Raw genomic sequence first — 65586 nt, 5'->3', positions numbered from 1 at the left:
ATAATTTTTTTTCTAATAATAATAATAATAATATATAACATTTCTTCTCTTAGGCCCCTTTCACACATAACAGAATTTGTGTGTAATTTGCGTTTTCAAACATTTCGATGCACATCTAGGCATTTGTTTCTCCACGTGACTTCGGATGGGGCAGCACAGCCTATTGCAATCAAATGGCTGCATCTGAATTTGCACGCAGGGGAAAAAAAACAATGGTAGGCAGCATAAAAATTGCTTCACACATGCGAATCCCTATAGCTGAGCATGGCACGGTAAGGGGAATTCACACGCGATCATCTATCAGAGCAGGTGCTGGCGTCGACGTCACCATAGATGGTACTACTGTAAACAGGCCCTAATGCATGTCAATGGCCTCACATCCGACTCGCGGCCCTGTGTCAATTTTCTACAGAAAAAGAAACGGTCTAAGGGCCCATTTCCACTAGGGAATAGGATGCAAGCGATCGCCGCACATCCCTTCGCAGGTACTTCCGGTTGTCTTCCGTACAGCCGGATGCGGCGTCATGCGGCATCCCATTGGCGTGCTGTGGAAAACTGCAGCATGCTATCCATATTTCCCCCGCGTCACATTGCGACGGATCTCGTAGGTAAATTTGCGTCAATGGAAACTACTCCAGTGATGTGAATTGGTTGCAGTTTCTTTGCGTTGCAATGGGGGGCGGTTTCACATAGCAACGCGTCTAGTGGAAACGGGCCCTATATGTGTGCTTTTTTTCTGTATCCGACATGCGATTCACAGTCAATGGGAATTGCGAAAGTTAATTACGTACAGTTTAATGTAAATTAAGGTCATTGGTATGCACAGAAAAATGAAAGTGAAAATTTGCATAAAAACATGAACAAAAAAAAATAAAATTTGGAACCTAAAAAGATGCGGAATCACAAATGTGAAACAAACGCAGCCAGAAATCACAGGGGTAAGTTACACTAACCACATATGGGGATGTCCCCCCCATGTGATCAGTGTAATGATTGGCTGTTCCCATGTCACCAGCCTGTGTCCCTCTACAAGGCCAATGTAATGATTGGCTGTTCCCATGTCACCTCCCTCTACAAGGCCAGTGTAATGATTGGCTGTTCCCATGTCACCTCCCTCTGTCCCTCTACAAGGCCAGCGTAATGATTGGTTATTCCTGTGTCCTGGGAGCAACAACACCATGAAGTCCAAAGAACACACCAGACAGGTCAGAGATCAAGTTATTGAGAAATTTAAAGCAGGCTTAGTCTACAAAAAGATTTCCAAAGCCTTGAACATCCCACGGAGCACTGTTCAAGCGATCATTCAGAAATGGAAGGAGTATGGCACAACTGTAATCCTACCAAGACAAGGCCGTCCACCTAAACTCACAGGCCGAACAAGGAGAGCGCTGATCAGAAATGCAGTCAAGAGGCCCATGGTGACTCTGGACGAGCTGCAGAGATCTACAGTTCAGGTGGGGGAATCTGTCCATAGGACAACTATTAGTCATGCACTGTACAAAGTTGGCCTTTATGGAAGAGTGGCAAGAAGAAAGGCATTGTTAACAGAAAGCATAAGAAGTCCCGTTTGCAGTTTGCCACAAGCCATGTGGGGGACACAGCAAACATGTGGAAGAAGGTGCTCTGGTCAGATGAGACCAAAATGGAATTTTTTGGCCAAAATGCAAAACGCTATGTGTGGCGGAAAACTAACACTGCACATCACTCTGAACACACCATCCCCACTGTCAAATATGGTGGTGGCAGCATCATGCTCGGGGTGCATCTCTTCAGCAGGGACAGGGAAGCTGGTCAGAGTTGATGGGAAGATGGATGGAGCCAAATACAGGGCAAACTTGGAAGAAAACCTCTTGGAGACTGCAAAAGACTTGAGACTGGGGCAGGGGTTCACCTTCCAGCAGGACAATGACCCTAAACATAAAGCCAGGGCAACAATGGAATGGTTTAAAACAAAACATATCCATGTGTTAGAATGGCCCAGTCAAAGTCCAGATCTAAATCCAATCGAGAATCTGTGGCAAGATCTGAAAACTGCTGTTCACAAACGCTGTCCATCTAATCTGACTGAGCTGGAGCTGTTTTGCAAAGAAGAATGGGCAAGGATTTCAGTCTCTAGATGTGCAAAGCTGGTAGAGACATACCCTAAAAGACTGGCAGCTGTAATTGCAGCAAAAGGTGGTTCTACAAAGTATTGACTCAGGGGGCTGAATAATTACGCACACCCCACTTTGCAGTTATTGATTTGTAAAAAATGTTTGGAATCATGTATGATTTTTGTTCCACTTCTCACGTGTACACCACTTTGTGTTGGTCTTTCACGTGGAATTCCAATAAAATTGATTCATGTTTGTGGCAGTAATGTGACAAAATGTGGAAAACTTCAAGGGGGCCGAATAATTTTGCAACCCACTGTATACCTGTCCAGATAGCGGAAAATTGTTACTTACCTATCCGTAATTTTCCTTTCCCGATGCCTTATGTCATCACACGAATGGGTAGATGTCCCGCCCACTCTACCCCATAGGACGTAGAATACATAAATTAAATCATGAGGCCCGCCCCCCCCCCCCCAGTCTCGTCAACCTCGGAATCACCGAAGGCAACAAGAAGGGGAGGGCATTGTGTGATGACATAAGGCATCGGGAATGGAAAATTACGGATAGGTAAGTAACAATTTTCCGCTTTCCCAATGCCTATGTCATCACACGAATGGGATATAACTAGGAAATGAAGGGAGGGAAGTATATGCTGTCACACAATTCTTTAATTAATTATTTATACAGAGGTTACATTCAACACTGCTTTTCCAAACTCTGCTGAGGACTGAGCAGTTACATCTAACCTATAATGTTTCATAAAGGTATTGATCTTTGACCAATTGGCAGCTTGGCAGATTTTTTCAGCTGGAACCCTATTCATCGCTGCCCAAGATGTCGAGACACTCCGAGTGGAGTGTGCCACTATCTGTTCTGGTGGGTTTAGTCCCGTTACTTTATAAGCTGCCTGAATTGCCTTCACTAGCCAAGCTGCCACTGTTCTGGTGGAGGCAGGCTGCCCTTTCCTATATCTTGTTGGGATCACCCAAAGTCTTTCCGTACTCCTAAAGTCTCTGGTAACCTGCAAGTAAGCCTTTAAGGTCTCAGCAATGTCCAAAGGATGTGTGGTCTCTGAGCCCTCCTGTAGGAGTACCGGTAAGGTCCAGTCCTGATTTAAGTGGTATGTCGTTGCAACCTTTGGGAGAAAGCCTTGAATAGGGCGAAGTACTACACGATCAGGAAAGAACGTTAAATATGGTTCTTCACATCCTAACGCTTGTATTTCCGACACTCTACGAGCCGAGGCAACTGCTACTAAGAACACAGATCTTAATGTTAGGTTCCACAAGGAACAATCTTGAATGGGAAAGAACGGTTTCTTTGATAATGCCTGTAATACTAGTGGAAGGTCCCACTTTGGAAATAGGTTCTTTTTTGGCGGTCTTAATTTTAATACACCTTTAATAAATTGCTTCAGTAGGGGATGGTTGCCCCATGGCGTACCCGTCAAGGCAGAGATGGCTGAGATGTGACCCTTGATGGTATGATAGGCTAATCCCTTTTCAAGACCCCTCTGCAGAAAAGCCAGTACCTGATGAGGCTGGGGCCCCAGTGGGTCAAAGTGTTCAGTCTCGGCAAATTCCAGAAATGTATTCCAAATACGTGAATAGGTTGCATTGGTTGACGGCCTCCTGGATTGTAACAGTGTCTGAATAACTGCCGGTGAACAGCCTAGTGCTTCAAACCTCTTCCCCTCAATATCCAAGCCATAAGATTTAGTCTCTGAGGTTCTGGATGATATATCGCTCCCTGCTGTAGCAAGTCCAGCCTGTTGGGGAGAGGAAGAGGAGACTGTAACTTCAAGTCCCATAGTAGGGAGAACCAAGGCCTGTTCGGCCAGAATGGCAGTATCGCGATTAGTGTTACCTTCTCTCTCAGTTATAGCATTAACAAGTGAGGAATCATTGCAATTGGGGGAAAGACATAACCAATTCTGAATCTCCACGGGGCCGTTATTGCATCCGTCGCCACTGCTTGACTGCAGGGGTACCTGGATATAAATTTGATGCATTTCGTGTTGTTCCTTGTCGCCATTAGATCGATCTGTGGGAATTCGAACTGGTTGCAGATCCACAGATATACCTCCCGACAGAGACTCCATTCGGAGTTGTCCATCTGATATCTGCTCAGGTAATCCGCCTTTATGTTCTGAGGACCAGGGATATAAACTGCTGTTATATTCCATAAGTTGTTTTCCGCAAATTGGAATATCTTTTCCGTCTCCAGTAATAGATTCAGGCTCCTGGTACCCCCCTGTCTCCTTATATACGAAACAGCCGTGCGGTTGTCCATCCTCATCATTTTCGATTTCCCTATAATGAGATCCTTGAATTTGTATAGCGCCTGAAGAGCTGCTTCCAGTTCGAACAGGTTTGCCGGAATTTGATGTTGTGGGGTACTCCATGTTCCCTGCGCTAAATATGTTAGGTAGTGAGCACCCCAACCTTTCTGGCTCGCGTCCGATGTAATTATGGTCACTGGACCAGGTTGTATTGAATGACCCCTTCTGAGATTGGACTGTGTCTTCCACCATTCCAGACTGTGTTTCATCGGGGCAGTTATCTGAATCATCTGATCCATTCGACGTTTGTCCCACTGTTTGAGGAACCCCCATTGGAATGGACGAATATGCCACGGGGCCCATCTGATCATTGGTATAGTTGATGTGAGGTATCCTATTAGGCTGAGACACTGTCTTGCTGTTAGGGTTTCCCTGGAAAGTATCCCTTGTACTCTTGTTAATACTGTTAGTATCTTCTCCTCTGGCAGCAATAACCTGTTCTCTCGGGTCTTGAACAGTGCTCCTAAAAATATCATCTCCTGTGTGGGCTGGAGCTGGCTTTTGGTAAAGTTTATCTTCCATCCAAAATTCTGAAGTGTCTGTAGTAAAGTCTGTCTGTGTTGCAGTAGTACTTCCTGATCCTGCGCCAGAAGTAAGAGGTCGTCCAGATACTGGAATAGACGAAGTCCCTTGACTCTCAAGAATGCAACCACTGCCAACAGGACCTTCGAAAAAGTTCGTGGTGCCGTATTTATCCCGAATGGGAGACATGTAAATTGGTAATGTTGTGGACCCACAGCGAACCTTAGATATTTCTGGAAGTCTTGGTGGATGGGGACGTGTAAATAGGCGTCCTCCAAGTCGACAGATATCATCCAATCCGACACAATGATTGATCTTGTGATAGTTTGAAGAGTTTCCATCTTGAATCTCCCAAGATGTATGCGCTTGTTCAGTTGTCTCAGGTCCAGAACCGGGCGCCAGTCCCTTGACTTCTTGCGAACAAAGAATAGTGGGGAGTAAAAACCTCTTCTTACTGACGCCTCTGGTACTGGAACTATCGCTTTCTTTAATAGCAACGTCTCGATGTATTGATTGAGGATAAGTCTCTTCTCCTCCGACATTGGAATACTTGTTGGGACAAAGTGGGAGGATGGTGGTTTTCCCATGAATTTCCACCGGTGACCTTGCATTACTGTCTTCAGCACCCAGGGGTTGCTGATGTTGTCCGCCCAAACCTGTCCGAACTCCCTCAGTCTTCCTCCAACCGGGCAAGCCTGGGCGGAGACACCATCAAAAGGACTTCTGTTGACCCTGAAAAGACGGTGTAGACTTCTGCTTGTTGACTCTGTGTAGAGTCGATTGGGAGCTCTGCCAATTCCTGCGATACTCACGTCCCGGTCTGTAAGAGCGAGCGTTGCGATATTTTGGCTGCTGAAATCTCGACTGCTGGAAAGCCGGCTTTTTATTCTTCTTATCCTGCGGGATTAATCCCGATCTTCCCCCTGTAACACGCTGAATGGCTGTGTCCATTTCACTACCGAATAAGTTCTTCCCATCGTATGGGATCTTGCACCAATTGATTCGCGAGGATGGATCAGCCGACCATGCTCTCAACCAAAGCGCTCTCTTCGCGACCACCGATTGTACCATGGATCTTGATGTACATCTGATTATATCCACCGCCGCTTCTCCCATGAAGTCGGCAGTGAGTTTCAGGTCATCTAACGCGGCAATAATCGTGTCTCTTTCTACGCCGTTTCGAAGTGCTTCTTCGATGTCTGCAGTCCAGGATTTTAAAGCCTTAGCTATTGACCCCACCAGCGCTTGTGTAGATCTTCTTTAGTTCAGAATCTATTTTTCTATCCAACGCGTCTTTAAAGGATGCTGCATTCTCTCTGGGCAATGTTGAGGGCTTTGCGAGTCTCGTAACTGATGCGTCTACTATTGGGGGGTTATCTAATGGCTTCGCCTTTTCCTCCTTGATCGGGTATAGTTTATTTAGCCGATTACTCAACGGGGGCCTCTTATCAATCTTATCCCACTCTTCATTGATCACTTCCGCTATTTCGTCCATAAACGGAAAAGGGGTGCATTTCTTTCTCAAATGTGAATAGTACTCTCTATTTTTCTTCGGCTTTCCCGACCCGTCTTCATCCTCTGTATCCTGCCACTGTATGGCCTCTCTGACTGAACATACGTAGGGTTCAACCAGAGAGAAATCAAATCCTACTGCCTGCAAATCATCCTCCGTCGGTATTGGCTGTTGTTGCGTCGTTGACGTTGATGGCTGAGGTGGTAGGGAAGCTAGATATTCTCTCATTGAATCTTGGACTGCAGCTTTAATTAGTTCGGACACGTCCGCCGGTGTTTGTTGTGTTTCTGATGACATTTCCGAAAAGCATCTCTGACATACGGTCTTTCCTGGCAATGCGTCTCTCTCACAAGCCCAACATTTTCTGTCTTTTCGAGTTGCGGAGCCTGATCTGTGTTCATGAGGTGAACGACTCCTTTCTCGGTAGTGGTAGTCTTCCGGATTGCCTTTCCGCGACTTTGATCTGCTCCGAGACTTCTTGCTCTTGTGATGATGCTTCCTAGGGCTGACCAAAAAAAAAATTGGTATTAGTTTGCGCTCAGTGTTGCGGGCAAGAACCTACCTGAATACCCCCTACCTTTCCGCCCGGGGCTGGTTTGAGGTCGAGGCTGTGGAATCCATAGGATCAGCTGAATTAGCTGTAAGAAAGAGATGAACAATGTATAGTATAGACAGAGTAAGGGAAATAGAAATATAGAAGGCTACAGCCTTGAAGCTGTGCTGCTCTCTCGGATATTGATACCTGGTACTTCCTGTCGAATGGTTCGCACATCCTGCTCCCCAAGGGGCTGTTGTTCCGCAGCGCTCATGTTGAGCTCAGTAGAGGTCCGACTTGTTAGGAGTTAGCCTAATAAAGGAGCCGCACGGGGGACAGGGAACCCAGCGCACAGGGAGTCGCACGCCTTCCCTAATGCCAGCCGACAGCGCGAAACCGCCGAGCGGCAGGTTTAAATTCTCTTCCGGCTTCCTCCATGCTTCCGGCCAATGAAAGCAGCCGGCGTGACGTCACATCCAGCGGAACTCCGAGTACTGGAGATGTGGAACGCAGGCGCCGCTCAATGGAGCGCACGCCCTCCGAGAAGAGCAGAAAGAGGAAGGATCCCACAGCGCAAGAGGCACTGCTTTTAGCACAGATCAGGTATTTTGTTTAGGCACCGACCCCAGCCATTTAGACTGTCTGGGTACACGCCCAGCCCGCAGTACTCCAGCAAACTGTCAGGCTCTACAGCAGCTAATTTTTAGCATTATAGGGGGGGGGGATTGGCCGAGGGCACCAATCCACATACGCTGTAAAAAAGAACAGCGGATAGGGGGTAAAAATACAAAAAAAAAAAAAAAGATAAACCTAAGGCTAATAAGGCCAAAGAAACTACGTCCCTGAGGTGAGCTCCGAGGACAAAAGACTGGGGGAGGCGGGTCTCATGATTTAATTTATGTATTGTACGTCCTATGGGGTAGAGTGGGCGGGACATCTACTGTCACAGGAGCCCTCAGTGGCTGACCGCACTTAGCCTTCTAAACGGTGCCAGCGCACAGATCGTGCGAACTCTGGTCGCAGTCAATGCGCAGGAACCGTTAAGAATTAGCCGCGGACAACTCAGAAGGGAGCCTGTGAGACACGGGTGATTACCACTTCACCCACTGGTTCAGAGTAAACTGCCACCACCGCGGTTATCATGGGACCGTGGGGCCCACTAACTGACTGACTAATCCTGCGAATAAAACGGTTAAACACACGATATTCTGTCTAGCCAACAACAAACAAACAGTAGCGTATCTTCAGAGACCCGGGATCATTTCTGTGTGTGCTGATAAGCAGGGTAGCGGAAAGTGAATGACTTGGAGAAAGTCGTTTATTCACGCAATATAAATAATTAATATATACAGACAATTATGAAAATCAACAATTATGAAAACAGTAATAGCCAGTATGAAAAATAAAAGAAGGGAGAAAAATACTTAGTTCCTGGAAAGATGTCCTTATTGTGGGAAGAATCATAAAGTCCTTGGTTTCAAAGTCCAGAGTTCAGAGTTCAGACCAGGTGGATGCCAGCATATCCTCAAGCTGGCATCTGATGAGTGCAAGATGGTTCAGAGTGGAGGACCCTGAGTTTGGGTCCTCAGCCATTCTTATGCCCCTGCTTCAGTAGGAGGGAGTGAGGGCGGGGAGCTATACACCTCCTTCAAAGATGAGATGAGCCCTCCTCTTGTACTGGGGCTAGAAATCATATCTACCCATATATGGGCTCTATCTCACAGAACCGTACAGGTCAGGGCAGATTTACTAATATTTTCAGATCTGCCTCGATGTACCCAGCAGTCTGATACCAAACATGAGGGGTGGGACCCCTGTGGTACCATTAGGGCACTGTTGGACTGCCTAACGGGCAGTCTTTACCTCAGAAGGTTCTGAAATGTTCTCAGAACCAACGCCAGGCAGGGCCCTACCTGCTCTGTTAGTTTGGAGGGTCTGCCAGCCTGGCAACACAGAAAATATGATACATATAGCAATTTATGGAATATGAGAGACCCCTGGGATTTATACCAGGTCATTCCCAGGCAAAGGTTCTTTGAAGTTGGCAGCAGCAAGCCACATGTCGGCTCCCTGCTGGGAAAAGGAGTCGGAGTGTCTGAGTTTCCTCACTCTAAATTGGTTCTGTCATGGTGTTTGTCACCTTATACCTGATGGATGGGCCATCAGCACAGCTTGAAGCCAGGGACTCTCTGGGCCCAGGCTCATTAGCATATCAAAAGAGCCATCCTGCAGTTAAGGTGATGCTATTCCTCTGCTAAGAAAGGACTGCAGACCTCCTACACAATAAATCCAGATTCTATCGATTTGAAGCGCAATCGACGCAGAGAATCGAGTGCGATCGCTTTTCTTCACGGCCGGTTACAGGACGCGCCTGCGGCCCCGCAACCATCCGTGACAGCCCTCCCTGGGGAGAAGGCAGATAGACATTCATCAGCAAGATGTGTGTCGTTGCCGCTAACCTGCGAGATCTGATCTAGTTCCCCGTTGGCGCTCTGGGGTCGGCTGCCCGCTGCGGGTCGGCCAACCTGGCTGACGGGTCTCGGGTTGCCGGTGCGGCGGGAAAACCTATTGGAGCCTGTGGCTCGGTTCCCCTGGACCGGTCGCAGTCTGCTACCCTCAGGGTTGACCCGACATGGACCGTTCTGGACAGGGCGTTTGCGCCACTGCAGTCGGACGTGGTGTCTGCCGGGACTGCTGACAACGGGCAGTGGGTTGGTTAGGTCAACAGCCAGCCCACGCAGGGTTCCCCTGCCAAGTGGCTGTGGACCCAAGGGAACCCCGCGGGAATCCCTGGACCTTCCCAGCTCCTGACAGACGGCACATGCCCTGCAGTAGTTCGCTACATCCCTGTTCATCCGGGGCCAATAATACTGTTTCCGAATACCGGCAAGTGTCTTGCGGACACCCGAGCGCCCTGTCAGAGGATTACCATGTGCGGATTTCAGCACATGTCCCCTGAACGCACTCGTGGACCACAAGCCATTTGGTATTCGCGTGTGATCTACCGGTAGGGGGCTGTACAGACTCACTGTACAGTCTCCCACCTTCCCAGTACACCTTGAAAGCGGCCCCGTCTGCGAGGGGCTCAGCGGCTTGCTGCCGGAGCACCTCCAGGTTTGGGTCACTTTGTAGTGCGGCTGAGAATACGGCGCTGTCAGTTTCAGCCAACTGGCTCATGTCACACGAGGCCAGCGGCTGAAAGGTCTCATCCCTGCGGTCAGAGGAGGGGGAGGAGGCCGGAACCCCCTCCACCTGTTCTGAGCTCGGGTTCCGAGCAGTGCAGCTGCGCGGTATGGCTAGCACAGGTACACTGTCAGAATGGCACATATTGGCATTACCTACATCATTGTCACAAGCATTTATAACAGTAACAGGAACATTTTCATCACAGACAGTTTGTACAGTAAACTCAGGTACAGTTACAGCATCATCACAACAGACAGTCTGTACATCAAACTCAGGTGCCTTTGAAGCAGGCACTATTGAACCGGGTACCCTTGAACTGGGCACATTTAACCCAACTCCCCCTGGTGCTCCCCCAAGTGTATAAAGTACCTGGTGGTGGGTGGAGAGTCCGTCTCCTTCCGTGAGCGACAAGGCGGTCGTGGCAGGTTCATAGTAGGACACAAGCTTGCCCAAATCAGTCCCTAGCAACACAGGGACTGGGAGATCCTTCATAACCCCAACAACCCTTTCGTGGACCCCTCCCACTCCCCAATCCAGCTTCACTCTGGCGTGGGCTATGTGGAAAAGGGTGCCCTCTACTCCAGTAAGGGCAAGGGATCGGCTGGAGCTGATGCTCTCCTTTGGCACAAGATGTGAGTGAACTAACGTGATGTCAGCTCCGGTGTCTCGAAATCAGGTGACAACTTTGCCGTTCACTCTAACAAGTTGCTGCTGGTCGGTTCGGTCGCGGATTTCCTTTCCGCGGGCAAACAGGACAAAATCGGATGATCCAGGCTGTGGTTCGCTGGCGGGCTGCCTCTGCTGTGGGTGAGGTGCAGGTGATGCAGATGATCCAGGTGCTGGTGGTGTCTGTCTCCGCTCCGGACAGTCGAATTTCATGTGTCCGGGCTGGCGGCAGTAGTGACAGGTGACCTCTCCAGGCGCTGCAGGCCTGGATGCAGCAGCTGCGCTGGGTGGCCTCTGTGGCGGACGGCTCACAGGGGCAGGAGGGTCTGCCGAGGTATTGGGCTGACCTCCTCTCCAGCTGGATGGGACAGTTCTGCGGGGATCAGCCACCCGGGTAGTTGCAAAAGTCTCAGCAAGGTCTGCAGCGACAGTGGCTGAAGCCGGCCTGCGTTCTAACACAAACTGTCGTACATCAGCAGGGCAAATGTTCAGAAATTGTTCGAGGACTATCAAGTCCTCCAGGACGCCATAAGACCCTTTGGTGAGGCCTAGCGTCCACTGGCGGAGTGTGGTGAGCAAGCTGCTGACCACATCTCGGTACGAATCAGAAGACTTTTTCTGCCAGGCCCTGAACTTTTTCCGATAGGCTTCTGGCGTCAGCTGGTACTTAGTAATGATAGCGTCTTTTATAGCAGCATAATCATTATCCTTTTCCGCAGGCAATTCTGCGAAAGCATCAAGCGCTTTGTAGCGCAGCAAAGGTGTCAGATGTCTGGCCCACTGGTCTTGGGACAGACGATACTGACGGCATGCTTTTTCGAAAGATCGCAAAAACAAGTCAATGTCTGTGTCTTTCTCGATATTAGCAAATTTAAATTTTGCACTTACGGGGGCTGCAGCTCCTTCAGCAGGGAGGCTGGGCGGTGAACTCCGGCTGGCCTGTTGAACCTTTGCCATGTTGAGCTCATGCTGTCGTCTCTCCCGCGCCTCGGCAGATTGGCGCTCCCGTTCCTCTCGTGCTTCCATGTACTGCATGTACTTGTCCAGGTCAGTCTCCATCAGCTTTTGTAATGCCTGCTGCATTACCGGGTCAGCACCCATGGACAGTCCAGTACTGGCCAGTTCCGGGCGAGTAATGTCAGAAACTCTGGGATTGGGGTCCATACTGACAGTCTCTGGCGTAACTGTTGCAACAGGGCCCGCAGGATGCTCAACCTCTGTACGCCTAAGATCTTCAGCCTCTGGTTCCCCTTGATTGTCAGATGGGCTGGTATCCACCTCAGCGGACACTCCCGGCTCCCGCAGTTGCTGGGCATCCCATCTGGACAAGTCTGCTATCAGGTCCCGTTTTGTCTTGCGGAGGATGCCAATGCCCCTCTCTTCGCAAAGATTTTCCAGGTCTGCTAGGCACATGTTCTGGTAGTTCCCGGACATTTCCATGCCAAATAAAATAAAACTTTGGGGAGGGGTACTGGCTACACAGTCTCTCTGTATATATAAAAAATATATTGCCTTCCAGCTACACCAACGAATTAGTTCGTTTCTCGATAGCGCTAGCGCTATCGCAGATACTTTCAGCACAACACAGGTCCCAACCGCTGCCTAACACTGTCACAGGAGCCCTCAGTGGCTGACCGCACTTAGCCTTCTAAACGGTGCCAGCGCACAGATCGTGCGAACTCTGGTCGCAGTCAATGCGCAGGAACCGTTAAGAATTAGCCGCGGACAACTCAGAAGGGAGCCTGTGAGACACGGGTGATTACCACTTCACCCACTGGTTCAGAGTAAACTGCCACCACTGCGGTTATCATGGGACCGTGGGGCCCACTAACTGACTGACTAATCCTGCGAATAAAACGGTTAAACACACGATATTCTGTCTAGCCAACAACAAACAAACAGTAGCGTATCTTCAGAGACCCGGGATCATTTCTGTGTGTGCTGATAAGCAGGGTAGCGGAAAGTGAATGACTTGGAGAAAGTCGTTTATTCACGCAATATAAATAATTAATATATACAGACAATTATGAAAATCAACAATTATGAAAACAGTAATAGCCAGTATGAAAAATAAAAGAAGGGAGAAAAATACTTAGTTCCTGGAAAGATGTCCTTATTGTGGGAAGAATCATAAAGTCCTTGGTTTCAAAGTCCAGAGTTCAGAGTTCAGACCAGGTGGATGCCAGCATATCCTCAAGCTGGCATCTGATGAGTGCAAGATGGTTCAGAGTGGAGGACCCTGAGTTTGGGTCCTCAGCCATTCTTATGCCCCTGCTTCAGTAGGAGGGAGTGAGGGCGGGGAGCTATACACCTCCTTCAAAGATGAGATGAGCCCTCCTCTTGTACTGGGGCTAGAAATCATATCTACCCATATATGGGCTCTATCTCACAGAACCGTACAGGTCAGGGCAGATTTACTAATATTTTCAGATCTGCCTCGATGTACCCAGCAGTCTGATACCAAACATGAGGGGTGGGACCCCTGTGGTACCATTAGGGCACTGTTGGACTGCCTAACGGGCAGTCTTTACCTCAGAAGGTTCTGAAATGTTCTCAGAACCAACGCCAGGCAGGGCCCTACCTGCTCTGTTAGTTTGGAGGGTCTGCCAGCCTGGCAACACAGAAAATATGATACATATAGCAATTTATGGAATATGAGAGACCCCTGGGATTTATACCAGGTCATTCCCAGGCAAAGGTTCTTTGAAGTTGGCAGCAGCAAGCCACATGTCGGCTCCCTGCTGGGAAAAGGAGTCGGAGTGTCTGAGTTTCCTCACTCTAAATTGGTTCTGTCATGGTGTTTGTCACCTTATACCTGATGGATGGGCCATCAGCACAGCTTGAAGCCAGGGACTCTCTGGGCCCAGGCTCATTAGCATATCAAAAGAGCCATCCTGCAGTTAAGGTGATGCTATTCCTCTGCTAAGAAAGGACTGCAGACCTCCTACACAATAAATCCAGATTCTATCGATTTGAAGCGCAATCGACGCAGAGAATCGAGTGCGATCGCTTTTCTTCACGGGCGGTTACAGGACGCGCCTGCGGCCCTGCAACCATCCGTGACATCTACCCATTCGTGTGATGACATAGGCATTGGGAAAGCCTGCACTGCTACCCAGCCCTGGTGGGTCACCCCCTTAGCCCAGAGATCAATGAATGGAAACACAGTTCTTATTCATTGATCTAGGTCCCCGTATGAAAGACCGATACCGTCAACGAGGCGCTTCCGTCTTTCACAAATCCCCTTCTGTCCCGGCCAAATATCACTTCCGCTTTGCAGAGGAACTTTCCGCATGCAGAAGTGAGCTGCGAGGGCATCTTGTGGCCAAATAGTAAAATTACATCTGGACATTTTTTTTCCAGATAATGACATTTTTTAACTTTTAAAATTGACCCCTTACCTCCCACACTCCCCGATAGGTACACATAATTTTTTTGTAAAAAAAAGTAAATACAAAATATACAATACAAAAAATTACATAAATAGTTACCTTAGGGACTGAACTTTTTAATATGTATGTAGTAAAATATATTACTATTATTTTTTAAATTATAAGCTTGTAAATAGTGATGGACGCAAAACTGAAAAAATGCACCTTTATTTCCCAATAAAATATCGGCACCATACATTGTGATAGGGACATCATTTAAATGGTGTTATAACCGGGACAAATGTGAAAATAAAATACGTGGGTTTTAATTAAGGTAGCGTGTAATATTTTAAGACAATAATGGCCGAAAACTGAGATATAATGATTTTTTTTTTTTCCTTAATTTTCCGGTTAAAATGGATTTATACTAAAATAATTCTTAGCAAAATGTACCACCCAAAGAAAGCCTAAATGGTGGCGGAAAAAACAAGATATAGATAATTTCAGTGTGATAAGAAAGTTATTGGCGAATGAATGGGAGGTGAAAGTTGCTCGGATGCAATAAAGTGAAACGACACTGTAGGCTGAAGTGGTTAAATAGAATTTGGTTTTGTGGCTGACAATCCAAAGTGCTTCATGGAGTGCTCCTAGAATGATAAAAATGTGCCTAACTGATGTGAAGAGCTTGAGAGTGTCATTCACAGACTGGGGGTGTCAATAAAGCTGTAGCAGTTTAAAAAAAATCCCCTCCATTCCACGTTGTTTGGTTGGTTGTTTACCAGTTGCTATGAGCAACAGCAAGCTTCCTCTGTCCCTGTGAGTCACACAAACACGCTGTCACGTGATCCTTATGCAATGCTGCTGTTCGCCGCTGGAGGCCGCTGCTGCCGCCGCACGATGTTGTCTCCCTCGCAGGAGACATTTTGTTGTAGCCGCGGTATAGTTAGACTCTGATGTGGTCTTCACAAACATGGCTGCCCTGCATTGAGGCCTATGCATTAGCACTGCAGACACCGGAGCCTGGCTGCAGAGCAGTCACGTGGCAGGGTAGAGGGAGGACGTTTCAGTGAAGCCCCTCCCCGTGAGCTGATGCTGATTGGCTGCAGAGCTGTCTGTCAGGGGCAGGAGGGGAGGGGGCAGGAGATGGTGTAACAAAGGGCAGGGTGACAGCAGAGGGGCAGACAGTGCAGCCCTCAGTGAGGAGGAGTCAGGCTGGGAATACTCTGCAGTCTTCTGTCCTGCTAAAGATGAAGTGTGAGAACTGCACCAAGACGGTGAGAACTGCCCCCTCCAGGGGCCTCTTCCTTCCCTCCCTCCTGTGTCCAGGGGGGCTCCTAACCTACCCCAGGGGGCATCCACCTCACCTCCCACCCCTCCTGTGTACAGGGGGGCTCCTAACTTACCCCAGAGGCCTCTCCCTCCCTCCTACCCTAATGTGTCCAGGGGCCTCTTCCTTCCCTCCCTCCTGTGTCCAAGGGGGCTCCTAGCTTACCCCAGAGGCCTCTCTCTCCCTCCTACCCTAATGTGTCCAGGGGCCTCTTCCTTCCCTCCCTCCAACTGACCCCAGGGGTATCCACCTCCCTCCCTCCTGTGTCCAAGGGGGGCTCATAGCTTACCCCAGGGGGCATCCACCTCTCCTATGTCCAGGGGGGGGACTCCCAACTGACCCCAGGGGTATCCACCTCCCACCCCTCCTGTGTCCAGGGGGGCTTCTAACCCACCCCAGGGGCCTCTTCCCTCCCTCCCTCTCTCCCTCTTGTGTCCAGGGGGCTCCTAGCTTACCCCAGAGGGCATCCACCTCATCTCTCACCCCTCCTGTGTCCAGGGGGGGGCTCCTAACCTACCCCAGGGGGCATCTCCCACCCCTTCTGTGTTCAGGGGGCTCCTAACCTACCCCAGGGGGCATCTCCCACCCCTTCTGTGTCCAGGGGGCTCTTAACCTACCCCAGGGGGCATCTACCTCACCTCCCACCCCTCCTGTGTCCAGGGGGGGGGGCTCCTAACCTACCCCAGGGGGCATCTCCCACCCCTTCTGTGTCCAGGGGGCTCCTAACCTACCCCAGGGGGCATCTCCCACCCCTTCTGTGTCCAGGGGGCTCCTAACCTTCCCCAGGGGGCATATACCTCACCTCCCACCCCTCCTGTGTCCAGGGGGGGCTCCTAACCTACCCCAGGGGGCATCCCCCACCCCTTCTGTGTCCAGGGGGCTCCTAACCTACCCCAGGGGGCATCTCCCACCCCTTCTGTGTCCAGGGGGGCTACTAACCTACCCCAGGGGGCATCTCCCACCCCTTCTGTGTCCAGGGGGCTCCTAACCTACCCCAGGGGGCATCTACCTCACCTCCCACCCCTCCTGTGTCCAGGGGGGGCTCCTAACCTACTCCAGAGGGGCATCCACCTCACCTCCTTCCCCTCCTGTGTCCAGGGGGCTCCTAACCTACCCCAGGGGGCATCTCCCACCTCTTCTGTGTCCAGGGGGGCTACTAACCTACCCCAGGGGGCATCTGAAACTAAATTCAGACAAAACTGAAGTCCTTCTGATTGGAGGGCAGAGCATGATAACAAAACAACTTAACTTGCAGTCTTCACCACTGGGAATAGGAGGCACGGATCTACGCAGCTCTGATCATGTGCGTAGCCTGGGAGTTCTAATTGATGGGGATTTAAACTTCAGAACTCAAATCTCTGCTGTGGTGAAATCATCCTATTTTCACCTGAAGAACATTGCAAAAATCAAGCACCTCATACCCCCAGAAGATCTGCCAACCTTAGTCCACGCCTTCATCACATCCCGACTGGACTACTGCAATGCTCTCTACACTGGCCTTCCAAAAAAGGCCTTGTACCGGCTACAGCTGATACAGAATACTGCTGCCAGACTGCTAACCAACCAACCCCGTCACTGCCACATAACGCCAGTCCTGCATTCCCTTCACTGGCTACCTATAGAATGGAGGGTCCTATTCAAGATCGGCCTACTGACATTTAAATCCCTGAATAATCTAGGCCCTGGATACATGAAAGATATGTTACAGCTGCGAAGCAATCCCCGCATTCTCAGATCCACAGGTTCTAATAATCTAGTCATACCCAGAGTCCACTTAGAAACTTTTGGTCCCAGAGCCTTCTGTCATGCTGCCCCTACGTTTTGGAACTCCTTACCTCAACAGATCAGGACAGCCCCATCTCTGGACGTGTTTAAATCCAGACTGAAAACCCACCTGTTCAGTCTGGCATTTGCAGAAATATAACTTTTGTTGTGTGAATACTTCATCCTACTAATTACTGAATCTGAGAGAGCCTAAGCGCTTTGAGTCCTATGGGAGAAAAGCGCTATAGAAATGTTATTGTATTGTATTGTATTGTATCTCCCACCCCTCCTGTGTCCAGGGGGCTCCTAACCTACCCCAGGGGGCATCTACCTCACCTCCCACCCCTCCTGTGTCCAGGGGGGGCTCCTAACCTACCCCAGGGGGCATCTCTCACCCCTTCTGTGTCCAGGGGGGCTACTAACCTACCCCAGGGGGCATCTCCCACCCCCTCTGTGTCCAGGGGGCTCCTAACTTACCCCAGAGGGCATCTCCCACCCCCTCTGTGTCCAGGGGCTCCTAACTTACCCCAGAGGGCATCTCCCACCCATTTTGTGTCCAGGGGGGCTCCTAACCTACCCCAGAGGGCATCCACCTCACCTCCCCCCATCACATTCCACCTGGATGTACTATTCTGGCTGATGTTACAGGATCTGCTGGCTTGTCTTGTTACATTGTGCTGCTTTATGTGGTTATATTGCTGATAGTTGCAGTGTTTTATGTTTTTGCTTCCTAATATCAGCTTGTTTATTTCCTGATGTCCTGAACAGGTTTGTCACTGGGCAGCCTTGAGGAGGGTGGAGCTATACCTGGTTATTGCTACATACTTTTGTTTTTAGGGTAATCATTCACTGTATTAGTGTATGATGTGTTGCTGCGTATGATTAATAGTTCTCAAAGTTATTAATCGATATGCAAAGTGATATAAGGTGGTGGTAATGAACACCGGGTTGTGTATATTTTCTTGGGCAGTTTTTTTATTACGGTACTATATGTGTATAATAACAGTAAATGCATACCCTTTTTTTTTTTTTTTTTTAATTAAAAAAAAGTGGAGCTGAACTCTTGCACAGGACAGAAGAAAAACATAGAAAAGTGCACCCTGTATGTATTTAGAGAGTTTAGCCTGATTCACCCTCATTTGTGACTAATCACAAGTTTTAATTTGATCTCCCACCTTTGTCAGCTGACTGCCACTGCAGAGAGGAAATTGGTAAATGCAGGATGTTAACAATATGTCTGATTCCATGAAAGCAGGAAGTAGACAAACTGCAGATTTATTGCAGGGTTTGTATCATCTGTAACAAAGAAATATTTTTCTTTAAAGGTTATTATGCTGTTGCTTGTCTTTTACAGCACAGAGGAAGTGCTGTGTTTAGGTCCGCTTTAATATGGACCTGAGGTTTGTCTAGAGCTTTAGGAAATCTCAGTTATTGGTGGCGGGGTCATCACAATGCATGGTGGGTAGCATGCTCACCTTGCAGTGCTGGGTCTCCAGTTTGAATCACGGCCAGAGCACTATCTGCATGGAGTTTGTATATTCCAGTGTCTGTGTGGGTTTCCTCCGGGTACTCTGGTTTCCTCCCACATCCCAAAAAACATACAGATAAGTTAATTGGTTTCCCCCTAAATTGGCCCTAGATTACGATACATACACGATACATACAGATCTGTCTGTGATGGGGATTAGATTGTGAGCTCCTCCTGAGGGACAGATAAGTGACAATATACTCTGTACAGTGCTGCAGAAGACAACGCTATGTTAGACTCATTCCCACAACTGCTTTCCTTGCTGGAATGCACAGCTGTATGTATCAGTTCTCTCCCCAAAGAATCTGTCAGGTGTTTATGTATTAAAATGATCTTCCTCCATTTCTTACTACCGGCATCAGTATATTTACCTTTCAAAAGAGGCATCACTTTAGCCATATAGTGACTAAACTGTGTCTGATGTGTCTTATTGATCAATCACTTTGTTTTTTTTACTTTTCTCTGAAACCGGTTTGTTGATCAGTGCTTCATACACTGGAATAATATCTGATAGATGTGCTCATGAAGCGAGTTATAATGCTAGGTACACACAGTGAGATTTTCTGGCAGATTTACTGACAGATCGATTATTTCCAAGATCTGATCTGATTTCTGATCTATTTTTCCATTCTTTTCTATGGAAAACCGATTGGAAATAATCGACCTGACCGTAAATCTGCCAGAAAATCTCATTCTGTGTACCTAGCATTATGATACACATTTTCAGAAACCCTGAATCTAGTGACCTATATCTGTAGTTTGTAGGACGTTTGAAATGACTTTAGCTGAAAGTATGTTGAGGTCCATACCCACAACGCTCTCAAATGTCTAATGGGGCAAAAATTGGTTTTGTTTTTCTTTCCCATCAGTACCATGATAAACATTACAATCAACATCCCGAGAACTGCAATGTTGGATTTTGGGGATGTCTTTCGTGGTACCGATTGAAACCGCAGTTGTACTTTGTAGAGGATATGGCCAACTTACATCTAGCAATTGTAATTCAATCAATAAAGCGATCGACTTTATTGGGAGATCAACTTCAGTGTGGTTAATTGAAAGTCGACAAGCGGCACACACAGTACAAGCGATTCATCTCTACTAACTGATCTGAGCGATGTTGTGTCTCCATGTTCTGAAAGCCAAAGTCAGTTCAGAGTCAATCGAGTGACATGTGATCAGTAGCCGATTCCTGTGCGATCCACCGATATCTTGCATCCGGCTCAATCAACTCAGCTGGTCGATTCGCCATGAAATCAGCCGCTTCTTATCAGTTGGGCATACTGGAGCTCACTCTAATCTCTCTCGATTTTATTATATGATCAATTCGAATGGTCGCTCGTGCAGCTAAATCGCTACATGTATGGCCACCTTAGAGGTAGCCATGATGATGGGCAGATTCAACCAATGGACAAATCTCTCTCTGATCGAATCGGGTTAGCGCGGGATCTGTCTGCTGCCCATACACCTCAGTCTGATTCCTGACCAATTGCATGCTGAGATCAGCTGGTGACTCCGCTGCCTCATCGCTCTGACTCCTCCCCCATATGCACCAGGGAGACACATTAGAGGGCAGGGGCTGTGGAGTCTGAGCAATTTAGGTACTCGGAGTCGGAATTTGAGTCGGGAGTCTGTGGTTTCATAAACTGAGGAGTCTGATTTGGAAGTCGAATGATTTTTGTACAAAATCCACAGCCCTGGTAAGTATTAGATTATGGAGTCGGAGTCGAGGAGTTGGAGTCTGTGGTTTCATAAACTGAGGAGTTGGAGTCAGATGATTTTTGTACCGACTCCACAGCCCTGTTAGAGGGTATGGCGCTCGCCATTACCATCATGCATCTGATTGACTACGTAGGCCCACCATCTTGCGGCATGTCTGATCGATGCATGCAACCTGTTTTACCCCCAAATTAGACGCAGCAATGATCGGGCATGCTCTTAGCGGCACTGATTTTTATCCAATTCGATAATACTTATTGAATCGGATGGGCGATTGGCCACCAAGCCGAGTGATGTATGGCTAAAAAGCAAAAACAATCAATCTATCTGGAACTCCACCAATGTAGAAAAAGGCTCTCCACAGGCTTCAAACTTGCGTTTGTTGTTTATTGAGCAAGACACACTACATGTTACGGGTCTCCTGACCCTTCCTCAAGTGTCCCACCCAACACAACTACATCCCATTTAAAGGACTCCCCACAGGAAGTCCCACCCTGGTGCATTAACATACAGGAAATAAACATACATAGTTATCATTAAATACAATTCCTATACAGGGAACGACTATACCGTCTACCCTGCAATAATTTGTGGAGGGGGTCATCAAAAGTTCCCGCAGCATGAGTAATCCCACATATCATTCTTTCCTGCAACAGATCACAAAAAAACATTTATAACTTATTTGATCATTTAAGCCCCTAGGGGATACACAATCCAATTTCCTAATCCACTCCACTTCTTTACGGAGCAACAACTTCTCCCGATCACCTCCCCTCCTAGTTTGAAGCCTGTGCAGTGCCTTTTTCTACATTGGTGGAGTACGTGTTTGGCAGGAGTGGTGGACCTGCAGAAAAAGAGCACCGGCAATCGCTACCTACATCAGGTTAGCTGTATCTGAGCACCAAGGTGGACAGTTTATTAATCTATCTGGAACTGCCTTTTGTATGGACGGCACTTCCTGTTTTGCTGAAGTTACTTTTATATTTGTCTGTTTATGAATGGAAAGAATTTGCTGTGCTGTGATGAAGCTAGATGACTGTTCTGTGAAGGGAAACCAGCTCTCCCATATCACTGAAGGCAGGCTCGTATATCGCTTGGGAATACCTGTTGGTAGATCACATCACCTGCTGGGGTTGGCTCTTTATTGGGGGCACCAGCGGAGACCTATTTCCAGTGATGACAACATTGGGGTCTCCCGGTGTCAGTGGAACAAACTGTGACTAAAGTTACCCTTATGCCTCGTACACACACAATGCAATTTTCAAATCAATTTCTGGCTGATCCAATCCTGATTTCTAATCGATTTTTGTATAGAAGTAATTGGATAATTGACTGGAAATGTGATCGGACCTGTTGTAAATAATGGATTTGACCATCAATCTGATGGAAAATTGCATCATGTGTTCCAGGCAATACATTACTCGAGTAGTGGATGAGCTGTTTTCCCATCCAACTTATTGTGCAAATATTTTTGGGGACTTCATTTTTATTTTTCCTTTTCACCACCCACTGGTGGGAAGTCGGGGAACGCTCACAATTTCCGTATCGCAGAGGTACCGTTATTTCAATCGGGATTTGGCTCTGCAGCCATTAATTTGTTTACTCCGGGATCTCTTCCTAAATGCTGGATGCAGCGCTCGGCGGTCGCTACGCAGTGAGCAGAACCGTCCCCACAGGGTTCCGCTGCCAGTGGAGTCTCAGGCCTCAGACTGGTATGTATATAACTGGGCTTTGGGAACAGGCAATCAGTTCATGGGAAGGTGGATAATGGGGTGCTCTAGTGCCTAGGTTCTCAACAGTGTTCTCCCCAGAATTTTTTTCCAGCCGGGTGGCATGAAAAAGTAGCCGGGTTGGGCGAGTTGAAATTGCAGGGCAACTGTGCTTACAGCATAGGAGGTGGTGAGGAGGTGAGCTGATGACAGCCGGGTGGTCACCAAATCTAGTCGGGTGGAGCACCCGGCTAAAAGAGCCTGGGGAGAACACTGCTCAATGTGTGGTACGTGTACCCCGGGGTACTTCTGATGGTTCCGGGGGTACTCGGGCTTCATATACTTACCCAAGAATAACAAATGTAGAGTAGGAAATAGTTCAGAACCAATTATCATGTACTACGATTACATTTATATTTGTTAAGGGGTACTTGTGATAATGTTTCCTATGCCAGGCTGTACTTTGGTGAGTACAGGATTTTAAAAGGGGTGCATACCAATAAAATATTGAGCAACACCGCTGTAGAGCACTGGATACTCTGGGAAACGTTCACACTAAGGCCTCATTCACATCTAAGCGTTTTGTGCGCTTCAACCACTGCGTCCTGCCTTTCTGGTAAAGCCTTTTTTTTTTTTTTTTTTTTTTTTTTTTTAGCGCTTTTCCAGAGCGGTTTTGCAATTCCCTCCCTGACGCAAGTCATGAAGTGATCTCTTAGACCCAGAAAATAATACAAAAACGCAATCGCCATATAAAGCGGTTTTGTGAGCGTTTAGCACTCTTCCTATACCTTCCATTATAGCAAAAAAGGCCCCAAAAAATGGCCCAGGCACCGCTTTGCTGAACGCACACCGCACAAGCCGCGCTGATAAGAACCTTTTTCACAGATTCATTGCACAACAATTTGTGGTGATTTTTAAAAATCGCTTGTGCTTGAAAAAAGGCAGAAAATGCCCCTGAGGGCTCATTCACACTATGAGCATTTGCGTGTTTGTTTGTTTTTTATAGCACAGGCGATTTTAGAAATCCCCTTAGAAGCGCTTGTGCAATAATTCCCTATGAGGGCGCATTCACTGTGGGACGTTATTGTCCTGCATTATAAAGTCATTATAACGCGCTGTAACGATAAGCCTACGTGACATTCACAGTGTGAGGTAACATCGCGTTGTAAATGTTGCGTTATGGTAACTCACTGCTTGCACCTTAAAGGGATACTGTAGGGGGGTCGGGGGAAAATGAGTTGAACTTACCCGGGGCTTCTAACGGTCCCCCGCAGACATCCTGTGTTGGCGCAGCCACTTACCGATGCTCCGGCCCCGCCTCCGGTTCACTTCCGGAATTTCTGACTTTAAAGTCTGAAAACCACTGCGCCCTGGTGACGTAAGCAGGAGCGAGGATATGGGAACGCAGGCGCAGTGGTTTTCTGACTTTAAAGTCAGAAATTCCAGAAGTGAAGCGGAGGCGGGGCCGGAGCATTGGGGAGTGGCTGCGCGGGCACAGGATGTCTGCGGGGGACCGTTAGAGGCCCCGGGTAAGTTCAACTCATTTTCCCCCGACCTCCCCCCACAGTATCCCTTTAAACAGATACAGAGGCATACTTTTCATTGCCTGTATGCTCCACTGTATTTACTGTATGTGACAGTAATGCAACAGCTAATGTGCGCTACCACAGGGTTTTTGTTTGTTTGTTTTTTTGTTTTTCATTGTAATACTGCGTTGCGACTTAAAGGACAACTGTAGTGAGAAAAATATAGAGGCTATTAATTTCCTCTTAAACAATACCAGTTGCCTGGCAGCCCTGCTGATCTATTTGGCTGCAGTAGTGTCTGAATCACACCAGAAACAAGCATGCAGCTAATCTTGTCAGATCTAACAATAATGTCAGAAACACGTGATCTGCTGCATGCTTGTTCAGGGGTTATGTCTAATAGTATTAGAGGTAGAGAATCAGCAGGACAGCCAGGCAACTGGTATTGCTTAAAAGGAAATAAATATGGCAACCTCCGTATCCCTCTCATTACAGTTGTCCTTAACGACCGCCTAACGCCGATAGGCGTCGTTAGTGGTATAGCATGGAAACGGCCGTTCGAGCGGCCTTTCCATGCCAGTTCACGGAGGGTGCCTCTGTGAACAGTGTGCAAGCCGCCGATCGCAGCTCTCACGCATAATGTAAACACGCAGGGAAGAAATCCCCGCTGTTTACATCAATACGGCGCTGCCATAAAGGAGATCGGCGATCCCCGGCCTATGATTGGCCGGGGATCGCCGGCATGTGATAGGCTAAAAGCCTATCCTATCCGGCGCAGGACGGACATCCGTCCAGCGCAGCCCATAGCCTGCGGGAGAAGCAGGTGAGGGCAGAAATCGCTGCGGAGGGGGGCTTTGAAGAGCCTGAGTTTAGGCATGATAAAGGGCTTTTCACCAGCGTGCTAACTGTTAGCACCGCTTTGTGAATCAGGCCCAATGTATTTATTCATTTCCGGGTGAAAGAGTTCACTTCCTGACTTGCCTCAGGAAGTGAAAAAACAAATCTCCCTACAAAAGCACGTTTCTAAGTGCATGGAAATGCGCTGACAAAACTCTCAATAAATCGCTCAGCGCTTGCGATGGCGCTGGTAGTTTGTAATGTGAACACAGCATTAAGCTATGCATACACCCTAGATTACTGCCACCACTCACAGTGGTTGGGGTATCAGTGTCGGGAGTGAGTTCTGTACAGACATGCTGCTTTTCTGTAGCTGACCAGCAAGCACTGCTGTATGGCGAGGGGAGAAGGGGTGGCAAACAAACGAGGGCAGCCTGCAGTATGTGGGAGGAAAGAACCCCATGCAGTAGGTTAGCAATTAGTGATCCATTGTGGGTCTGCTGTACACACAATAGATTACTGTAGCCCTTCACAACTGTTAATCATTTGTTGGCACAACAGTTGCAGGGTAGAGTGCTGTACAAATGCGCTGTATGGCAATATATAATTTCTATCTGTATGTATGTCCTCTTGGCATGCGATGGTTAATATGTCTGCGCAGTGGTGTACACTTGCATATCTTTACCGCCACTGTATATGGAAATTTGCTAAATACATTTGCCCACTTTGGTTATTGTAGACTTTGACTCCACATATTTTGTCATAAATATCAGCGTTTCAAGTGAATATCTATATTTACATACGGTATGTTGTATATTGCAAAATTTACGATTTTACTGTTATTATTTATGTACATTAAACTGGACCTGAACTCTTGCACAGGACAGAAGGAAAACAGAGAGGAATGCACCCTGTATGTATTTAGAGAGTTTAGCCTGTCTAATTCTCCCTCATCTGTGACCAATCACCACTGTAATCTGATCTCTGTTTTGTCCGCTCAGGAATCCCATCTGCCACACAGAGCAGCTACAGTAATTTGTAAACACAGGATGTTAACCCTATGTCTGCTTCCATGAAAGCAGGAAGGAGACACACTGCAGATGTATTGCAGGATTAGTCTCAGCTGGAACAAAAAATGTTTCTTTGAGGCCGGTTTCACACTGCAAACTCGCGCCCCCCACACCGCATTGCAGCGTCCAAAACAGGCCTGCAGGGAACACTGAGTTAGTACACGGTGTTCCCTGTCTGGCCACCAGCCAATCAGGAAGAAACTCGTGCTTGTGGTCACTCCCTGCTTCGGGTATGCAGAAGTGTATTGTTGTTATAATACACTTCCACGCAGGCTCACAGCGACATCAACTATTTTTTTTTTTAAAATGCATCGCCATAGACTAACATGACTTTCGGGCCAACGCAGGTCGCCGTGGATCCCGTATGGTAATGTAGTTCTGTGCTAGCGTTAGATTAGGGACTGCTGGCGCAGCGTACTGCAACGTGGGAAGTATGAACTACCCCATAGACCAGTGATGAGTAACCTTGGCTCTCCAGCTGTGACAAAACTACAAATCCTATCATGCCTCTGCCTCCCCGAGTTATGCTTAGAGCTGTCAGAGTATTGCAATGCCTCATGGGACTTGTAGTTCCACCACAGCTGCAGTGCCAAGGTTAGCCATTACTGTCATAGGCTTAGGTATTTATTTTGCATGGTAGACGCTGTCCATATGTCTCTAAACCAGCTGGTAAGTGGCGTTCTGGCACTGCTCCTGGTGCCCGGTATACACAAGGCAGACTTGCCATGTCCATATGTCTCTGAGCCAGCTGGTAAATGGCGTTCTGGCACTACTCCTGGTGCCCGGTATACACAAGGCAGACTTGCCATGTCCATATGTCTCTGAGCCAGCTGGTAAGTGGCGTTCTGGCACTCCTGGTGCCCAGTATACACAAGGCAGACTTGCCATGTCCATATGTCTCTGAGCCAGCTGGTAAGTGGTGTTCTGGCACTACTGGTGCCCAGTATACACAAGGCAGACTTGCCATGCCCATATGTCTCTGAGCCAGCTGGTAAGTGGCGTTCTGGCACTGCTCCTGGTGCACAGTATACACAAGGCAGACTTGCCATGTCCATATGTCTCTGAGCCAGCTGGTAAGTGGTGTTCTGGCACTACTCCTGGTGCCCGGTATACACAAGGCAGACTTGCCATGTCCATATGTCTCTGAGCCAGCTGGTAAGTGGTGTTCTGGCACTACCCCCTGGTGCACAGTATACACAAGGCAGACTTGCCATGTCCATATGTGTGTGAGCCAGCTGGTAAGTGGCGTTCTGGCACTACTCCTGGTGCCCGGTATACACAAGGCGGACTTGCCATGCCCATATGTCTCTGAGCCAGCTGGTAAGTGGTGTTCTGGCACTACTCCTGGTGCTCAGTATACACAAGGCAGACTTGCCATGTCCATATGTCTCTGAGCCAGCTGGTAAGTGGTGTTCTGGCACTACCCCCTGGTGCACAGTATACACAAGGCAGACTTGCCATGTCCATATGTCTCTGAGCCAGCTGGTAAGTGGTGTTCTGGCACTACCCCCTGGTGCACAGTATACACAAGGCAGACTTGCCATGTCCATATGTGTGTGAGCCAGCTGGTAAGTGGCGTTCTGGCACTACTCCTGGTGCCCAGTATACACAAGGCGGACTTGCCATGCCCATATGTCTCTGAGCCAGCTGGTAAGTGGCGTTCTGGCACTACTCCTGGTGCCCGGTATACACAAGGCGGCCTTGCCATGTCCATATGTGTGTGAGCCAGCTGATATGTGGCATTCTGGCACTACTAGTACCCAGTATACACAAGGCAGACTTGCCATGCCCATATGTCTCTGAGCCAGCTGGTAAGTGGCGTTCTGGCACTACTAGTACCCAGTATACACAAGGCAGACTTGCCATGTCCATACAGTATGTCTCTGAGCCAGCTGGTAAGTGGCGTTCTGGCACTACTCCTGGTGCCCAGTATACACAAGGCAGACTTGCCATGTCCATATGTGTGTGTGAGCCAGCTGGTAAGTGGCGTTCTGGCACTACTCCTGGTGCCCGGTATACACAAGGCAGACTTGCCATGTCCATATGTCTCTGAGCCAGCTGGTAAATGGCGTTCTGGCACTACTCCTGGTGCCCGGTATACACAAGGCAGACCTGCCATGTGTTTTGGCTGTGCCCTCAGTGTACACATCTGCTCTGAAGGACGTCAGCTGCAACACCGTCCAACTGCCAGAGGACAATCGCTGCGAATGTTCTGGCCAGGGCCTCGGATAACAGCTCTGCGGTAGGCGGTCAGCAAATATTTTGAAAGGTGTTTGTTTTGTTTTTTTACTGCTGACGTCTGTCTTGGCCTCCGATCACATTCCAATGCCCAAGTCTGACCTGTCCCAATGTTTTGTCTTTTGCAAACTTTCCACAGGTCCTCTCAGTTGCCGTACAGTTACCTCTAAGTCAGGGGTGTCAAACTAAAATACAAGGTGGGCTGAAATTGAATACTGGGACTAAGTCGTGGGTCAACCTCAATATCTAGTGGCCACCTTCCTCCGCTATACAGTTCCCTGGTGTCTAGTGGTCCCCTCACTCCCCTATACAGTTCCCTGGTGTCTAGTGCCCCCCTCCTCCTCCTCCTGTACACAATACCCAGGTGTTTAGTGGTCCTGCCTCCCCTATACAGTTTTCTGGTGTCTAGTGTCTGCCAGTGGAACTGATCTTGGACTTCAGGAGACACCCCCCTCCCCCCACAACAACCAATCTTTATCAATGAGATTGAAGTGTTCAGGGTCCCTAGCGTCAGGTTCCTGGGAACAACCCTAACGAGCGACCTAAGGTGGGCGCAGAACACCACCAAAATCCAGAAGAAGGCTCAACAGAGACTATTCTTCCTGCGCCAATTGAAAAAATTTGGTATGCCTCAGGAGCTGCTGTCCAGCTTCTACACGGCCACTATTGAGGCTACCCTTTGCTCCGCTATTATCGTGTGGTATGCAAGAGCAACCGTTAGCGACAAGTACAAGCTTCAGAGTTATCAGCTCAGCGGAAAGGACCATTGGCTCTCCTCTGCCACCTCTAGACCTCCTCTACACTACCAGAATGAAAACAAGGGCCAACAGGATCTCCCAGGACCCATCCCACCCAGTTTGCCGCTTCTTTAAGCTCCTCCCATCGGGCCGACGCTACAGGACCATCCACCCAAGGACTAACAGGCGTAGAGACACCTTTTTTCCCCAAGCAGCGCTCCTGCTGAACTCCTGCCTCTCGTCGTTATGCTAGTCGCTTCAGGTCAAATTAGCCTGGACAAGGCACACTGGAACTCGGGCCAGTAAATAACCCAGCTAGTAACCGTGTGCTCTTCTTGGCAGAGCTCTACTCAAGGTGCTGAATCTTTCAATGAACTTACGTTATTCCTGTGCAGCACAATATCCAAACCCGGAGGATTTTAGTTCATGAGCCGACCGCATATTGTACTGCATAGACCGTTAAAAATGTATAGGTACTGCCTGTCTTGATGTATTATTGCCTGTCTTGCTTGTACTATTTGTATTATTATTTGTATTATTGCTATTGTCTTTGACTGTTTCGCTTCTTATGTTATTGTCTATTGTCTGTTGCCATGTGAACCACAACCAATTCCGGGTTCGACCTCGGTCGAACTTGGCAAAATAATAAAGTTTCTGATTATTCTCCTACACAATTCCCTGGTGTCTAGTGGTCCTCCCCTCTCTACCCTATACAGTTCCCTGGTGTGTAGTGTCCCACCCCCTATTCAGTTCCCTGGTGTCTAGTGGTCCTCCCTCCCCTATACAGTTCCCTGGTGTGTAGTGTCCCACCCCCTATTCAGTTCCCTGGTGTCTAGTGGTCCTCCCTCCCCTATACAGTTCCCTGGTGTGTAGTGTCCCACCCCCTATTCAGTTCCCTGGTGTCTAGTGGTCCTCCCTCCCCTATATTGTTCCCTAGTGTCACCCCCATGATGATATTCTGTTTTCAGTAAGTGTGTGTGTTCTCCTTTTTATTGCTCTATGGCTGGACAGTGTACTGGTAAAGGACGCAGCCTCCGACATAGGAGACCTGGGTTTGTGGCCGTACATCAGGCGGCTGATCGACCATCCGATTCCATTGTTTATAATTGGATGATTGGATTGGTGCCGCCAGGTGCATGCCCGATCGACTATGCAACCAATTTTGGGCCTAAATTGGTTGCATTAATCAGGCAGACATGTTACAAGATGTCGGGGCAACTTGCTCAAATGTTTGTGTGGCGAGCAATATCAGGGTGAGTGACAAATGTGACGAGACCCTCTGTCCCCCCTAATGTGTAATGCACCCACTGCACGCTATATGTTACCTGTCCGTGGCTGCTGCTTGCCCTGCGCTGTGTCTGGGCACACTCCTTGCTCCATACACGTGTCCCATGTGGGCATGTTCGCTGGCAGCCACATCGGGAGCGTGCATGGAGCAAGGAGTGCGCCCAGACACAGCAGAGGGCAAGCAGCGGCCACAGACAGGTATTGTATAGAACACTGGGTGGAAGGTTTATAGCACATTGGAGTAGACGGCGTCGGGGCAGAGAGGCTGTCGGATGCAGTGCACGAGGCCAATTCCGGATCCGTTTCACCATGAAATAGATCGAGAATCATCCTGCAGTGTATAGGCAGCTGACAGATCTCTCTAATCAGCGATCAGAGAGAGATTTGTCTCTTCCCATAATGTGTGTGTGTGTGTGTGTCTGTCTGTCTGTCTGTCTGTCTCTATATATATATATATATATCTATGTGTGTTTGTTTTCATGACTGCACCAGTGAGGACTTCTGATTGTTGGTTGGGGTTTTACGGAAAATCTGCTGCCTGTTCTGTATTAGTTACGCTGTAAGATTTCCGATCCGTTGTGTACAATCCTTCTCATATGTCTCTCTGTGACACGCAAGGGAAGTGCTGCTTACAGACTCTCTATAGTGGGTACAGCATCGTGTAGCCAGGAGTGGGTACATTGATGTAAAGGTTTTAAAGAGGATCTGAACTCAGAACTTCCTCTCTGCTCTAAAAGATCCACTACAGCATTATAACCTTTAAACGTAAAAACATGTATTCGTTACAGCTGATACAAACCCTAACATTAATCTGCACGGTTCATTTTTTAAAAATCGCTCCCATTCACTTTCATTAAAATCGAGGTAACAATTGTCACGATTTTCGTGTATGCGATCATGAAATCGCAGAAATTGTTTATGCTTCCCCCCCCCCTCCGCAAATCAATCACAAAGCGCTCAGAAAAGAACTTCTAGTGTGAATGGGCCCTTAAGCAGGCTGAACTCTGTAGGTACATTCAGGGTGCATTTCTCTGCGTTTTCCTTCTGTCCTGTGCAAGAGTTCAGGTCCACTATAAAGTGGAACTCCAGTGAAAATAATGTAATAAAAAAAGTGCTTCATTTTTACAATAATTATGTATAAATGATTTAGTCAGTGTTTGCCCGTTGTAAAATCTTTCCTCTCCCTGATTTACATTCTGACATTTATCACATGGTGACATTTTTACTGCTGACAGGTGAGGTAGCTGCTGCATGCTTTTTTGGCAGTTGGAAACCACTGTAAACAGCTATTTCCCACAATGCAACAAGGTTCACAGACAGGAAACTGATGGAGAGATATGGAGGCTGCCATATTTTATATCCTTCCAGTGTTCTCCCCAGAATTTTTTTCCAGCCGGGTGGCATGAAAAAGTAGCCGGGTGGGTAGAGATGAAATTGCAGGGCAACTCTGCTTACAGCATAGGAGGAGGTTAGGAGGTGAGCCGATGACAGCCGGGTGGTCACCAAATCTAGCCGGGTGGAGCACCCGGCTAAAAGAGCCTGGAGAGAACACTGTCCTTCCCCTGAATAAGCATGCGAAGCAGGTGTGTGTCTGAAGCGTGACTGGATCCAAAACAGAGCAAATGGCACACAGCGGGCCTGTTTATTTGAAGGACAATACAGCCCACAATGTCATTATCGGCTGTGGCGGCACTGGGGTGTAATTTGGGCACAGAGTGCTCCATTCCTCCTCTGCTTGGCCTTGCAGATACATCTGTTGCACCGGGCACCCACATTCAGTCCTGGTTCCTCTGGCTCTGTTTGTGCACCGGGTGCTGATTTCAGCAGTGGTTCCTCTCTTGGCCTGCTGCTGATCCACACTGGCCCTGCAGACACAGCTGTGGCACCCGATTTCAGCAGTGGCTTCTCTCTTGGCCTGCTGCTGTCCCACACTGGCCCTGCAGTCACAGCGGTTGCACCCGATTTCAGCAGTGGCTTCTCTCTTGGCCTGCTGCTGTCCCACACTGGCCCTGCAGACACAGCTGTTGCACCCGATTTCAGCAGTGCCTTCTCTCTTGGCCTGCTGCTGTCCCACACTGGCCCTGCAGACACAGCTGTTGCACCCGATTTCAGCAGTGGCTTCTCTCTTGGCCTGCTGCTGATCCACACTAGCCCTGCAGACACAGCTGTTGCACCCAATTTCAGCAGTGGCTTCTCTCTTGGCCTGCTGCTGTCCCACACTAGCCCTGCAGACACAGCTGTTGCACCCGATTTCAGCAGTGGCTTCTCTCTTGGCCTGCTGCTGTTCCACACTAGCCCTGCAGACACAGCTGTTGCACCCGATTTCAGCAGTGGCTTCTCTCTTGGCCTGCTGCTGATCCACACTGGCCCTGCAGTCACAGCTGTTGCACCCGATTTCAGCAGTGGCTTCTCTCTTGGCCTGCTGCTGTCCCACACTGGCCCTGCAGACACAGCTGTTGCACCCGATTTCAGCAGTGGCTTCTCTCTTGGCCTGCTGCTGTACCACACTAGCCCTGCAGACACAGCGGTTGCACCCGATTTCAGCAGTGGCTTCTCTCTTGGCCTGCTGCTGTTCCACACTAGTCCTGCAGACACAGCTGTTGCACCCGATTTCAGCAGTGCCTTCTCTCTTGGCCTGCTGCTGTTCCACACTGGCCCTGCAGTCACAGCTGTTGCACCCGATTTCAGCAGTGGCTTCTCTCTTGGCCTGCTGCTGTCCCACACTAGCCCTGCAGACACAGCTGTTGCACCCGATTTCAGCAGTGGTTCCTCTCTTGGCCTGCTGCTGTCCCACACTAGCCCTGCAGACACAGCTGTTGCACCCGATTTCAGCAGTGGCTTCTCTCTTGGCCTGCTGCTGATCCACACTGGCCCTGCAGACACAGCTGTTGCACCCGATTTCAGCAGTGGCTTCTCTCTTGGCCTGCTGCTGATCCACACTGGCCCTGCAGACACAGCTGTTGCACCCGATTTCAGCAGTGGCTTCTCTCTTGGCCTGCTGCTGATCCACACTAGCCCTGCAGTCACAGCTGTTGCACCTGATTTCAGCAGTGGCTTCTCTCTTGGCCTGCTGCTGTACCACACTAGCCCTGCAGTCACAGCTGTTGCACCCGATATCAGCAGTGGCTTCTCTCTTGGCCTGCTGCTGTCCCACACTGGCCCTGCAGTCACAGCTGTTGCACCCGATATCAGCAGTGGCTTCTCTCTTGGCCTGCTGCTGTTCCACACTGGCCCTGCAGACACAGCTGTTGCACCCGATTTCAGCAGTGGCTTCTCTCTTGGCCTGCTGCTGTCCCACACTGGCCCTGCAGACACAGCTGTTGCACCCGATTTCAGCAATGCCTTCTCTCTTGGTCTGCTGCTGATCCACACTGGCCCTGCAGACACAGCTGTTGCACCCGATTTCAGCAGTGGCTTCTCTCTTGGCCTGCTGCTGTACCACACTAGCCCTGCAGACACAGCTGTTGCACCCGATTTCAGCAGTGGCTTCTCTCTTGGCCTGCTGCTGTCCCACACTGGCCCTGCAGACACAGCTGTTGCACCCGATTTCAGCAATGCCTTCTCTCTTGGTCTGCTGCTGATCCACACTGGCCCTGCAGACACAGCTGTTGCACCCGATTTCAGCAGTGGCTTCTCTCTTGGCCTGCTGCTGTTCCACACTAGTCCTGCAGACACAGCTGTTGCACCCGATTTCAGCAGTGGCTTCTCTCTTGGTCTGCTGTTGTCCCACACTGGCCCTGCAGACACAGCTGTTGCACCCGATTTCAGCAGTGGCTTCTCTCTTGGCCTGCTGCTGATCCACACTGGCCCTGCAGACACAGCTGTTGCACCCGATATCGCATCCACTTGCAGGAGGTAGTCTGTAAGCCGGGCACCCAATTTCTACAGCGGCTTTGCTCTCTGCCTGCCGCTGTTCGGGATTTCCTCATTCCTACCATTTTATCAGCTGCTCCTATTTAAATGCACTCAGCTGGATGACCTGGTTACTTGATTCAGACACTACTAAAGCCTGAAACATCAGCAGGGCAGCCAGGCAACTGGTATTGTTTAACAGAAGATAAATATGGCAGCCTCTGTTACGCAGTTTAGGAGGTTTTGTTACTTTTTGCCCGATTAATAAAATTATTGTCCCACATCGGTGTAAACCATTTAGCTAGGCTAGCTAGGAAAGGTGTTGGGCACCCCCCGATTATACATTACCCAGCCTGGATCCAGCAATCGGCGCAGCCTCCCAGCACTGCTCCAGTCTCTCTTTGGGGAGGGATCGCAGATGACGTCATGCCCAGACCCGATCTTCCCCATAGACCAGGGGTCTCAAACTCGCGGCCCGCGGGCCATTTGCGGCCCTCGATACAATATTTTGTGGCCCTCGCCTGCAAAAGCTTCCTTATAGTTCGCTTCAGTGCTCCCAAGTAATCCGCCGCATCCCCGCCGCTAAACGAGGGCTTCAGAGCCCCCACATCGCCCGGGGGCAATCCGCCGGCATTTCCTGGAAGGGGCAGAGCTTTCAGCCTCAGCTCTGCCTCTCCTGACATCAATCGCCGCACGGATCGCCGCCTCTCCCCGCCCCTCTCTGTGAAGGAAGAGTGAAGGGGGCGGGCAGAGGCGGCGATGCGCCGCGATTGTGAAATTCCTTATGCGGCCCAGCCTCATCCTGACTTTGCCTCCTGCGGCTCCCCTGGTAAATTGAGTTTGAGACCCCTGCCATAGAGAGACCAGAGCTGTGCAGGGAGGCTGCGCCAATCGCTGGATCCAGGGGGAATAATGTATAAACGGGGGCATCGGCGGGGATTGGGGGTGCCGGGTACTTGTGCTAGCTAGAGGGTTTACAGTAATTTGGGACTCCTGGGGCCACAGAGCGGTATGCCTGACACAGTGTCAGGCATTCCGCTAAGGAGGTTACATAAAAGTACTAGCCTAAGGAGGAGAAAGGCTTTGTGTCCTGTAGAGGCTTCCCGTTCCTCTCCTCTCCTTCTAGCACTGTCCCCCGGGTTAGCAGTCTCCCACCGATGGGCTATGAGACTGCTCTCTCCTGCTGCAGGAGGATCCTTCTAGCGCTGTCCCCCGGGTCAGCAGTCTCCCACCAATGGGTCTAAGACTGCTCTCCTCAGCCGCAGGAGGATTCAGAAGTCCGAGTGCTCTGAAAGACAGATGGCTCCGTAGTGCACATACGTGAGCGCACTCTCTCACACGTACGCAGCCACCCGCCTTCAGGAGCACTGCGACTAAACAGAAATCACCGCAGCACAAAGCTTGCCGAGCATGCAGAATGGATTCAAATTTAATTATTTTTTATTACTGCAAACTGTAAAAAAATTACAATAATTTGAAAGGACCAATCACAATTAAAATCGCTAACCGCAAATCGCTACCATAATCGCTGGCAAAAAGCTTAACATTTTTTTTTTTAAATCGCTAACGAAATAGCTCATGAAATTGCTTAAAGAGACTCTGTAACAAAAATGTCATGCTTTGTTCTACCATCCTACAAGTTCCTAAACCTATTCTAATGTATTCTGGCTTACTGCAGCACTTTCTACTATCACAGTCTCTGTAATAAATCAATGTATCTTTCCCCTGTCGGACTTGTCGCCCTGTGTCTGGAAGGCTGCCAACTCTTCCGTGTGATCTGTTATGCACACCCCTCTTCAGGCCCCTCTCTGCACACTCTAGTGTGTGTGTTATTTACATAAGCCAGCAGCTTCTCTGCTCTCTTATCAGTGAAAGAACTGGATAAAAATCCTGCTCTGTTAGGCTATGAAAGGAGCTGGCTGACACATACTGAGGAATTACAGACACAGGGCAGAGCTGTCTGCAGGAAGAAACGATCAGCCAGTGTACTATTCAGTGCATGAGAGCTGCAGGGGACAGAAGGTAAACACACAAATGATATCTTGAGATTCAAAAGGAAGGGTGTATACAGCCTGCTTGTGTATGGATGTATTTTCTATGTGTGGACATACTGTACATCAACCTACTTCCTGTTTGGTGGCCATTTTGTTTGTTTATAAACTTTTTAAAACTGTTTTTGACTACTTTTAATTCAGTGGGAAGCGGCGGAATTGTGACAGAGGGTAATAGGAGATGTCCCCTAACGCACTGGTATGTTTACTTTTGTGCGATTTATTTATTTATTTATTTATTTTCCCCCCCTCTCTTATGGCCCGTACTCACGGGCTGCAAATGTTGCCTGTCGCCAGCACACGTGAGCGTGTGGGCGACAGGCCGGCAACAGCTCCTCGCCAGGTCCCTCCGCGTACACACGCGGAAGAGGGACCAGCGGCGAGGCGGAAGCTGTCGCCGACGTTCCTCCTCCCTCCGCCGGAAGCTCCATATACTTTAATGGAGGTTGCTGTCGCTAGTCCGCGGACTAGCGACAGTTGCGGCGGAGGTGCTGCGGCGACTGTCGCCATGCGATTGAAACTTTTAATAGCATGGCGACATGAGCGACGGGCGACAGTTCGGGGTGCGCGCGCGTGCAACGGCCCATACTCACAGGCGACCTGTCGCCGCAACACGCGCGCGCTGCGTGTTGAGGCGACAAAAGTCCCTCGTGAGTATGGGCCATTACAATACAGATTCTCTTTAAACGCTAGTGATTGCAGAAGCGATTTGAGCCTAGTAGTGGGTTCCAGGCCTTATTAGGCTGTTTTTGCTTTAATAATACCAGTAAATTGCTCTTATCTTACTTTCCCAGCCTGCAGAACGCGGTAACGAGGTCGCTGTTATCACAGACCTGCACAGCCAGACACTATAAGCTGCAGACAAGTTCTAATCCTCCTGGAAAAGTCTCTATTTTCTCAGTAAAGTTGTAAATCCCATGCTTAATGTTCCTTTTGATGTTTGTGTTCTCAGGAATGCAGCAAGAAGAAGAAGAAAGAGGCAGAAAATGCTGAGATCTCAGAAGCCCCCTTGCCTGGAGACGGAGAGGAGGTAAGGAACCTTATCAGAGGCCTTCCATGTGTCCTTGTAGATGAGGACAGGGCTGCAGGTCACACACCCATTCCCCTGCCCTATCTGGGCCCATCACCCCCCTCATGGGCCAGCTCAGCTGCCTGACGCCTCTGTATAGCTACAGATATCTCACCAGACACTGCTCTGATGTCTCCCAAACCCATCCTCACATTCACTAGCTAATCTACAGGATCTTGACATAGGTTGAATGTATTTGTGATTAAAGTGGAGCTGAACTCTTGCACTGGACAAAAGGAAAACAGAGAAAGGCACCCTGTATGTATTTAGCCTGCCTAATATCCCCCCATCTGTGTCTAATCACAAGTTGTGCAAAAAAAAAAAGTGGGATCAGCGCATCACCAGGCCGCCTCTGAATGGCCTCAGCTCAGAGATGCGCTGAGCCCCCCCAGAAACTGCAAATGCACCTTGAACCCAAACAGAGGCTCTGCATATACACCAAAGGAAAACTATTAAATGGGAGCAGCTGACCAGAAATAAATCAATGAAACATAGCAAAGAAATGAACAGCGCTACTTAAAAACAGATGAGTGCTTACCTGCAAAAAAGTGCACACCCCACTCATGGGATTCAAATAATGGTGTATATGCAGAGCCTCTGTTTGGGTTCAAGGTGCGTTTGCAGTTTCTGGGGGGGCTCAGCGCATCTCTGAGCTGGGGCCATTCAGAGGCGGCCTGGTGATGCGCTGATCCCACTTTTTCTGCGCAATTCTTAATTTTACTGGTAGCGCGCCCAGGCTATGCATATGCATAGGTAGGTTTTAGTTAGTGTTAGGTCCCCTCCCATGGAGGAAAGACTTCTTCGACAGTGGGAGGGACGAGTACCTAACAAATTGCATGCAAGCTGTTAGTGGAAACTAACATCCTCCAAGTGGTAGACAGGTTGTATGTGTGCTCATTGTGTATTTGTATCCCATGAGTGGGGTCTGCATTTTTTTGCAGGTAAGCATTCATCTGTTTTTAAGTAGCGCTGTTCATTTCTTTGCTATGTTTAATCACAAGTTGTAGTTTAATCTCTCAGTTGCGTTAGATGGCTGCTTCAGCAGAGCAGCTAAGTTGTAAAAACAGGATGTTAACCCCATGTCTGTTTCCCTGAAAGCAGGAAGTAGACATACTACAGATTTATTGCAGGGTTTGTATCAGCTGTAACAAAGAAATGTTTGATCACTCTGCTGTCCCTGCCCACCGCCTGACGTCACCTCTGCAACAGAACGTTTTGTCAGCCAGTAGGCTAACGACACATCTGTACAGTCTCGGCCCAGCAATGTCACTGGAGAGATCGTTTCTCAGTCTCTTGGTTGACATCAATCTGGCATGTGTATGGGCCTAAAGAAAATTTTGGTGGGGGGGGGCAAAAAAAAATGTATTCGCCACCTTTGTGCTCACCCTCCTACTTTGCACTAGTTTTAGGTAGCTAGTGTGCTCCCCCTTCCCAAAGTATAGGTAATCTCTGAGCATAGTCTGCCAATATGCCCCTCAAGTATAGAACTCCAGGCTCCCCAGCAATCTGTCTTCTCTGTGCCTCCCTATCTTGATTACAGTGACCTGACCATTGCACCACACTGCAGAGCTTTCTGTCATGCTGCCCCTACCCTTGGAACTCCCTGCTACGCTTAGTAAAGACAGCCCGATCCCCGGACACAGAGTAGGGACACCAAGAGCCAAATGTATTGTAGTTGAAATGAAGTATGATAGAGTAATAAGCTATCTTCACAAAGCAGGATTACCTCAAAGGCAACCACTCTATATAGGCAGGTGGGGAGATTTGACCTGACCCCACTCAGGATTAAGAAGTCTCTCTCCATAGATGAGGAAAAAGGGGGTAACACCCCTCCACCAGGGGTGGACTTAATATAGCATAGTATGGAGACAGAGGCGCCAAAAGGATAAAAGTATCTAAAACATGAGTAGGCAGTGGTGGACTCCCCTCCTCCAAGCAGACACACAAAAGTTCCCAATGTGTTTCTCAAATACAACCAGTTTATTTACATACTTCGGGGACAATGCAACGCGTTTCACAGGTTTGATCCCACTTCATCAGGCAATAACGGAGCAATAGCATATGTGGTCAGTAGAAGAGCCAGGCACCTCAGTGAGGTCTTCTACTGACCACATAAGCTATTGCTCCATGGTTATTGCCTCCATGAAGCGGGACCATCCCTGGAGTTATTTAATACAGAAAAGCGCTTTACAAATGTTGGTTGTTCTCTGCACCCCAAGGAGCCTGCCGTGGGTCTCCATGAGGTCCGTAGTGGACTCCCGTATTTTCACTGCCAGCCACACACAATAGGCCCCAGATGCCATGGTCATCCCTGCCCCAGATGCTATGGTCATCCCTGCCCCAGATGCTATGGTCATCCCTGCCCCAGAGGCTATGGTCCTCCCTGCCCCAGAGGCTATGGTCCTCCCTGCCCCAGAGGCTATGGTCCTCCCTGCCCCAGAGGCTATGGTCCTCCCTGCCCCAGAGGCTATGGTCCTCCCTGCCCCAGAGGCTATGGTCCTCCCTGCCCCAGAGGCTATGGTCCTCCCTGCCCCAGAGGCTATGGTCCTCCCTGCCCCAGAGGCTATGGTCCTCCCTGCCCCAGAGGCTATGGTCCTCCCTGCCCCAGAGGCTATGGTCCTCCCTGCCCCAGAGGCTATGGTCCTCCCTGCCCCAGAGGCTATGGTCCTCCCTGCCCCAGAGGCTATGGTCCTCCCTGCCCCAGAGGCTATGGTCCTCCCTGCCCCAGAGGCTATGGTCCTCCCTGCCCCAGAGGCTATGGTCCTCCCTGCCCCAGAGGCTATGGTCCTCCCTGCCCCAGAGGCTATGGTCCTCCCTGCCCCAGAGGCTATGGTCCTCCCTGCCCCAGAGGCTATGGTCCTCCCTGCCCCAGAGGCTATGGTCCTCCCTGCCCCAGAGGCTATGGTCCTCCCTGCCCCAGAGGCTATGGTCCTCCCTGCCCCATCCCTGCACCTGTGGCGGGCTTGGACAAATTTCCCTTTTCCTCTATCCTAACTCTACCCTAGAAAGTTTTCAAAGAGGGCCATTCACACATTTTATTTATTTATTTATTCCCCATTTGATTTGATCACTCTGATAGATTCTGTTGTATGGTCATCCCTGCCCCAGAGGCTATGGTCATCTCTGCCCCAGATGCTATGGTCCTCCCTGCCCCAGAGGCTATGGTCCTCCCTGCCCCAGAGGCTATGGTCCTCCCTGCCCCAGAGGCTATGGTCCTCCCTGCCCCAGAGGCTATGGTCCTCCCTGCCCCAGAGGCTATGGTCCTCCCTGCCCCAGAGGCTATGGTCCTCCCTGCCCCAGAGGCTATGGTCCTCCCTGCCCCAGAGGCTATGGTCCTCCCTGCCCCAGAGGCTATGGTCCTCCCTGCCCCAGAGGCTATGGTCCTCCCTGCCCCAGAGGCTATGGTCCTCCCTGCCCCAGAGGCTATGGTCCTCCCTGCCCCAGAGGCTATGGTCCTCCCTGCCCCAGAGGCTATGGTCCTCCCTGCCCCAGAGGCTATGGTCCTCCCTGCACCTGTGGCGGGCTTGGACAAATTTCCCTTTTCCTCTATCCTAACTCTACCCTAGAAAGTTTTCAAAGAGGGCCATTCACACATTTTATTTATTTATTTATTCCCCATTTGATTTGATCACTCTGATAGATTCTGTTGTATGGTCATCCCTGCCCCAGAGGCTATGGTCCTCCCTGCCCCAGAGGCTATGGTCCTCCCTGCCCCAGAGGCTATGGTCCTCCCTGCCCCAGAGGCTATGGTCCTCCCTGCCCCAGAGGCTATGGTCCTCCCTGCCCCAGAGGCTATGGTCCTCCCTGCCCCAGAGGCTATGGTCCTCCCTGCCCCAGAGGCTATGGTCCTCCCTGCCCCAGAGGCTATGGTCCTCCCTGCCCCAGAGGCTATGGTCCTCCCTGCCCCAGAGGCTATGGTCCTCCCTGCCCCAGAGGCTATGGTCCTCCCTGCCCCAGAGGCTATGGTCCTCCCTGCCCCAGAGGCTATGGTCCTCCCTGCCCCAGAGGCTATGGTCCTCCCTGCCCCAGAGGCTATGGTCCTCCCTGCCCCAGAGGCTATGGTCCTCCCTGCCCCAGAGGCTATGGTCCTCCCTGCCCCAGAGGCTATGGTCCTCCCTGCCCCAGAGGCTATGGTCCTCCCTGCCCCAGAGGCTATGGTCCTCCCTGCCCCAGAGGCTATGGTCCTCCCTGCCCCAGAGGCTATGGTCCTCCCTGCCCCAGAGGCTATGGTCCTCCCTGCCTCAGAGGCTATGGTCCTCCCTGCCCCAGAGGCTATGGTCCTCCCTGCCCCAGAGGCTATGGTCCTCCCTGCCCCAGAGGCTATGGTCCTCCCTGCCCCAGAGGCTATGGTCCTCCCTGCCCCAGAGGCTATGGTCCTCCCTGCCCCAGAGGCTATGGTCCTCCCTGCCCCAGAGGCTATGGTCCTCCCTGCCCCAGAGGCTATGGTCCTCCCTGCCCCAGAGGCTATGGTCCTCCCTGCCCCAGAGGCTATGGTCCTCCCTGCCCCAGAGGCTATGGTCCTCCCTGCCCCAGAGGCTATGGTCCTCCCTGCCCCAGAGGCTATGGTCCTCCCTGCCCCAGAGGCTATGGTCCTCCCTGCCCCAGAGGCTATGGTCCTCCCTGCCCCAGAGGCTATGGTCCTCCCTGCCCCAGAGGCTATGGTCCTTCCTGCCCCAGAGGCTATGGTCCTCCCTGCACCTGTGGCGGGCTTGGACAAATTTCCCTTTTCCTCTATCCTAACTCTACCCTAGAAAGTTTTCAAAGAGGGCCATTCACACATTTTATTTATTTATTTATTCCCCATTTGATTTGATCACTCTGATAGATTCTGTTGTATGGTCATCCCTGCCCCAGAGGCTATGGTCATCTCTGCCCCAGATGCTATGGTCCTCCCTGCCCCAGAGGCTATGGTCCTCCCTGCCCCAGAGGCTATGGTCCTCCCTGCCCCAGAGGCTATGGTCCTCCCTGCCCCAGAGGCTATGGTCCTCCCTGCCCCAGAGGCTATGGTCCTCCCTGCACCTGTGGCGGGCTTGGACAAATTTCCCTTTTCCTCTATCCTAACTCTACCCTAGAAAGTTTTCAAAGAGGGCCATTCACACATTTTATTTATTTATTTATTCCCCATTTGATTTGATCACTCTGATAGATTCTGTTGTATGGTCATCCCTGCCCCAGAGACTATGGTCATCTCTGCCCCAGATGCTATGGTCCTCCCTGCCCCAGAGGCTATGGTCCTCCCTGCCCCAGAGGCTATGGTCCTCCCTGCCCCAGAGGCTATGGTCCTCCCTGCCCCAGAGGCTATGGTCCTCCCTGCCCCAGAGGCTATGGTCCTCCCTGCCCCAGAGGCTATGGTCCTCCCTGCCCCAGAGGCTATGGTCCTCCCTGCCCCAGAGGCTATGGTCCTCCCTGCCCCAGAGGCTATGGTCCTCCCTGCCCCAGAGGCTATGGTCCTCCCTGCCCCAGAGGCTATGGTCCTCCCTGCCCCAGAGGCTATGGTCCTCCCTGCCCCAGAGGCTATGGTCATCCCTGCACCTGTGGCGGGCTTGGACAAATTTCCCTTTTCCTCTATCCTAACTCTACCCTAGAAAGTTTTCAAAGAGGGCCATTCACACATTTTATTTATTTATTCCCCATTTGATTTGATCACTCTGATAGATTCTGTTGGCGATTTGATGCTACAAAACACGCCCGACTCATTTCTGAATTAGTTTTGGCCTAAAATCAGAAGTGGACAATCTAGTTGATTGTGGGCATTAGTGAAAGTACATCGGTGGCCTATAACTGCATCAAACAGTGTGCAGCACTGCGGTTCAAGGGGTGGTTTATGTTTTGTTTTTTGTGTCACATAGCTAAAAACTCACCACAAATAAAGTTAGAGTTCTGCTTTAAGCCTGGCATTACTTTACCTTCTCCTCCTTTACCCCAATGAACTTAAATGTGGTGCCCTCTCTCTCCCCTTCTCCACCCCCCAACCCCTCGTTATACTTATGTGAGCCACAGAGGTTCCAGTGAGGATGTTGCTGTGGGGCGATGCAGAGGATCTTGGGATGGATATGTGGGAAGGGGATACAACTGCGCTGATCAGTGTCCGAATGGCAGAGGTGCTTTTGGATTCTAACTGGATGAGCGGGGTGTCACGTGACTCTATAGATGAGGGTAACTATAATGGTGCCACATTCAATTAGCTAGAAATAATGTAAGTTCTGGAAATGGACTTTAATGCAAGTGAAGTGAAAGTTCCTCTAGCTGAGTCCATCTCCGTCCCGTTCTGTGTCTGTACATAACATTGTGCTACCAGTGCACAGCAGCATCATGTCGCCTTTCTGGCCAGAGTGGCAGAACTTGCTGTCTATTTCATAGGAGCGGCCATTCCATTTCTGGAAATCTATTGACTAATGAAAATGGCATGGTATTTTCCGAAAGCATCTGCCTACCAGAATGTGCACGGTGTAAAATACAATTGTGGAACTCCAGGCCTGGAAGGGCCAGATCCATGCCAGTGTTTAGGATGGACTGATAGAGAGGAATGCGTTCTGCCTGATGGACAACACCTTTCCTGATCCAGACCCATCCATTCATTAGAGCTGTTTAAAAAAATGTGTGAGGACCTCGGCCCTCTATGGGTTTTTTGGGTTTGACATCCCTGCTCTAAAACCAACTCACTGCTGTTCCGAGCAGGACTTGGCCCAGGCAAAATATAGTGCATTTTAACAGGGGCACTGCATGAAGGCACCGCAAGGTTATGCATGTCCTGGGAGTGACAACACCAAAAGTATAGGAGAGGGAGGGGCAGGCGCAGACCGCCACCTCCAAGAAAGGTGGCACAAGGATGCCCACATGCGGCGCACCTGTCCAGATGCAAAGTACTCTGGGAGGGCCGACTGCTGCAGGGAACAGCAGTAAGGTAGTGTTAGACCCTGCAGTTGCTTCCAGCAAATGCTATGCCATCTTACAAGTAGTCAATACACAATTAGGCAGCCAGGATATAGCCAGGTAAACCTGTTCTGAGCACCTTCTTCTTCTTCTTCTTAATATTATTATTATTATTATTATTATTATATATTTTTTTTTATTTTTTTTTTCCCCAAGTTTGTAGTAAGAATGATTTAGTCAGTGTTTTGGCCATTGTAAAACCTTTCCTCTTCCTGATTTACATTCTGAAATTCATCACAGGTGGTGATATCTTTACTGCTGGCAGGTGCAGCTCTGCAGAATGTTTGTTTACCGAGAGTTCTAAAGCCAGTGACAATAAATGACTGGACTCTCTAAGACCATCATTTATTCCCAGGATGCAATTTGGCGATTCATGTAATAGGTGTTAGATTGACCCCTCTGGGAATGTCCTCTTGAAAGCTTGCATGTGGTATAGCAGTAACTTGCATATGTGGTTAGGAAGGGGTAGCAGTTTGGGCTGCGATTGATGGGGAAAGCCGTGTATTTATTTATGCGCTTTGTATATGTCTCCCCAGAAGAGTGAATTTCACCGTCTGGCGGATTCACGGATCTTCCTGAGCGACTGCCTGGCGTGTGGGAACTGCGTGACGTCAGAGGAAGGGGCCCGCATCTTCGCCCAGAACCAGCAGGAGCTGTTTAAGGTCCTGAGCCTGAACAAGGTACTGCAGCTCGTGTCCGGAGCTCCTCCCCCTCCCCCCTCTGTGGCCCCAGTAACTGTTTGCTTGACTTGCAGAGATGCGATCCGTCCCTCCATAGGCTGGTGGTGGCGTCCGTCAGCCCGCAGTCCGTGCCTTACATCGCTGTCAAGTTCCGGCTGTCCGTCTGCGAGGCGGCCAGGAAGCTGTGCGGCTTCCTCAAGAGTCTGGGTAAGCTGCGGAGCGTCATGGCAGCGCTGTGTCACATGCAGGCAATGCTGATCATCAGAGATGAACATTGACAAGCTATTCATTCTGGCTTAATTGTGGCAAATTGTATGCAGCAATTGCACTTCCTGTCAGTTTTGATTGGCCAATTTGCAATGACCGGTAAAAGTCGGAGTTCCCTTGTTCATAATGACTTGGCTGGTTTTTGTTTGTTTGTTTTTTAATGTTTTTAAAGGACACCTGAAGTGAAAGGGATATGGAGGCTGCCATATTTATTCTCTTTTAAAGCGGTATCGTCACCATAAAAATCAATCAAATTTCAACAGCAACTGGTCTGAGTGTATTAAGTGATAAAGATGCTAATCCTGCATTCAAAACTTGCAGAACTTTTTCTGCTGTTATGGTTTGTAGTTATCACATACTTTAGGAGCACTGGCCCTAGTGCCAAACAGTGCCAAAGAGTTGAATGCTGGGAGTTCTTTTTATCTATAATCTATTCCTCCTCTTCCATTTATTTCCCTGCCTAGCTGCTTATCAGAAACACCCTCTGATTACTTGTGTTTACAAGCAAGGCTGAGGTGAATCAGTGATTGGAGGATAAGACAGTGCAGTTCCTAGTATACACCTCAGTGGGAGTGTCTGAAGACTCTGGCAGGAGGGCAGCTAATGAATACACAATGAGCAAGAGAAGGGAGGAGGGGAAAACAAGTCAGGGAGGATATGATGTCAGCATTAGCTTGGCAAGATGGCCACTGCCTAGAATAGGATTTTCTGCTTTTCCTTTATAAAATTCACAGGAATCATTACGTGGATAGCACAATACATCTGTTATGTAAGTAGAGGTAGTATTTATCTACTTATATATGTGTTTGTATTTCTAGGTTAGCATGGGTGTCGCTTGTTCTTTAAGCAATACCAGTTGCTTGGCAGCCTGGCTGACCCTCTGCTTCTAATAGTTTTAGCCATTGCCCCTGAACAAGCATGCAGCAGATCAGCTGTTTTCTGACCTTTGACAGATCTAACAGGATCAGCTGCATGCTTGTTTCTGGTGTGACTCAGACACTACTGCAGCCAAATAAATCAGCAGGGCAGCCAGGCAACTGGTATTGTTTAACAGGAAATAAATATAGCAGCCTCCACATTCTTCTCACTTCAGTTGTCCTTTAAAGGATACATCTGGCAATGTAAAAAAACAGATTTACTTACCTGGGGTTTCCTCCAGCCCTTGGAAGCCTATGCCGGGGTCCCCTCCGTAGCAGGATGCTCCCGACCAGGTGCGTGACCTCGCAAATGTGCAGAGGCCACCGACCTGGCAGAGTCAGAGGGGACCCCGGAGCACCAGCATGGGGCGGAGCTTCAGCGAGGGACACAGACTGGAGGAAGCCCCAGGGAAGTAGATCTGGGGTTTTGTACATTGCCAGATGTATCTTTTAGACCATGTGGAAGTTGCATTACTTCTGGCCATGCTGAGGGGGGTGGGGCTACATTGGCCATGCTGAGGGAAGGGGCGGGGCTACACTGGCCATGCTGAGGGGCGGGGCTATGCTGGCCATCATGCTGAGGGGGCGGGGCGACACTGGCCATAAAGTAAATGATTTCCTCTGAGAAAACTCAGTTGATAACGTGAATTGCATATGAGCCCGTGTGCGCAAATCTCATTAGATCATGAACCACGGATAACCCCAGTACACCCGCACTGTCCCTCCGCACAGACTGAGTGGCAGACTGTATTGCTGCAGTATAATGGTATACAGAAGTGTTGTGCATCACATCCTTTGCAGATGGGGATCGTCCATCCCCGGTTACTTTTATCTAACGTGCGTGTATATAGTTTTATCCACTGGCTTCGGGTGAGCTTGTGGTGAAGCCATTTCTCCTTACTAAGATGCTGAAGTTTTTGCAGTGACTTGTTCCTTGTGGTATACAGTGTGCTTTGTGCCATTTATGAGGGTAACACCCAAGATGCAGTAGGAAGCTCATCCACACATATTGCCTATAAATGCCATTGCAGAAGTGTCTCAGAGTGCCAAACCCTGCCAGATACAAGATCAGTGAAAGGGGGAGGAGGCGCACCAGTCCGTTTCAGATACTCCGTTAAAGGACAACCAAAGTGAGAGGTATATGGAGGCTGCCATATTTATTTCCTTTTACACAATACCAGTTGCCTGGCAATCCTGCTGATCTATTTGGCTGCAGTAGTGTCTGAATCACACCAGAAACAAGCATGCAGCTAATCTTGTCTGATCTGACAATAATGTCAGGAACGCCTGATCTGCTGCATGCTTGTTCAGGGGCTATGGCTAAATGTATTAGGGGCAGAGGATCAGCAGGACAGCCAGGCAACTGGTCTAGCTTAAATGAAAATAAATATGGCAGCCCCCATATCACGCTCACTTCAGTTATCCTTTTTTAAAGGACTACTGTCGAGAAAATTTGTAAAATTGAATTAGTACATGTAAACGCATACAAATACAAAGTATGTGTCTTCCGGAGTAAAACGAGCCATAAATTACTTTTCTCCTAAGCTGCTGTCACTTACAGACAGTAGTAGAAATCTGGCAGAGCTGACAGGTTTTGGACTAGCCCGTCTCCTCATGGGGGATTCTCTCAGGGTTTTCTTTATTTTCAAAAGCACTACTGCTAAAGTGTACGGTGAGCAGGGAGGCTGGCCAACATCCTACTAATATTATAAATGGGAAAGTTTGGTTGTTTGTTACTCGAGCCACAAACAGCCAATCAGATTTATTTCATTTCAATGCAAATTATTGATACCAAAGACCACAAAGCTCACAAACTTGGTAATTGATTAAATTATTAATTGTGTATTAGGGTTAGAAAAAGTGAGCGCAGCGAAATACATAATCGGGCAACGCCAGGTCATCAGTGGGTGGAGACAAATACACATTTCACTGGGAAAATATAAACTGCAGCCATTCTTACACTGTTAATGGCAGGGTTCTCAAACCTTTGCACAGTTGGTCACTGGGTGACTGGGATTAATATTCAGAAAGGTGGGTGGAGCCTACAAAAGCCAATTAAAATTCACCTATTGGTTTTCAAGGGGAATATTTAATTGCTGCCCTTCTTGCACTGTTAATAGCACAAGTCTCAATCCTGGTACAGTTGGTCATTGCGTGACTGGGGTTTAAACTCAGAAAAGGGGTGGCGCCACAAACAGCCAATCAGATTGGCATCAATAATTTGCATTGAAATGAAACAAAAGACCGCCAAGCTCACAAACTTTGTCATTGAGTAATTGTGTGTTAGGATTAGAAAAAGAGGGTGGAGCCAACACCAGCCAAATGCATACCCGAGCAACACCGGGCCATCAGCTAGTCTTTATATAAATCCTTTTTCAGGGAGTGTCTTTATGTAAAATAAAGGCCATGCTGAGCATCCCCCATGAATAGATGGACTATACCAAAACCTGCCAGTGTTGTCGGAATTCTACTACCTACTTTAAGTGACAGCAACATAGGAGAAAAGTCATTTATGGCTCATTTTACTCTGGAAGAAATGTACTTCTTATGTATTTACATGTATTTTACATTTCTTTAGCGATGGTGGTCCTTTTAGCATGAGGCCTTGTAGTGGTGTATTTGTCACATATTTGAATAACTCCAGGCCAGGTTAGCAGGTTTACCGATGTTCTCCCAGTGATCTCCAGCTCACTAAGCGTTTGGTCCTCTATCAGTGGGGATCATGACCTCCTCTCAGGCAGGACTCCATATTACAGAGCTGCAGGCTGATGTCTCTTGTCCGTCTCCAGGCGTCCACCATGTGCTCGACACGACCATCGCCGCAGACTTCAGCATTCTGGAAACGCAGAAAGAATTCCTCTTGAGGTTCCGGCGGCAGACGCAGGATGAACGCGCCTTCCCCATGTTCGCATCGGCTTGTCCAGGTGAGACCAATTATCAGTCCTACGTTCAAACAGAGCTGCATATATTGGCATCAAATCAAAGCCCTTCTCATGTATACTACTCGCTGCTCAGGATAAATCAAGACATTCCAAAGTGAGTAGTTGATAAAAGAGAGAAAAAAAAAAAAAGTCAAGAAATGTTGTTTCCCTCAATGCAGGTTCACAGACAGGAAACTGTCAGGGCCATGGTCATGACATCACACGGTGGGAGGGGTTTCACCACAATATCGGCCATACAGCGCCCCCTGATTATATATTTCTGAAAAGATGATAAAGACCTTCCGTGGGAAAGGGGGTTCAGCTACTGATTGGGAAGAAGGTTAATGCTGGGTTACAGCTCCTCTTCTTGCATACAACTGCTAGACCAAACTTGCAGCTACCGCATATACTTGTGAGGGGCGCCGGTCTACATTGTAATATTCTGACTATAGGATGCACTGACTTTCCCCCCCCCCCCCCTCAATTTTTGGGGAGAAAAAGTGCATCATATAATATGAAAAATATGATACTTTGTTTTGGTATTTAAAAAACAAACTACAGAGCAGTTTTATGGCAAATTTTTGTAACAAAACTGTTGGTTTTGTTCCTCTGCTCCCTCGGGTTGTTCTGTGAGCTGCTTGGCAGGACGTAGCAGCATAATAACATTCACAGCAACAACAAAAGCATCCAGTTTCCTGGAGCAGAAGTGAAAGTGCTGATGTGATAGAAACCTGCTGTTTGCTGTTACTATAAACGCCCTGATCTCTCACCGGGGAGGCTGCTCTGCTGACTAAACCATGACACAGCTAAATTCAGCAAACCCGTCAATCGCAGCTCATGCCAACCGCAGAGACCCGGGGGCACTGCTGAGATCCCTAAATACTCACAATTCTGGCTATTCAGGGACCTTTGTGTATGTTAGGGGAAAAAAACAAATGTTACTGCTAAGGTGGCCACACACATTACCATTTTGTTATTATTATTTTTTTTTTATTTTTGGCTTGACAAAAATTTTGAAAAGCCATTTTCTGAGCCCTGGCGGTAATCCTGAGCTAAGCTGGGGCTAGCTGCCGGGAGCTCTATGCAGAGTATAGCCCGTAGAGGGACCTTCTACCCACCTCCCCGGGGGATCCAGCCGTCAGTAGCCATTCTCCTTCCTGTCCTCTGAGCCTCTGAAACACTCTGGTGAGATCACCATCATTGGTCTCACCAAAGAGTTACAGCACCACCCGGAGGACAGAGGTACAAGTGCAGCGCTGGAGCCCAGGGAGGTGAGTGAGAGCTGGGGCTGCTGCTGGCGTTCTGGCTGCATGATTTTTTTTTCCCCCCCTGATTTTAGGGTCTGAAACATTTTTAAAAAAGACCCTAAAATCTGGAAATCATACCGCCAGAGGGGGTTAATGAATAAATAGATTGTATTTATTCATTCCCGGGGCAAAGAGTTCACTTCCTGACTAACGTCAGGAAGTGAAAAAAAATCCCTACACAAAAGCGCCTAGAAATGAGCTTTCGCCCCATAAATGGCTCAGCGCTTGCAATAGCCATGCCGATTTATAATGTTAACAAGGCCTTTTTGTAGACCAGGTTCCTCCTCTGAGCGGCAATCTTCATGGCCACATACTGAGAAGTCCAGTTCTGTGTAACCACATACTAAAGTGCAGTTTTGGTCTATTCACAGGTTGGGTCCAGTATGCAGAGCGGGTGTTGGGCGACACAGTGACCCCCCACATCTGCACAGCGAAGTCTCCTCAGCAGATAATGGGATCTCTAGTGAAAGGATACTTTGCTTCACACAAGGTCAGCACAAACTTTGTGAGGGTTTTGGTTTTTTTTTTGTTTTTCTGCCTACACATTCCAAGACAAACTCCTGAAAACACATTCTGTTTCTCTTTCACAGAACTTGTCCCCTGACAAAATCTTCCACCTCACGGTGGCTCCATGCTACGACCGCAAGATGGAGGCCCTCAGAGAAGACTTTTACACAGAGCTGTACAACTGCCGAGATGTAGACTGTGTGTTGACTTCAGGTAAGATCCCTCACTGGCTACTGTCATTGTCTCACTTGAAGGTACAGTCAAAGACTGATGTCAAGAACAATATGGCTGCAGGTTGGTTCTGCTCTGTCCTGGAAGGAAAGTTTGACAAGGTGTTTCATATACCATTTAAAGCTCCTTTTTGAGAGTTATTGAGCTCTTCCAGGACCATTTTAGCCATTTTGGAGCTCTAGACTGGTACACACTGGTTTCCCAATGATGACTACTTAAAATAAATGTTTAAACCTGCCTGATTGCTCTGATTAACCACAAACTATCAGTTCACCTGGACACAAGCAGTCATCAGACGTAAACCTAGACTGGTCAGCAGCTGAACGATCAGGGCTGTGGAGTCAGTACAAAAATCACCCGACTTCTCATTTTTATGAAACCTCCGACTCCAGGTACCCAAAAGACTCCTCAGTCTGAATTTGGTTCAAAAATCATCTGACTCCTCGACTCCGATTCATGAGTTTGTGAGACGTCATCAGATGTATTTCTTCAGTTCAGCACAAATCCTCCTATAATAAGAATAAGAAACCTCTGGTCAGTTGCAATCGTGTTATCTTGTTTCACTTCCTGTTTTAGCCTACGTAGGAAGCAAAAATGAGACCTGGTTGTGTTGCATGCCTCTCTGTGAATTCTCTTCAGATAATTTCAGAAGAACAATATATCTCTAGTCACAAGATAGTCAGATTTTTGGTTCCAGCTATAAGATGACCACCTTTTTGGTCAGGCCACAAGATGGCTGAGTTTTGGTTCAAGCTATAAGTTGGCCGTCTTCTGGGTAAGGCTGCAAGATGGTTGGCCTTTGCTTTGAGCCATAAGATGGCCACCATCTGGATCAGGCCACATGATTGTTGGGATCAGGTTCAAGATGCAAGCTGTTCACTTTCTGGTTCGGGCCACAAGATGTTTGGGATCAGGCTGAAGCTATAAGATGGCCACCTTCTGGCTCAAGGCTGCAAGATCGAAATATAATAAATGGTGTGCTCCAGTACAGGGCTGTGGGGGGTACCTGGAGTCGGTGGTTTCAATAAACTGAGGAGTCGGATGATTTTTGTACCAAGCCCTGCTCCAGTATGCCCAATCGGTGAAAAGTGGCTGATATCATGACAAATCGACCAGCTTAGTCAATCGAGGAGGATGCTAGACATCGGTCAATTGCACAGGAATCAGCCACTGTTCAAGTTATTAAAGCGCATGGAGACGCAACATTGGTCAGATCAGTTACTGAAGGTGATTTGCATAGGATATCGCTTGCAGTGTGTGGGGCACTAGTACATCGACTTTTTAATCAACCATACTGAAGTTGATTGCTTTGTTGATTGAATCAATCTCTAGATGTATGGCTGCATTTAAACTGATTACTTTTGGTTCAAGATACAAGCGCTGCATAATATGTTGGCGCTTTATAAATACAATAAATAAATGGCCTACTTCTGGGTTGGGCTGCAAGATGGCCACCGGTTGGATCATGCCACATAAAAGTGTTTTTTGCTTAATGCCTAGTACACACCATACAATTTTCTGTTAATTATTATCTGTAAAGTACTGGTAGAGACTGGTGATTATCTCTGGTGCATTGTTTTCTGGTTATCTCCTGCTGAATAGAACAATGCCTAATTGCTTGGCAGATAGATGGTTTAAGCCCAATCTACGATACAATTCTTTGTACGATTCTATTTACAATTCTATTAAATCCGACGTCCGATCGGGATTCGATTCAATTCGATTTACCATGTTTTGAAATGGCAAATTGAATTGAATCGAATCCCTATCGGACGTGTTGGATTTAATCGGATCGTAAATAGAATTGTAATCGAATCATACAAAGCATCGTATCGTGTAGATTGGGCTTTAGATAATTTCCAACATGTTGTAAATTATCTATCTGGTATGTAGAACTTATGCTGGGTACACACATTGCGTTTTTTCGTGCGATTCTCCGACCTGATTGTTTTTGCAGCACAATACTGCACTCTATGAGAAATCGAGTGCAGAAATGATCGGGAGCAATATTGGACATGATGGATTTTATCTATCTGATTCATCTATCGCACGGAAAAACGTAACGATTGTACCCAGCATAACAGAAAATTGTATGGTGTGTACCTAGCATTAGGCCTATTAGGCAGTTGACTGGGGTGCCGGCATTGAGCTGCAATTCATACTCACTAACTTTTTGGTTTTTAGGTGAAGTCTTGCAGATAATGGAACAGAGAAACATCTCTGTCAAAGAAATTGAAGAATCTCCCCTAGAGAATGTGTAAGTGATTTGTGTTGTTGGAATGTGTCAGAAACCAGATTCTTACCTTGTTCTGTCTGTTCTGAGGTCAATCTCTTCAGAGAGCAGGAAAAAGCTCTTGTGTCCTCAAGTTGTTTTTACCTCAATAACTTCTGAAAACTGCTGTTTATCAAAAGAAAACCCTGGTTCATTTCCTCCTAGTGTTTGTGGACAGGCAGGTGGTAACGCCATTGTGTGACCTCTGTGCAGACAGCTCTGCCTCCATGGTCCCTGGAGGGATTTTAGCTCAGCGGTGTATGTCTGAGGGAGCAGGTGTGTCTTTCTGACCGCGCTGCGTTTTGAGGCTCAAAATATAAGAACCCCCGATCCTCAGAATCGCACAGCTGGGGCTGTTGGAACCCATTGGCAAGTAACAGTAAATCATGAAGGCTCCGCACAGAAGCCAGGTTTAAAGAACTTATTTATTCATAAGTATGATTTCTGTCTGCCCTATGCCTTGACAAAGGGGACCGATCAGGCCCACGAAACAACGTTAGTGATGACGGTCAGATGCTGTATTGGAGTGTGATGGGACAATAAATAAGCAAGTTCCTTTTAAACCTGACTTGTGCGCGGAACCTTCTTCACGATTTACTATCAAAATAGAAGGTTGGGAAAATTTAGACACTGTCTTCAATTCACCAGAGGAGAGTTAGTAAGTGATAAAAGGTCTGTATTTTACCTCATGCGGTATTTTATTTTTTTTATTTTTTTTTATGTTGCAATTCACCACTGTGCGAGGATAGAGAGGAGTGTTCGGTAGCAGGCGATAATGGTGCGATGTGGATGATAAACAGCCGGTAGTTATGCGGTGTTGATTTGCACGCGATACTTTGCCTCTCTGGATGCTGGAAGTAAAGGATTGTGGGTAGGAGGAGGAGCTTATTACTAGCACGTGACCGCAGAGGGTTTCCCTCCCTGTTTTTTTACCCTCTCCTTCCATTACAAATCCCTCCCTCCGTTCTGCATAGTAAGCTATATTAAGCATTTACAATATTAAGTGGATGGGTGAAGCGGAGGAGGTATTTGGATACATTTTCGCGCTCCCTCCCAATGAAAATGTATCCAAATTCCTTTTTCGTTTCACCCATCCACTTATTATTGCTTAATATTGTAACTGGGCTGCCCTCTGCTGCCTCCAGTATGTACAGTATAAGCTATTACTGTGTGCTGCTAGTAAACTAGCTGCAGCGTGAGCTGCTCTCTGGTGCCTGAAATATGTACAGTATAAGCTGTTACTGTGTGCTGCTAGTAAACTAGCTGCAGTGTGTGCTGCTCTCTGGTGCCTGAAATATGTACAGTATAAGCTGTTACTGTGTGCTGCTAGTAAACTAGCTGCAGTGTGTGCTGCTCTCTGGTGCCTGAAATATGTACAGTATAAGCTGTTACTGTGTGCTGCTAGTAAACTAGCTGCAGTGTGTGCTGCTCTCTGGTGCCTGAAATATGTACAGTATAGGCTGTTACTGTGTGCTGATAGTAAACTAGCTGCAGTGTGTGCCGCTCTCTGGTGCCTGAAATATGTACAGTATAAGCTGTTACTGTGTGCTGCTAGTAAACTAGCTGCAGAGTGAGCTGCTCTCTGGTGCCTGAAATATGTACAGTATAGGCTGTTACTGTGTGCTGCTAGTAAACTAGCTGCAGTGTGTGCTGCTCTCTGGTGCCTGAAATATGTACAGTATAGGCTGTTACTGTGTGCTGCTAGTAAACTAGCTGCAGAGTGTGCTGCTCTCTGGTGCCTGAAATATGTACAGTATAGGCTGTTACTGTGTGCTGCTAGTAAACTAGCTGCAGTGTGTGCTGCTCTCTGCTGCCTCCAGTATGTACAGTATAAGCTGTTACTGTGTGCTGCTAGTAAACTAGCTGCAGTGTGTGCTGCTCTCTGGTGCCTGAAATATGTACAGTATAGGCTGTTACTGTGTGCTGCTAGTAAACTAGCTGCAGTGTGTGCTGCTCTCTGGTGCCTGAAATATGTACAGTATAGGCTGTTACTGTGTGCTGCTAGTAAACCAGCTGCAGTGTGTGCTGCTCTCTGCTGCCTCCAGTATGTACAGTATAAGCTGTTACTGTGTGCTGCTAGTAAACTAGCTGCAGTGTGTGCTGCTCTCTGGTGCCTGAAATATGTACAGTATAAGCTGTTACTGTGTGCTGATAGTAAACTAGCTGCAGTGTGAGCTGCTCTCTGGTGCCTGAAATATGTACAGTATAGGCTGTTACTGTGTGCTGCTAGTAAACTAGCTGCAGTGTGTGCTGCTCTCTGGTGCCTGAAATATGTACAGTATAGGCTGTTACTGTGTGCTGCTAGTAAACTAGCTGCAGTGTGTGCTGCTCTCTGGTGCCTGAAATATGTACAGTATAGGCTGTTACTGTGTGCTGCTAGTAAACTAGCTGCAGTGTGTGCTGCTCTCTGGTGCCTGAAATATGTACAGTATAGGCTGTTACTGTGTGCTGATAGTAAACTAGCTGCAGAGTGAGCTGCAGCAGCTGTGAGAAAAAACAGATATTGCCAGGTACATGCAGGAGATAAATAGATCTAAAATAACGAATGGTCACACCCCCTTTTTTCCCTGGTGAATTGTGATTTTGAGAAAAGTAACTACTGACCATTTATCGTATGAATTTTGCACAAATTTCGACCTGTCGATATTTCTGGAGAATTGCTATCTTGAGTTATCACAGGAGGTAAATTACCGCCCATGTTATGAATAGTTCGGTAAGCTCTGGTGAATTGACGCCACTCTATTAGCTGTAGAACGGCCTACGAGTGTAAAACCACTGAATATCCTTGCCTGAGTACAGTAATAGTTGATAACAACCCCTTTGGTAAACCACACGACTTAAAAACCGTATGTTAAAAATGCCCAAATGCATTGTCCATTTTTACCACGAATTCCGATATCACAGGCTGATGTCCATATCAGATTCAGCTTTATTCACAGAATACTATCGCTGTCGTACCCAGAGTATTTTGCAACTCGCATGGCATTGTCAACAGAACAAACAAAAAACAGAACAGCCATAGGCAATCGTGCATACAGACAATCCATTACAGCTTGAGATGTAGACAATATTACACTTCAGAATTGCTAAGAGGGTGCTGCGCCTGTGCGGAGCTTGGAGGACCAGAGCGAGCACTGGCGAGCTCCTGCTGTCTAAGGGATAGATTTGCCGCAGGGGGAGGGACTTGGCAGGGGGAGGACTGGAGTTCAGCAGGACAGCCTGAGGGCCCTTTCTAACCAGGACAGTGCGGTATTTTTACTGCACCCCACTGCAGGGCAATGAAAGTCTATGGGGACTTTCATACCAACGTGGCGTGATGCGACAGAAGTGTTGTCTTTGCCGCATCCCTGAAGCGAGGGCACATCTAAGTTACCGTGCGGTTCTGCGTCAACCTGCAGTGGACTGTAAGTCTATGACGAAGCAGGGTTATTAACCACTTGCCGACCGCGCACTCATAACGCACGTGGGCAAAGTGGCAGCTGCAGGACCAGCGACCAGTACTGCGTCGCCGGCTGCAGGCTAATTAATCAGGAAGCAGCCGCTCGCGCGAGCTTCCTGTCAATTCATGGCGGGGGGCTCCGTGAATAGCCTGCGGGCCGCCGATCGCGGCTCGCAGGCTAAATGTAAACACAAGCGGAAATAATCCAACGCTGCTACAGTAGCAGCGTTGTAGTAGATCAGCGATCCCCGGCCAATCAGCGGCCAGGGATCGCTGTCACATGACAGCGGGGAGCCTATTAGAGGCTGCACAGGAAAGATCCGTTCCTGTGCAGCCTCCGATCTCTCGGGCAGGGAGGGAGAAGAGGGAGGGGGAGAATGTCGGCGCGGAGGGAGGCTTTGAGGTGCCCCCCCCCCTTAAGGGGGGGTAAAGGCTAGGTCCTCAAGTGGTTAAAGTGCCCGCTGCAGTTTTTTTTTTTATTTTTTATTTTTTTAGCAATACGCTTCCGCGCACATGATCACTGCGGCCGCAGGAAGAGGGCGTCACTTCCTGCCTGGCCGGCAACTGGGGGGGAGGGGGATTACCGCGTACCAACACGCTAATACCTGAAGTCCTGTTCTTGGCGGTGCGTTCCCCGGACCGCAACACTAATGCCAATCTGCAGTCTGAAACTGGCCTGAGGCTGTTCTGTTCCTCCCGACTGCAATCAGCCAAAATACAAATGCACCGCAAATCAGTCGGGATTCTGTTTATGGGAGCTGGTGTCATGGAGTCGGTTTTGAAATAAAATTGCTCATTTGCCGGGATGGGGGGGGGGGGGGGGGGGTGGAGTGTGGGTGGAGTGAGCACCCGCCTGGACAAGACACCAGATCAGGTAAGTATTTAACCCCATTACTGACCATGTAAGGGGTTACAGGAACAGCCAATCATTACACTGACCACATAGGGGGACCCAGCAACAACCAATTGCTTTTCCTGTGTCCCCCAATGGTCAGTGTACCTAACTCCAACCCCCCAGTCCTTCTTCATTAAGACAGAGCCTGTCACTTTTACCTTAATGCTCTCTTAATGGAAACCTAAACCAAAAAAAAAAGTTTCACTTACCTGGGGCATCTACCAGCCCCCTGCAGCCATCCCCTGCCCTCGCAGTCACTCATGGCTCCTCTGATCCCCCGCTGCCAGCTAGTTCTGCTTCTACCAGGCCCCTGCAGCCATCCTGTGCCCTCGTAGTCACTCACTAATCCTCTGCTCCCCCGCTGCCAGCTAGTTCTGCTTCTACCAGCCCCATGCAGCCATCCTGTGCCCTCGTAGTCACTCACTGCTGCTCCAGTCCCCCGCCTCCAGCTAGTTCTGCTTCTACCAGCCCCATGCAGCCATCCTGTGCCCTCGCAGTCACTCACTGCTGCTCCAGTCCCCCGCCGCCAGCTAGTTCTGCTTCTACCAGCCCCATGCAGCCGTCCCGTGCCCTCGCAGTCACTCACTGCTGCTCCAGTCCCCCGCCGCCAGCTAGTTCTGCTTCTACCAGCCCCATGCAGCCATCCTGTGCCCTCGTAGTCACTCACTGCTGCTCCAGTCCCCCGCCACCAGCTAGTTCTGCTTCTACCAGCCCCATGCAGCCATCCCGTGCCCTCGTAGTCACTCACTAATCCTCTGCTCCCCCGCTGCCAGCTAGTTCTGCTTCTACCAGCCCCATGCAGCCATCCTGTGCCCTCGTAGTCACTCACTGCTGCTCCAGTCCCCCGCCACCAGCTAGTTCTGCTTCTACCAGCCCCCTGCAGCCATCCTGTGCCCTCGTAGTCACTCACTGCTGCTCCAGTCCCCCGCCGCCAGCTAGTTCTGCTTCTACCAGCCCCATGCAGCCGTCCCGTGCCCTCGCAGTCACTCACTGCTGCTCCAGTCCCCGCCACCAGCTAGTTCTGCTTCTACCAGCCCCATGCAGCCATCCTGTGCCCTCGTAGTCACTCACTGCTGCTCCAGTCCCCCGCCACCAGCTAGTTCTGCTTCTACCAGCCCCATGCAGCCATCCCGTGCCCTCGTAGTCACTCACTGCTGCTCCAGTCCCCCGCCACCAGCTAGTTCTGCTTCTACCAGCCCCATGCAGCCATCCTGTGCCCTCGCAGTCACTCATGGCTCCTCTGATCCCCCGCTGCCAGCTAGTTCTGCTTCTACCAGCCCCATGCAGCCATCCTGTGCCCTCGTAGTCACTCACTGCTGCTCCAGTCCCCCGCCACCAGCTAGTTCTGCTTCTACCAGCCCCATGCAGCCATCCTTTGCCCTCGTAGTCACTCACTGCTGCTCCAGTCCCCCGCCGCCAGCTAGTTCTGCTTCTACCAGCCCCATGCAGCCATCCTGTGCCCTCGTAGTCACTCACTGCTGCTCCAGTCCCCCGCTGCCCACTAGTTCTGCTTCTACCAGCCTCATGCAGCCATCCTGTGCCCTCGTAGTCACTCACTGCTGCTCCAGTCCCCCGCCACCAGCTAGTTCTGCTTCTACCAGCCCCATGCAGCCATCCTGTGCCCTCGTAGTCACTCACTGCTGCTCCAGTCCCCCGCTGTCAGCTAGTTCTGCTTCCACCAGCCCCATGCAGCCATCCTGTGCCCTCGTAGTCACTCACTGCTGCTCCAGTCCCCCGCCACCAGCTAGTTCTGCTTCTACCAGCCCCATGCAGCCATCCTGTGCCCTCGCAGTCACTCATGGCTCTTCCGGTCCCCCGCCACCAGCTAGTTCTGCTTCTACCAGCCCCATGCAGCCATCCTGTGCCCTCGTAGTCACTCACTGCTGCTCCAGTCCCCCGCCACCAGCTAGTTCTGCTTCTACTAGCCCCATGCAGCCATCCTGTGCCCTCGCAGTCACTCACTGCTGCTCCAGTCCCCTGCCGCCAGCTAGTTCTGCTTCTACCAGCCCCATGCAGCCATCCTGTGCCCTCGTAGTCACTCACTGCTGCTCCAGTCCCCGCCACCAGCTAGTTCTGCTTCTACCAGCCCCCTGCAGCCATCCTGTACCCTCGTAGTCACTCACTGCTGCTCCAGTCCCCCGCCACCAGCTAGTTCTGCTTCTACCAGCCCCCTGCAGCCATCCTGTGCCCTCGTAGGCACTCACTGCTGCTCCAGTCCCCTGCCGCCAGCTAGTTCTGCTTCTACCAGCCCCCTGAAGCCATCCTGTGCCCTCGTAGTCACTCACTGCTGCTCCAGTCCCCCGCTGTCAGCTAGTTCTGCTTCCACCAGCCCCATGCAGCCATCCTGTGCCCTCGTAGTCACTCACTGCTGCTCCAGTCCCCCGCCACCAGCTAGTTCTGCTTCTACCAGCCCCATGCAGCCATCCTGTGCCCTCGCAGTCACTCATGGCTCTTCCGGTCCCCCGCCACCAGCTAGTTCTGCTTCTACCAGCCCCATGCAGCCATCCTGTGCCCTCGCAGTCACCCACAGAGCCTCCAGTCCCCCGCCGCCAGCAAGTTCTGCTTCTACCAGCCCCCTACAGCCGGCCTGTGCCCTCATAGTCACTCACTGCTGCTCCAGTCCCCCGCCGGCAGCTAGTTCTGCTTCTACCAGCCCCATGCAGCCATCCTGTGCCCTCGTAGTCACTCACTGCTGCTCCAGTCCCCCACCACCAGCTAGTTCTGCTTCTACCAGCCCCATGCAGCCATCCTGTGCCCTCGCAGTCACTCATGCCTCCTCCGTGCCCCCACCACCAGCTAGTTCTGCTTCTACCAGCTCCTGCAGCCATCCTGTGCCCTCGCAGTCACTCACTGCTGCTCCAGTCCCCCGCCACCAGCTAGTTCTGCTTCTACCAGCCCCATGCAGCCATCCTGTGCCCTCGTAGTCACTCACTGCTGCTCCAGTCCCCCGCCACCAGCTAGTTCTGCTTCTACCAGCCCCATGCAGCCATCCTGTGCCCTCGCAGTCACTCATGGCTCTTCCGGTCCCCCGCCACCAGCTAGTTCTGCTTCTACCAGCCCCATGCAGCCATCCTGTGCCCTCGTAGTCACTCACTGCTGCTCCAGTCCCCCCGCCGCCAGCTAGTTCTGCTTCTACCAGCCCCATGCAGCCATCCTGTGCCCTCGCAGTCACTCATGGCTCTTCCGGTCCCCCACTGCCAGCTAGTTTCGTTTTTTCCGACAGAGTCGGCTGGCCGCCATGCGTACCTTTTTTACGCATTCCCGCTAGTGCGTGAAGCTATCGCGGACATTAACAAATACATTTTTACGCATTACGGGTGCAATGCGTACGCATTTAGGTTTCCTTTAAGAGAGTTTGTGTGTTTTAGTTTACAGTTCCCTTTTTGATATAAAAGTTATTTGTTCCATGGCGTGCTGTACTTTATTGAGCTGTTTACGTTTCCTCTTATGTGTGTGTTAATCAGCTGATATGTTTTTATACAGCGCGAGTGTCAGCAGATTTATATGGCGTGATCTCCCCCCTCACCTCCTCTAATACGGGCCTTGGCTTTCCTCTTCTCTTACAGCTTCGGAGGAGAGAGCTGCGAGTCTGTCCGCCATGAAGGCACCAGCTCTGACGGCTACCTAGCGCATGTTTTCCGGCACGCCGCCAAGGAGCTGTTCGATATGGATGTCCAAGAGATTACGTACAAAACTCTGAAGTGAGGAACGACTGAAACTTGTGATATAAAAACAAAAAGATTCCAACATTTTATCCCTCCACCCCCAGAACGAGTCCTATTCCATGGATAAGATACGAAAACTCTTCCCCATTGCTTATTCATACCTCCCAACTTTTTGAGGCAGGAAAGTGGGACTCTAAGTCACGCCTCTGCCACATCTTTAGCAACGCACGCGGCTTGTCGCCAGTTTGCCCCCCACCCTATACAGTTGTCCCTATACTGTTCCCTCTTTAGTCTGTGGACCCCCTACCTGCCTATACAGTGATCCCTGGTGTTTAGTGGTACCCACCCTTCCTTCCCCATACAGTGTTCCCTGGTGTTTAATGGTGCCTCCCCCCATACAGTGATCCCTGGTGTCTAGTGTTACCCCCTCTTGTTTCCCTGTACAGTAATCCCTGACATCTAGTGGTTCTCCCTCCCTCATACAGTGATCTCTGGTGTCTAGTTGTGCCCTCCCCCCCCTCCCCATACGGTGATCCCTGGTGTCTAGTGGTGCCCTCCACATACAGTTATCCCTGGTGTCTAGTGCCCGCCTCCCCCATATGGTGATCCCTGGTGTCTAGTGGTGCTCTCCACATACAGTGATCCCTGGTGTCTAGTGCCCCCTCCCCCATATGGTGATCCCTGGTGTCTAGTGATGCTCTCCTCCCTCCCCTTACAGTGATCCCTGGTGTCTAGTGGTGCCCTCCCCCCTCCCCCATACAGTGAATCCTGGTGTCTAGGGCCCCCTCCCCCATACATTGATCTCTGGTGTCTAGTGGTGCCCTCCTCCCTCCCCCATACAGTGAACCGAATGTAAAATACTTATTCACCTTTCACATGTAAAGAAGGTGGGCAAAATCTGATTGGGCTCCAGATAGTGGACTTCCTCCTAGTGCCCCCTCAATAAATACATTTTTTTTTTACTGCCCATTTTGGACATTTGAACAAGTAGGGACGGTCGCTGAATGTTTCATTCATACTCTCTTGTCCACAGAAACAAAGACTTCCTGGAGGTGTGCCTAGAGAAAGATGGGGAAACAGTATTGCGTTTTGCCGCGGCTTACGGATTCCGGAACATCCAGAACATGGTGCTGAAGCTGCGCAAGGGGAAGTTCCACTACCACTTTGTGGAGGTCCTGGCCTGCCCCGGAGGTGGGTGTCTAACCTGAGGCTGCCGCCAATTGTCCTTCAGGGCCGCTGCTCTGTAGGCGGGGCACAGTCTTCTGAGGGGCAGGGCTAATTGCTTAGTCCTTTAGTGTCCCCCCCCCCCCCCCCCCCCGAAATCGCTGGAGCAAAATCCTCCCGTACTTCCTGGAGGAGGCAGAGCTTTGGGCTGTAGCTCGGTCTACAGTCCAGTCACTCACCGCTGATCTCCGCTTCTCCCCGCCCCTCTCAGTCTTCTTTCACTGAGAGGGGCAGGGAGAGGCAGCGATCAGCGGTGATTGAGTGGACTAGAGACAGAGCTACAGCACAAAGCTCTGCCTCTCCCACCGGCAGCAAAATCTGCAACTTTTAAAGTCGTGGAATTTTGCTCCGGGATTTGTGGGGGGCAAATCATCTTTGCCATTACTGCTCAAGGCGACTCTGAATTAAAAAAAGGAGGTGATATGGGACACTTCAGACTCTCTTTAAAGAATGGGAATAAAGTTTAGTCAAACAATTTTCAGTAGAAAAATACATATATTTACACAGATCTGCACATCAGTCCTGAAAGAGGGACAAATGAGGGTGAGAGATGGACAGAAGGACAGGGCTCCCAAAGAGGGACAGTTGGGGAGCGATTATTTTATTCCTCTTCCTAGACACAATGGGGGTTGTATAACCTTCCCAAAGGGCTTCAACAACCAATATTACCTGATTGAAGCCTTTCTCTGCTCTTACTATAACAGATTGAGCTCAGCAGCTCTGTCATTCAGCGTTCAGTTTGTTCAATAAAGATTTACTGTAAAAACCAATCCTGTGGCAGAGCTAGAAGGTGTGGATGGGGCTGGTTCAGTGTAGCAGCAGGCATTCTGTTAGGCATAGTCATGTGATAAACAGCTCCGAGGTCCTCTTCCCACCCCCATATCGTCTATATGAACATTGTCCTCTCTAGCGATAGTCAGCAGGCTGCTAATAACGCCTGGAATTTGGCCAATCAAAGCAGACCAGAAGCGCATTGGATCCATTCCGAAGCTGCATAACTATTTCCGTGCAAACTGAAATTGCTGCCATCTCATCGACCATCACTTAGCAGACTAAAAGCAATCCCATCGTATTTCCCTTACTTTTATATATTAAAGCGGACCTGTCATCAGGATAATTAATAAAAAAGTTACTTACCTTAGAAAGGGGAAGCCCCTGTATGGTCAAGAGCCTTCCCAGATCTCCTGCACTGAGCTGGCACCCTCTAAACAATCCTCTACACTGATGTTGAAGATTGCTTGCAGCCACGCTGACCTCTGTACTGCGCAGGTGCAAAGTACGCCCCCCACAGAGCCACTTGGGCACAGCTTTTTGCGCTCTGCACGAGCGGCTTCGTGCTACTGTGCAGGCGCGTATTCCCTGGCACCTGCGTAGTGCGGCTGCACTTGAACGTGGAGAGGAGCGCGGCCGCAAAAATGAAGCGGGACCTGGCCGGCAATGGACTGGTTCTGTGGATCAGGGAAGCCGCTGCTACCTCCAGCGGTTTTCCTCTCCTGTGGTAAGTATCTAACTTTTTCCCCCGTGATTACAGGTGTTCTTCTGTAAGGCTTTACATTGTGTATTCCTCTTCTTCAGGCTGTCTGAACGGAAAAGGCCAGGCGCAGACGACGGATGGGAAGCCGGAGCGGGGGGAGCTGCAGGAGATGGAGGCCCTATATACCCACGTGCCAGTCCAGAGCCCGGAGAGTAACCCGCACATACAGGAGCTGTACGCCACGTGGCTGGAGGGCGCCGAATCTCAGAAATCCCGGGACATGCTACATACCAAATTTGTTCCTACCGCCCAGAACGCCACACGGGTGGACATGAAGTGGTGACGCCCGTCCGGCATAGACTCGGACCATTCTATGCAATGTGCTGCTGCTGACACCTGCACGCCCTCCCGCCTCAGATAAGGGGGTAAAATGGTGGACGTCACACCACAGACCTCCGTCTCGAAGCTGCCTTGGGTGGAAACGGATAAATGTACATCGTCGTGTGTGTGTGTGGACGTGTTGCGTGTTCTTGTCGCCAGAAACCCTGCCAGGGAGGCCGACTCCCGTGTTCATCTGTATGACTTGATGCTATTCGTGGCCAGCTGACTCGTACAGAGTGGCCTTTGTGGTCCTTTGTCCGAACTTCAAACCCTTTGCTGCTATCAGTCGGTCTTGTGCTGACCATCCTGTGCCGGAATGCAGAGGTGTCCCTTATTTATGTGTAAACGCCTTATTTCTCTGCGATTGCTTCCACCCTGAGCGTTCCACCATCTTGGCTGTCCACCATACCCAGAAGAAGGCCTACACTGAACAGTGGTCTCAAAGGATAGAAAGTATACATGTATGGCACTGCGCTAGAACTACTATAACAGCGTGTTCATGCGGTGCACAGATGAAATAGAGGGCACTCTACAGATAACAGTTTCAATCACATATGAAATCAGATTATCCCTTGGAGATCTCTTCAAAAAGTCCACGACACAGATATGCCTTGCTAAGTGAGCCACCTCCACCACACCCTGAAGATGGAGCACTCGTCCTTAAGATGTGACCCTTTATTAGATAGGGTGATCAGCACCTGCGGGGCAATCGAGGCCTCCCCCTGCCACGGACTCTCCAATCCAAAATGTCTTACAAACTGTAGAGCAATCTTGATTTACCTTTCACCTCAAAGTATAAAATCCTCCATAGTGTAAAACCATACTATACATTTATTACAATTTTGATAGAACTCACATGTCAGTTTTAATGGGCTCTACCCCGATCGTTGGCCGTCTGGCTGGCTCCTGGTGCGCTGTGTGCCGGCCGTTGCTCCAGAGACACCGCTCCACTTTGTATTCCATGCGTTCCACGTCTGCGCGTCACAGGCCCTGCCGGTTTCATCACTTCCTGTGACGCGCAGACATGGAACGCATGGGATACAATGTGGAGCGGTGTGTCTAGAGCAGGGGTCCGGAACCTTTTTGTCTGAGAGCCATAAACGCCACATATTTTAAAATGTAATTCCGTGAGAGCCATACAATATGTTTCAAACTGGGACAGTAGGGCTCACGTCCCTGTTGCCATGATGATGTGTATAAAGTTGATCCACCGGGCAGCGTAAATGTGTCAGATACGGCTTCAACTTCTCTTGGGTTTCAGCAACATCAGCAATTTCCCCGAGAGCCAGACAGGAGAAATACCGACTAACAGCTTGTACAATTAGCTAGCTGACTGGGGGGTTGATTCACTTTGTAGGACTAGATCCCCACACTTTGGCCCAATAGGTTGCCTGTCAAGTGACAAGCAGCCTATTGGGCCAATCAAAGTGCAGGGATCTTGTCCCACAGACAGGGTCCAGAGTGGGATAATTGGAGCCGCTGATCGTTTTGGGGTAACGTTAGTAAGTTAGTGGTGAATGCTACAGCAG

General features: G+C 49.4%; 1 protein-coding gene across 1 annotated transcript; it reads left to right on the top strand.

Annotated features, from left to right (window-relative positions):
• Positions 1-15267: 15267 nt before the first annotated feature.
• NARF (nuclear prelamin A recognition factor) lies at positions 15268-64180 on the top strand. The gene is made up of 11 exons (XM_068264369.1): positions 15268-15504; positions 36828-36905; positions 44414-44557; positions 44632-44764; positions 48531-48665; positions 50341-50459; positions 50560-50689; positions 52892-52964; positions 60880-61014; positions 62012-62169; positions 63778-64180. Exons 1-11 carry the CDS (start codon positions 15478-15480, stop codon positions 64017-64019), a joined length of 1374 nt encoding a protein of 457 aa, XP_068120470.1. The 5' UTR covers positions 15268-15477; the 3' UTR covers positions 64020-64180.
• The last annotated feature ends 1406 nt before the right edge of the window (positions 64181-65586 follow it).

The sequence above is a fragment of the Hyperolius riggenbachi genome, chromosome 12, assembly GCF_040937935.1.
Source record: "Hyperolius riggenbachi isolate aHypRig1 chromosome 12, aHypRig1.pri, whole genome shotgun sequence".
Taxonomy (NCBI): Eukaryota; Metazoa; Chordata; class Amphibia; order Anura; family Hyperoliidae; genus Hyperolius; species Hyperolius riggenbachi.
Note: the sequence above shows the minus strand (reverse complement) of the source record. Positions and strands in the feature narration are given on the sequence as shown.

Coding starts and splice junctions, on each gene's coding strand:
- NARF (XM_068264369.1), top strand. CDS start 15,478: ATGAAGTGTGAGAACTGCACCAAGACG. Junction 15,505..36,827: donor GTGAGAACTGCACCAAGACG/GTGAGAACTGCC, acceptor TTGTGTTCTCAG/GAATGCAGCAAGAAGAAGAA. Junction 61,015..62,011: donor ATTACGTACAAAACTCTGAA/GTGAGGAACGAC, acceptor TCTTGTCCACAG/AAACAAAGACTTCCTGGAGG.